Source organism: Phragmites australis, chromosome 16, assembly GCF_958298935.1.
Source record: "Phragmites australis chromosome 16, lpPhrAust1.1, whole genome shotgun sequence".
Classification (NCBI taxonomy): domain Eukaryota; kingdom Viridiplantae; phylum Streptophyta; class Magnoliopsida; order Poales; family Poaceae; genus Phragmites; species Phragmites australis.
Window position 1 is genome coordinate 17,424,413 of NC_084936.1, and position 72,089 is coordinate 17,496,501.

At 40.3% G+C, this 72,089-nt stretch overlaps 4 protein-coding genes across 6 annotated transcripts; 1 reads left to right on the plus strand and 3 right to left on the minus strand.

The window, feature by feature from the left end:
* Positions 1-11,696: 11,696 nt before the first annotated feature.
* Positions 11,697-13,594, minus strand: LOC133895705 (GDP-fucose transporter 1-like). Its single transcript, XM_062336192.1, has 2 exons — positions 13,335-13,594; positions 11,697-13,029 (listed from the first exon to the last, which is right to left on the minus strand). Exon 2 carries the CDS (start codon positions 13,009-13,011, stop codon positions 11,989-11,991), a length of 1,023 nt encoding a protein of 340 aa, XP_062192176.1. The 5' UTR covers positions 13,012-13,029; positions 13,335-13,594; the 3' UTR covers positions 11,697-11,988.
* A 2,538-nt stretch (positions 13,595-16,132) lies between these two features.
* Positions 16,133-30,928, minus strand: LOC133895706 (rRNA (cytosine-C(5))-methyltransferase NOP2C). Of its 3 annotated transcripts, none has more exons than XM_062336195.1 (12): positions 30,621-30,928; positions 29,416-29,740; positions 28,298-28,445; positions 27,970-28,107; positions 24,433-24,495; positions 23,608-23,729; positions 23,066-23,318; positions 22,339-22,532; positions 18,428-18,528; positions 17,787-17,868; positions 17,233-17,297; positions 16,133-16,679 (listed from the first exon to the last, which is right to left on the minus strand). In XM_062336195.1, exons 1-12 carry the CDS (start codon positions 30,776-30,778, stop codon positions 16,565-16,567), a joined length of 1,764 nt encoding a protein of 587 aa, XP_062192179.1. In that variant the 5' UTR covers positions 30,779-30,928; the 3' UTR covers positions 16,133-16,564. The 3 variants fall into 3 exon arrangements, with proteins under 3 accessions (XP_062192179.1, XP_062192178.1, XP_062192180.1); XM_062336194.1 differs by having other exon boundaries at positions 22,339-22,535; XM_062336196.1 differs by having other exon boundaries at positions 17,741-17,868; positions 22,339-22,535.
* A 4,214-nt stretch (positions 30,929-35,142) lies between these two features.
* LOC133895765 (phosphoenolpyruvate carboxylase 2-like) lies at positions 35,143-40,454 on the minus strand. The gene is made up of 10 exons (XM_062336265.1): positions 39,979-40,454; positions 38,777-39,168; positions 38,601-38,685; positions 38,151-38,373; positions 37,970-38,073; positions 37,788-37,875; positions 37,500-37,654; positions 36,392-37,390; positions 35,741-36,127; positions 35,143-35,629 (listed from the first exon to the last, which is right to left on the minus strand). Exons 1-10 carry the CDS (start codon positions 40,141-40,143, stop codon positions 35,333-35,335), a joined length of 2,895 nt encoding a protein of 964 aa, XP_062192249.1. The 5' UTR covers positions 40,144-40,454; the 3' UTR covers positions 35,143-35,332.
* A 26,139-nt stretch (positions 40,455-66,593) lies between these two features.
* Positions 66,594-69,617, plus strand: LOC133895417 (multiprotein-bridging factor 1a-like). The gene is made up of 4 exons (XM_062335718.1): positions 66,594-66,905; positions 67,200-67,283; positions 69,071-69,153; positions 69,241-69,617. Exons 1-4 carry the CDS (start codon positions 66,764-66,766, stop codon positions 69,361-69,363), a joined length of 432 nt encoding a protein of 143 aa, XP_062191702.1. The 5' UTR covers positions 66,594-66,763; the 3' UTR covers positions 69,364-69,617.
* Positions 69,618-72,089: the final 2,472 nt, after the last annotated feature.

Below are 72,089 nucleotides of genomic sequence, written 5' to 3' on the forward strand. Positions count from 1 at the left end.
AACAATTTATAAGAAAAGGAAATTAGTGATAAATATTTATAAGGAAAATAAAATTAATGACAACTATTTATAAAGAAAAGGAACTAGTTATAACTTTTGGTGGCCACCATTAGGGTAGCAAGGTGCGGCCGAGTAGGTAAAATGAGCCCTCACTCAAAATATTGTAATGGCTAATCTTATGCATGGTAGAGGAAATTTGACCCAATCAATGAAAGAGGAAAGTGGCTCTAATAGTCCTAGAATGAGCAACTCTAAAAATCTAATGCACCTTCCACCACCACCCATGATGAAATCTGCCCTACTATGATCTCTTAAAGTTTGATGACTAATTTTGAACCTTGATACAATCAACAGTGGTCGCCAAAGGTGGCAGGACAATTAATCGTCATTGGAAAATCAAACTTCAAAACTTCTTTAGTCTCGTAAACATAAAAATATACATACGAAGATGTCAAATCCTGCATCGGAATGTGAAGGCAACTATAGGTGACTACACACTCGATTGAGGTAGTGAAAACATGTGAATGGTGCACATGTAATAAACATCCTAGTTGAACTTTGTAGTCACATATATGGAAACATAGATCTTCTCTTTCATCATTTGCATGTTCAAACAAAAGCAATGAAAGATACAACAAGAATGCAAGATACAAAATGGAATACTTCAGATTTTGTGGCTCAAGTTTCAGGATAACACTTGGAGTAACAATATATAGGTACTTTGTACCACCTAAACATAATTGCCTCTAAATATCACCTAGAGACCTCATGGGGCACCAACTATCATCACTAATAATGGAATCCCAATATAAAATCCTATCTTCCACTATTTATCTATTCAAATTAAATTTGTAACTGAAAGTCTACCGGTCCTCCTTGTCACAAGTTTACCTCAAATAGTTCATCTATGGGTCCTTGTCATAAAACTCGCCTAACGGGATGATGACCTCCCTCATTATGAAGTGAGTCATCTCTTCTCAGATTCTGTCAAGTTCAGACTTGTGGTCTTACGCTGTCGAAAGGGAAAAAATCAAAAGAATCAACAAAAACACACGAGAAGGTGAAACTAATATAATATTTAATGCAGTGAAAAATCTCTATACTTTCTTTGTATACAACCCTCATAAATCGGCAAACATAGTAGCCACATAGCACCCAGGTGGTTGTTTGTGGCACTACAAAAGATACTAACATAATCATCGTTTGAGGGGTCATTAACATTAGAAACTATGAGATACATGCATAAGTGTGTGACTATCAAAAATGAATACGGCAAGATATTTTTTCTTGTATGGGTTGTGTCTCCCCTCTTTTGTGATATAATTCTCGAAAGCCCTATCAATAGCCAATAAGCATTAGGTTAGGTTCTCAATTAAGTGTAAAATCAAGAGTATTTTCTTGCAGGACTTACTTAAAGTTGTAGGCAGCAAGTATGCATGACTTGTCGCACATTTGGAGCATAGCATTTGTAATGTATTCCTTGACATCTTCAATGTTGACATGGATTTGTGTCTGGCATATTCATTGTGGGTCAAGAATTTGATTGGCTTCTTGATGGTTATGGATTGTAGATACATGTGTCTATAAACATCAAAATAGTTAAGTGTGCCATTTTAATGATAATTACATGAACATAGGTCGAGGTTTCAGACACTTACAATGTCAAATATCTCAAAAGGTTGATGTTGAGTTTGTCATAGTTGTAAAGGGCGTTAAAGTCATCAAAAGAAACAATGAGTTTACCATCCTGGTGAATGAATGCATATACTGTTATGCCGTAAGGAGGTAAAACAACCTCTTATCGTTGATCACTTCAATGTACCATTCATGCAATCTCTTTAACTGACATGGCATCCCCTCTAACTGTTTTTTAATGCAAAATGACTTCCCTTGCTCGTATTGTGACAGAACTAGCATTTTGTTATAATCCTTGCCCTTGGTTTTCACCTTCCCTTGCACTAGTAGCCAAACCTTCTCAGGAGAGGTTATGGAATATTCATGTATATCCTATGTAATCCTCATTCTATTCACCTTGTCTCGATTATGATGCTGAGGTGATGGTAGTAGAGATGTTGGCTACGGAGGTGAAGGCAATGATAGTTGAGGCCAATGAACCGAAGGGGACATGCAGTGACCATGGTGATATATCACTTGCGCCATAGAATGGAATTGTGGAGGGCATCTCCTAAAGTTGTCATGTTGACTTCTGTGGGGATATCCAGTCTAATGACAATAAAGCCAGGATGTACCATGTCCACTTGGACCTTTGCGTAACTTGGGAGTATCACTTCCTTGGTTGCATAAGACTGCCTCGCTCCAGCCTCGATTGTAATGTTCAAAGTCAGCTCGTGGAGCTTGAACGGTGTAGCCTCAAGGATATCATCTACAGGTTATACGTCATCGTCAAGTGGGTTGGACATGCAGTTACACTCATAGGCAAGGGGTAGGATTGTCCATTTACACTCGCTTGCTGCTTACTGAATGCTATGCGTGCATATAACATGGAAAATAGTTGTGATTCAAGCTTGGGTTTGGACCCATTCTGCCTCCTATAAGAATCAACATGATGTGGGAAGGCCTTTTTTCATGTAACCCTAGCTATCAAGACTCGAGCGCGACATGCGTGCTCCTTGTTTCCTAGAGTCATGGTAAGCGTGTTGTTGTCCCTATCAAGCTTGAAAGACTCTTCTGAAGACTAGGCAACCAATTCTTTCATATTCTAGGTCACTATTCCATCTTTGGGGGTTTTGAAGGTTAATTTCCCATCTTCGGTTGTTTCTAACTAAGCATAGGCCCATAACCTGCATCGATCTTCCAGCCCAGTGAGCATCTTGTGTCCTCATCCATTGTGGTATTTTTCTCTCATACTCACCCGAGCCTAGGTTGTGGTAATATTCTAGGTCACTATTCTGTATTTGGAGTTTTTAAGGTTAATTGTCCATCTTCAGTTGTTTCTGACCGAGCGTAGGCCCATAACCTGCATCGATTTTCTAGCCCTCCTAAAGGAATTTATTTCCTAGCACAATGAGCATCTTCTTTTGTCCTCCTCCATTGCAGTATTTTTCTCTCATACTCACTCAAGCCTAGGTTGTGGTAATATGCTTGTTCATATTTAGGATCTCCTTGTGTTCCTCGCTTGACTTCAAAACTTGTTCCGGCCACCACAAAATCATCCCATACCGGTCGTAACGAGCCATACACCTTAAAGGGTTCCAAGTTCTTGAAGTTGCTCCATGACTTCCCCATTGTCATCAAAGCATGTCAGCAGATGGTTGCATGGATTTATTTAGGGAACTAGAATTTTTCTTGAGACAGACTCCACAACATATATTTCTTTTTAGGTCCTAGTCGGTCCACCTTCCTCCAATCATCTATGGTGATCCAGACATTATCCTTGACAAGCACTCCCACACTGCGTCTGGTATGCTACCATGGTATCTATAGGTACAACTGTGACCCACTTTTCATTGACCTTCGTGATGGTATATTGGACTTCAAGTTTCTAATTTCTACCTCGTCACCCTATTTTCTAAGTCAAAAATTGCAAGGCTACTCGAGCTTCTAACGAATTATAGGAGAATTGTTGGTTATTCCATAAAAGACCTCAACGGAATAAGCCTCAACCTCTGCACCCATCAAATCCTGATGGAACTCGAGAACAAACCCCTAGTGGAACACCAAAGAAGGTTGAATAACGCAATGTGAGAGGTGGAAAAGAAAGAGATTCTAAAACTCTTACATGCTAGAATAATCTATACTATCTCAGAAAGTGAGTGGTCCAGTCTAGGTAGTTGCCAAGAAGGGAGGAATAATAGTAGTCCAAAATGATAAAAGTGAATTAATCTCACAAAGGACTATGATTGAGTAGATAATATGTGTTAACTATAGAAAGCTAAAAAGGGCCACTCTAAAATATTATTTCCCCTATCATTCATTAATGAAATGATGGAATTTTCGACTAAGCACTCCTTTTTTGCTATCTTCATAGATACTAGGGCTACCATAAAATTCCAATCCATCCTGAGGATCAACATAAAACCACATTCACATGTCCCTTTGAAACATTCGCTTACCATCGCCTGTCTTCACGCTTTGAAATGCACCTAATAGAGAACATCATGGAAGTCTTCTCAAGACTAGCAAATATCTGAGCTTAGGGGTGTGTTGACGAATATTAAACACCATATTTCATCCCCAAATGCCAATAAATAAATAAGTTAACAACAATGTTGTGTACTTTTTTATCGTTCTAACACTCACGTTTTTTAGTAGTTTTGGTGCATCAACCTTGTTTTGTAGAAAAGACCAAACAGATAAATAAATATGTGTTGTAGAAGATTAGGGCCCGAACAAAGTCTCCACTAGAGATCCGGGCACTTAGTTGGCCCAATCGGTTAGCCGCCATGTTCAACCAAGGATTTTCTAGCATTTGTCTAGGTAAACCCAAGGTCGAATACCTATCGGGCAGGCTAATTCATCGGCCTATCCCTAGCCTAGATGAAGAAGGTTTTGGTCATGACTTCATGCATCCAAACAAGGCAGGGAGAACGTGCCTAGACGACCTCCTCTCCTTCGTCGATCGAGAGCCTATTTACATGGAAGAATAGAGTTGCAAAAAGATGCCCGATCAGGTAACTTTGTCAGTAGACCAAAACTGAGGTTTGCGCAATGACTGAAGGCTGTCTGGCCATCTAAAACTCATACTCGACTGAGCTACCACACCTGTGGGCCAAAAGCAGCCTTTTTAGGGCCTATTTGTTTTTTATTGTGATTCTAAAAATCCGATTATGGATTGTGGATTTTGAAAAGTAGGATTATGAAAAGCTAGATTTTGAAACAGTTGTTTGACAGCCTTAGATTCTGGATGTCTTGGATGGTTTCTTTTTATGTGTTATGTCTATAATACCTCATATGTTGGATTGAGATTTAGAACATATATGACGTTGACCTTCATCTCATTCGATCATCACAAGTAAGGCCACCATGCACAAGTAGTGTTCCACAGTTGGAATAATGTGGTACTCATCCTTCATCATCTGAAAGTATCGATGCCCCTCATCCAACAAACCTGCATGACTGCAAGCTGCAAGGACTGACACAAAACAAATGCCATCAAGGTCTAAGCCCTTGTCACACAACTCATTAAAAACTGCAATTGCGTCATTCTCACGACCATGAATGCCGAATGTAGAAACCATAGCACTATAACATATCAGATCTCTTTGATTCCACCTGCATAACAAGGCATGAGCCACAGTGGATATTGTAGTGTGGCTTGGCTCTAACTTCGGTCTTGCTCTACTCTCCAGCATAACCTTGAAGAGATTCATTGCCTTTGCAGTCATACCAGCGCCAAAATACATGCCAATCATCACATTTCATGTTGCAACATCCGGATCTCTCATTCTACCAAACACAACCCTAGAATCATCCAAATTGTCGTTTTTTGCATAACTAGATATCATGGCGGTGGACATGACAGTGTCTACTGCTCCATTCTCCACTTCCATTTCGAAGACACTCTTCGCAGAGTCCATATCGCCATGTGCAGTGTACCCACCAATCATCTCCACTAGTGTGTATGTATTCCTCTCAGGCATTGCCTCAAACAACTCCTTTGTGTGATGCACCTTGCCGACCGCCATATACCCTACTGAGCATCCTTAAGAACCATTCTATCAGACACCTTCTGTGCATCCTCTAGTAGGCTGCATTTCGCGTACAAATCTACTAGTGTCATCACGATGTGCTCGTCGGTCTGGAAACCATTCTTGAACACATGCACATGAGCCTAGCTTCCTTCTTGCAGCGAGCCACGACCTTCAGCGTGGTGGAGACAGTGAAGGTGAGTGACACGACCCCGGGGCAGCTCATGTGCATCAGGCGTAGAGCACCATGGCGGCATCGGATTTGGAGTGCGCGTGCACCAGCGCAGTCCAGACGAAGGTGTTTGCAGCGGCGCCGAGTGTCACGGCCACCGTGCGCGGGCGGCGGAGGTGACCGAGCCGACGAAGGCGCGTACGAGCTTGGCGGCGATGAAGTTGTTGTGGGTGTGGCCAAGGAGGACGGCGCGAGCATGGAGCTGGTGACCGGACGCGCACCATGCGGCGAGGCGTACGAGGTGGTTCTCCTCCTCAGCTTGGGCACTCGGCAGCATGGGCGTGGGCAAGGGGGCGAGGAGTGTGGGCATGTGGGGGTTCAGGATTGAGGTCAGACCAGGTACTTCAATGGCATTTGCGGGTAATTTTGATCAAATTCCTTGTCCACTCTCGTATTCTTAGCCCTCACAATCCACAAAAGCAACTTTTTTCTGGATTGTGGATTGTGGATTATGGAATCCGCCTGTATATTTTTTATTCTAAATTTTAAAAGCTAGAATCCACAATCATAATAAAAAACAAACAGACCCTTAAGTCAGAAACAAAGCTCATTTTGGATTTGCCCGCTCAGGCAACAAACATGCCCGGCTACTCAAGATTGTGCAACATTTCGCCCACGAATCCTCTTGTGCGAAGAACTAGCCACCCGGCCTATGCTCTTGACTAGCCAGCCTCCAAGTCTTCTTCATGCTATGATCAAGGAATGACGCTCGTCGATCAACCAAAGTGAAGAATCAGATGCTTGGTCGGCATCCACAACTTGCCCGTTTGATCAAGGTTCCCTGGGCATATCGGACCACATTTGTGCCATGACTGAGCCTTGTGCATGGTTAGGGCAATTGGCCTATAATCTTGCCCGGCTAAGTAAGTCACTTCCACCTATAAATAGATGGGGTTCTCCACCCCCTCTCATCTTCTGTTCACCATCCCATCACTTCTTCACTCTTTCGTTCATTCCTCCACCACTTTTAGAGCTTGTATAGGAAGAGAGTAGTGAGCAACAGAATGTGGATGCCTCACATACATGATGTTGAATGCTTTTATGGAGTGAGCCTCATCTTCCTTCAGTGGGGGTAACACTTGATGTCACCTTGTCTCTTTATTCGTTTCAAGCATTCATTGGCTATTTCATTTACCTACTGATTCCATGACTTAGCTTAGCTTTGATTAGCTTTATTACTTTGCCTGTCATATGCTTGTCAAGGTATTAGCTCTATAAAGTAAAAATGGTATCTAGGTTATAGAGTTAGCTTGGAATGCTTAGTAATTGTTGGATAATGGGTAGGCTACGCTAACATAAAATAAAATTTTCTACCGTGTTCAACTAGGAAACCATATAAGTAGCGAATCATGGATCATTAACACTAGACACGTAGTGCAGCAAAAGCAGAGTTGCAGCAGACCGGTCTAACATTGTGCACGTCAATGTAGAGGAAGCAACAACTCAACAAGTGTTCAACTTTCTAGTCAAGTGTGTTTCAACTTTCTAGTCAGATATGTTCTGACTTTTGACTCAAAACAGAAGTCAAATCAGTAGCTTCAAGTTCAACTCATCAAGTTGATTAGCATCATAGTTGCAGCAGCACCTCTACGATATCCACACGTTCTGAAGTGGAATGACAAGCGCCGATGTGCTAGCACCGCGCGCACGACTAGAGTTTTGATAGGCCAGGTGGAGAGGTGTGGCTAGGGTTTGGAGTGGCTGAACTGTGTGCACCCTCACCCCCACACATCATCTTATATAGAGACCACTAATCCCTCATGGATCACAATCCAATCAAACCTACTAACGGATCTAACCCGTATATTATATATATAGTTCTAACCCATTAAGTATGTGACACGTTAGGTGCACATGTAAATGGCCACAACTCGAAAACCCTTTTTCTGAACCATAATCAATACGGGGCCTTAGCAGGACATATTGAATCTCGAGTATATATAAAGATCATATCAGCTGAACCTTAAATCCCTTTGCCTCACAATACTAGTCAAGCCCACGCGTCATCCTTGTGATAGTTTGACCATTCACTCAATCTTGTGGTGGAATACTAAATTCGTGATTAACTCTTTAATCATATTGATATGAACATGCACTTTTTAATCCAACCACATTGAGGGGTCCGGACATGACTCTCGTTATATAGGAGGAAAAAATTATATCTTGATCGCTCCCACCCCACGACATGTTTTATGGCAAATCTAAAAATTATCTTTATAACTTTCCAGTTATGAAGTAATGTTTGGCAGCTCCAAAGTGTGTCATTACACATTCTGAGAATCAATGACAATATTAGATATAAATATCATGCAGGTACACCATTTGAGATTACAACTGATGACACATCACATAACAATCCTATCAGTATCTCAAGGTAGGTCTATCCAACACCATTTACTCTAACATACGTCTATGTTCTTAATTTGATATATTTATATCTATGATCCGTGAAATATGATCACCGATCAGTACATGTGCTGATCTATAAATCGTCATTATCTCATATAATAATATGAGACAGGGATTATTTAAAATAACATCACAATATAAACAACAAGCTTCACGAGTTACATACTTGTTTAACAATGTAAATTATAGTTATTCATAAAATAGAATAATATATTATTTAAAAATATATAAACATAAACGTGATATAATCAGCCCTATAATTATCTTTAGAACCTATCAACAACAGTGACTTAACTCCATGGGAGACTATAGTACAGTAGTATATCAGCTACTCACTTTCTCAATGAATCGAACAGCAATCGCAATAATTTTCTTGGCACTTGAACAGCAGCAGGGCCTCTCTTTCTCAATCAACCGAACAGCAATCGCAATATCACGAGTTGTACCAAACTGATTCTCTCGGCAATAGTAGATAAAATAGCAACTGCAGTCGATAGAAGTAAAATAACAGATCGAACCCCCCTTGCCACGAGCACAAACAAGTACTTGCACAGAATTAAAAGAGTACAAATTCGCACAAGAGTTCAGCAGTAGATAGCACTATAGCAGAGGGAATTGACTTGCAAATCAGAGGGGTCCGCACGCCAAGCCTTAAAAACCCTTCCACCCGCCCGCTGCCACAAGAACCACGATCAGAAGGATTGGATCCTCGGATCCTTGTGCACGCCCAGGAATTTGAACTCCATCCTTCTATTCGCAGGAGGAAAACCAATCTCCTCGATACAAACTCGACGAGTCTAAATTCTATGATCAATCTTACATCCGAAAGATGTATGTTAAGGCTATACTGTCCTCGCCATTCGATTCGGCGCCGGATCTCCTGAAGGGCTTCATGCCATCCCTTATTTTCAGAGTGTGTTTCTTTTGTACTTATTTTATGTTTTTTGATTTTTTAGCGGTGTGCATCCTAAATATATAGAAATCGAAAGTGAACTCTTATCAGTTGTATCGTTTTAATGTAACGATGAAAGTTAATAAAGTTTCTATTATTAAAAAAAGAATTTGGAGACCATGACATTGTTCAAAATGTCAAGTACTGCCTACCTAGTAACACGTTGATTATCCAAAATCTAAAAGAACATAGTATTGCACCATCCCTGGCCTGTGGACGAAGGTGGATAGCTTGTCTAGCCACGCAATCTTTCTTGGTTCAGAATGCTCCAAGTCAGTCCTTGCTAGCCAATGTGCAGGTGGAGTTCAATAGGATTGCATCTACTTCCTGCAATCCATATAGCAACCACTTCGACCCTCTTGGCGACTCTGGTGTGTGCAACATGAGAGACGGGGAAATCACGTCATTGCTGCCGGACGCCATGATGGCGAAGCTGCGAAGAAAACGGCAGCTTCTGACTTGGTTCTTCCCTGCTGATGCACAACTTCTTTCGCATCTACAAAGGTTGTTTGGTTATGGAATTTCAGTATGCTCGATGTGTATCTACTTTCTTGTTATTGCTAGTTATCCGTAATGATCAGTAGAGGGAAGCTATGCGAATTTACAATCCCCTTGATGGTTAAACCTTTTTTTGCAAGCTATGGAAACTTGGTTGCCTTTCAGGTCAACATTTGGTGACCAAGAATTGGCTATGATCAAGTGTGGTTTAATTTTGTTCGGTTATGTGTTTGCTAAATTTGCTAATCAATTGTCTTAAGGTTTGAGGTGGGATTGTCTCCCTTACTACAACAACAACAAAGTTTTTGAGCCTCAAACAAGTTGAGTTAGGTCATATTTGTTTCAGATTCTGGATTGTGCTTCACAATCGGATTATGCAAACAAATGGACGGATTCTGAAAGCAGATTGCAACAATTCAGATCTGGATTATGACACAATCTACAATCCACCTCAGAGTAGCTTCTACAATCGACAATCTAGAATCCAGATTCTCACAATCCACAGGGGAAACAAACAGGCCCTTAGACTAGAGATGAAACTCAACAAAACCAAACAAAAAAAGATGAAAAAGAAAATGAAATAAAAAAATAAAAAAGATATTAGTAATAGTAAATATAGTAATAGTAATAAAAGTAAAAAAAGACCGATAGCCTAAGTCATAGTTCTAATGTATGAATTGCTAATTTTCACATATTTCTATATATAGATAGTTCTTTAGAAATATTTTATTCCTTCAAATCTCTCTTCACATACTTCTTCCACATCTACTGTAAAAAAAAATTAATTCTTTCTTCAGCCGCTATGTGATCTTTGTGGTTAATCAGAAATAAGATGGACATTGAAGGAAAATGGAGTTAGACCCTGCTAATGTTTTCCATTATTCCATAAGATCAAGAAGATGCCAAGCGTTCTTCACCTGAACCTTGTATGATTGCAATCAGGTTCAGTTAAGAGCAGCAAGGGGGTGTTCAGGTGGTCAGGCCTACCACTGAATGTGAGTCCTATTGTTGAAACCAAAGTTGGCATACAGCATGTATACAAATGCATATCATATGTTCCTAATTATTAGTGACAGATACAGTGAGAGGAACAAAAAAAACCACACGCACTCTTGGGCAATGGAATCCAGATGGGGAACCAAGTTGTGCCAGAATGATAGAGGTTCAAGAAGTAGCACGCATTGCAATCAGTTCACCATTCCCCCTTCATCCCATTAATATGCCGAGTTAGCCAATTCTGGTAACCCTTCAGCCAAATGCAATACATAGTATCCACGACATCAAAAACCACAACCATCAACTGTTTAGCCTCTTTAAAAACAACATTAGCCCCATTGTCGGATACATCATGAGCTAAATAAGTACAAGAAATTTTGTAGTCGCTTTTGTAGAATAAGACTTCGGATGTCCATATTCTAAACAATATTGGCAAGCACGTTGACTGTCACCATTGTCTCTGATTGGAACTCATCCTCAAAGATATCCAAACTTTTAATGCATATCACAAAAAAAATGTGGTGTACTTTATACTGAGGATATCCAAACTTTAATGCAGATCACAAAATAATGCGGTATAGTTTAGCCCTTTGTGATAACAAATGAGCTGCTATATAAAACTTAGGCATGACACAATCTGTACAAGAACCATAAAGGTTGTAAAGTATGTAAAATGTCTAAAAGGTTGTACATAGTCACTCCATCAGTCATCAGGTATACAACGTCAGAAAGGCACAGAAGTATGAAGCTGCTAAACATATAAAACATCGACTGCCTTGACGTTGGTAAATGATTAAACATTACATGGGGTTTTGAGGTTACCATGAACATACGTCACTTTCAACTTGAGGCTTTCAGTTTTCTATGCTAGAAATGATTAAACTTTACTGCTGTAAATTGCTGAAAGGATTTGCTATCAATAGCACACAGCGATCCGGGATAGAAGGATACACATCTAAAATGCGGAAACATCAATGGATAATTGGATACTGTTACATCATACATTAATGGAGGTGGCTAGTTATTCTATAAGCAAGACCTTGCTAAGCAATTTAAAAAACAGTAAACAGGGCACGGCACCACAAATAATTATAGAATAAACATGTAACCACAGTGGGCGCATGCTGAAATTCCTTCTACAACAACAATGCTACCTCTTGAATTTCCTAGAGTATATGAATGGCAAATCTTAAGAAATCAATGCCTATTGCAGACAAACAAACAAAACTGGATATCTCTGGGGATCATGTACGTCAGACAACCTTTGGAGACGAAACCAACCTTTGATTCTCCTCATCCAACTCAATCGCATCATCATCACCCCTACCTTGCTTAGCCATTGCTTCTCGCTGGGATGGAGAATTCCCTTTCATTGTAACTGACTGCTGATAGAGCACACCACCAGCGAGAGTGAAGAGTAAGCAAACCAAACCAAACACGCTTGCATGCTTGTCCCAGATCATTACATTGATCGCAACTGTGAGGAACTTATTAACCACCCCTGTCACTGTAAACGCTGTGGCAGAGATTGCTTTCCTTGCAGCGAAACCAAAGAAGCTGATGAGCAACCCAAACACACAAGACAAGGAAACCGCCACAAAGGCATCAAGCTCAAACCAACTCTGCCCCCTTGCTTCAATGGCTCTAAAGATTGACAAATGCTCCCCAGTCAAAAACCCGAATACGGGTGCCATTAGCAGCGAAAGAAGATTGTTGTAGAACACAAAGCCCCACGTGTTCAGCCCCAAGTTCGTCACCATGTGCTTTATGTACACCATCTCAGTAGTTATGGTGATCAGATAAGCTACCGCCCATGAGTATGCCGTGAGGGTAAAACCGGAGTCTGTTATCACATAGCCAACCGCGCCTCCCAAAATGATCACAAGGGATAAGAATGTGAGCTTGGAAGGACATGGCTGCTTCCGGAAGGTGGTGTCAGCGATAGCCACCAGAAGCGGGGTCAAGGATCTGAACACAATAAATGTGTCGACATTGGCATGCTTCAGGAGATGCGTGTTGGTGAAAATGGCAAGGTAAAAAACAACTGCAGCCGGCGCGAACTTCTTAGCAGTCTGGAAGTTGAAGGGATCATGGTAGAGGAAACCAAGCTTTCCGAGAATCCATACTCCAGCCACCGATGTCAAGTATTGCAGGGCAGTCAGGAGGCCAGGGTAGCTGAATTTGGTGATGGCATACTTGTTGATGATGGCAAGCAAGCTGGAGCACAACGCATACCCTACCACAAGGCTGCTCGTTGCGTAGGCTTGCTTTGCCATGAATCAAGATCTATTCACCTGAAAATGCATAGGTAGTAGCATCAGAAGAGAAATCCAGTGTACTAATCATTGTGATTCAGATGCTGATAGCTAGCATAGTAACACTAGCTGCTCCGAGAATCAGGCGGGATCAAACAAACCGCCCCTGGAAGAAAGAACAAGACTATGTGGGCACACATTAACCGTTCTTCTGATTGATGAATTTATCTACACGGGCGGATCCACTACCCCGAAGAGCTCTGGCGACCTCCAGAGGTGGCCGTCGGAGCACCATCCCACCCCTCCCCCCCCCCCCCCCCCCCCACACACACACACACACGTACAGGGGCGGATCCACCACTGAGGCGAGGTCGGGCGGCCGCCCGAGGTGTCCCGGCGGCCGAACGAGCAGAGGAACGCGCTGGCGCCTGTGAACCGCGACGGAATCGAGCTGGACAAGGAGAAGAGTGGGGACGGCGAAGGTGAGGTTGCAGATTGAGTAGAGAGAGGAGAGCTCCGTTTTTAATAAGGGGAGGAGCTGCCGGGTCCGCCGGCGACCGAGTCCGAGTCCGCCGGGCGAAATCTCGGAAACCCTATCGGCAGCCGAATGGTAAATGGGCTGCTCGGCATTGCCTGGCTTAGCCCATTAAGCCAACCGCTGCCCTCTTTCCTCTTTTTTTTTTCCTTTTTTCCATGAAAAATTCGCATTTCAAATTTGGCTACAAACTCAAATTCGAAATTTATGGAAAAACTCCTAAATTTTCCAATAGTTGTTAATTAAATATTAAGGTGTGGCCCATTACGTGTTGTCACTGAAATATTACACTCAGACATTAAATATTTAATCTATATGTGGAATCATGCTTAAACATTTAATTCAAAAACACACACTATGCCACATTGTACATTGTTGAAAATATATCAAAAAAATTAATTTTTTTTGCATACTATAATTTGTAATATGGTATAACCATTAGCAACAATATTTATTATACCTTAGTCAAGATTTTATTATTTCCCCCACTAATCCATCTATATTTACCTTTACTTAATTTATAGGTTTATAATTTTCTGTTGTCTTTTGTTGGTGAATTAATATCTTTTATTCATTATTGAGGTATTTTTCTTTACTTAGACTCCGTGTCTCCGCCTTAGCTCAAAATTGTTCCTAGATCTGTCACTGGCCGAGGCGGTAAGCGATGCGGTGAGCAAAGTAAAGGTAGAAGACTGGCTACCCAAACCCTAGGTCGAGGTGGAGGTAACCAATGGGGAGTTGCCGAGAGGAAGAAGGTATGACATGGCCACAACCCGTGAGGCCAGTGCGAACGGGCGGAGGGCATAGGGGCTCTCTATAGAATTTTATAGGCACCATGAGGATAGGGGTAGGCGGTGAAAGATAAATCCATCTACATCTCTGGTCTTCATCACATATTTGACAGCTTTCATTGTAACAATTTGGTTGCTTTCTATTCATTTTCGCTTTCGGAGTTGCTAGAAGATTTTTCAGTTTTTGTTATAAAAAAATACAACCAATTTTGGACTTTGCGCTACCATTTTGAACTCAATGTCCGCACTTTGACTAATAGACTAACGTCCGTATCATGGGGGCACACGCACTTAGAATGCAAAAGATTTTATATTCTCATTTTAAAAGTCCAACAAAAAACTGCATAGCTCCCTCATTGCAAGAAGAACGATCATATGTCTGTGCGACTTTTTATTACAATAGCATACTCTGCTCTACATTGTCACGCTAATTACTGATACACACAACCTAATAGAGCCAACATACAACGCGTGCTATACCAACCATATGGCTTCCACAATAACATTTTCATTATAACTGCAATCTAGTTTTATATTCAACTAAGGATTGTTGAATTAGCAATATATACATGAAATTTTTTAAAATAGTTTGGAGACTACAAAAGACTAGAGTTGTCATGCTTCATGGCAAAGTAAAGAGAGGTGTAAAACACAGATATTTCTTACCAGATATTTTACATTGTAAGAAATATCTAGATTTTAGATAAAAAATGAAAAAAATCTAGAATTTAGATATTTTGTAAGAAATGTGTGAAATGTTCCACGCACCAACATTCCAAATGTATTGCATCGAAGGACAATATAAATATGAGTGGCATCCTCCCCCACTAGCACTAAGTAACTAGAAATTATAATATGGCTCTAAGTCAAGATAGTTTCACCATATATTGCTAAAATGTAACATGTTATAAATGTACCGGATACAAAACTTATTTAGGTTATGATCTTATAGGTTCATTCCACATTACATGGACAAAAGTAGATAATCTTGCATTGTATTCTTCCTTACTTATACTCTGTGTCTCTGCCCTAGCTCAAAATTGTAATTGAATCCGTCATTGCACATGTACCATTGTGATAGGTGGACGCGTGCAGAAGGCATATGCCAAGACCGAGAGCACCGGCGGTTGAATGGGAGACTGAAAGCGCCACCAAGATATAATACGTGTTTTGGACCACCACCCCAATTCCGACAAGAACCAAATGGATAGTCGCGCAAAGGAAAAAAATGAAAGAAGAAAAAAAATTGTGACATCTAGGGTGGACAGATGCGAAAAGAACATCATTTTAGAGCTATGCACAGACGTCCAATACAAGAACTGAGTGAATAAATCTTGCAAGAACGTTGGATTACTCGAATCATGACATAGATCAAGGAAGAGGTGAAGAGATGGATCGAGAAAGAGCAGAGCTTACCAAGAAAGCAAATGATGTTTTCAATGGGAAAGAGTTCGCTGCTGAAGCCACCGTGCCTGAAGGGAGTTCACTGGATCGAGAGGGGAAGAGTGAGAGGGAGGTGGACAAGTGGTGGTGGCGAGGTTAGCAAGGGCAAGTTGGACTAAGTGGGTGGGAATCGGGCTCTGATTTAGAGCATCTAAGATATTGGCTGGCCCCGAGTGCGGACCTGTTCAGCTTAGAGAATTTCCAAAGGCATTCAATCATTTTGGTAGCTCAAATTGGATACAGCTTGCCTACAAATCTATATGCTACAGCCACTCTCAACATTAAGTGACCAATCAAACCTATCAATAAAGTAGTTTTCTCACAAGTAATGTCTATCGGCACAGCATTGTCAAAAGTTCAAAACACAACCAAATTTCACAGCAAATAAAAGCTACATGTCTCATATGAAAAGTCTGAAAATTGGTAGTTACACAGTCGCCAGCTTAGATAGAAGAAAAAAATCAAAACATGCAAAGGCCTACCAAGACCAACTCCAAACTTTACACTTCTACTACCACCCTCAGATGTAATCCGACAAGCTCAAAAACCGAAATTTTCTGTATCATGTTCAACTGTGGATTCACCTTGTCATGTCATTTTAACAAATATTAGTTCATCAGACAAATAAAAATGAAATGGTACAGCAGACAACAAAATTCCAGGTGTAACAGCTGCAGTCCGCTCCACAGGTTTGGTTTTCACTTGTTCAAAAATACTCAGTAAATACATTCCAGGTGTAAGTTGAATGCTGATGTGGCACGAGTTGCATGTGAAATTGGAACACAAATACTTTCATCCCTTCCGTTTAATTCTCTCTCTGCCCAACGTTGAATTTAGCAATGAAGAAACCAATGGTATCCAGTGATGACGATGGATCAAACCTCTGAACAAGTTCAGCTTCATGCTCTGTCAACCATTCCCTGAAAGGGTATAAATCTTAAGAGTTGAAAGGACAACTTTAAGTAAGATGCATGTGAAAGACAAACTTTTTTCTTTCTCTTTTTTTTTAGATGTGAAAGGGAAATTTCATTGATGAATAGTTTTCTTATATAACACAATAATACAGAAGATAATCCATCCAGCTAAGTGTGCTTCACTAATCAGTGTATATTTGAACTGATAACTTGGCTCCCAACCAACAAATTTCTAAATAAGCGACAAAGAACATGTAACACTGTAGAAGTCTTGGTAGTACAACTTGATAAAGAAGCCGTGTATTTGTGTCCCCCACTGCTTTCACTTTGGACAAAAAAGAAATATAAAGATGCACCCAAAGAATAACCCAGACCAGTTTCTTGTCCAGAAATTGCTAGGTTACCACGAGAGTATGTGATCTGTCCTGGCCTCCTGGGTCCAGTTTTAGGGGCAGTTCCCAGTAATAACAATAAAATGAAATGGGACTGTCATAGCATAATATGGATAGCGGGCTCCAGTGCTGAATTCCCAAAAATAAAATTATAACGATAATCTTACTCAGTATATGTCTTGTTGTACAGCTCACACGAACCAACAATACCAGGCCCTCCAACTTTTGGATGCTGAAAAAGAAATAATGAAAATGATGTTGGCAATGCAGTCGTGAGTCTTACAAATAGCACATTTAGTAATCTGGAATAATAGAGATAAGAAAACACTACTTGGTTTTTGTTTCCTCAAGTCAGAAATACGCATGCATATTTGAAACAAAAATGTCAAGAACAGACACAAGATGTACAAGATGTCAAGATTTAATGCTTAAGTGACATGTTATCAGTTCAACTTTCAAATCAAGCTCCTCAGTGGCTCAGCCTCATTGCACAGTTTGAAACACCTTTAGCAGGTATATATCATACAGTCTTGCTTTCTATCGAAGTATGAAGGATTGCTTTAGTAATTTAAACTTTCTTGTTTTGCAATATACAGTTCTGCACTTCCAAGTACAAGAGTTATGGGTAATTTCAGACAATTAGTGATGACAAGTTTGAGCAATGTATAAACTAACCCATTATTCCACTCCCCAGCAAAGAGCTGCAAATAATGGAAATCACCTGTGATACTAGTGACAGAAATTTGTACGTATCCAATGCATATCTCACCAAAGCCTCATTCTCTCCTGGATTTATAGTACACCTGGAAAGCAGAAAAGAAAGGGATAAGCACAAATAAACAGATTATTCACTGAGTTCTCTTGTTTCTCCTTTGAACTTTAGGCCACATACAGCAGTACATAGTGCATGTAGATACTAGATAGAATAATAATGCAAGTTATGCCATTTTTGCAGCAAGTATGATTAGATATCAAGTTCTTCAATGGAATAGCCATCAAGAATAGTCCACAGAAAAATATGAAGATAGAACTAATTGATTACTTCACTACACGGAATAACAAAAAAAATGTGCATTTATGACTAGAGCAAACTATGACAGTTATGTTTACTATTGGTACAGCAATTACAATGAACTTATGTTGAATCACTAGCTGCACTGTTAATTCTCTCCTGGCTCTTTTCTTTGTGTTCAATCTGTGGACAGAGCAAAAAGGTGGCCTTAGGAGCTACTAGCAATGTCCAGTAAGCAACAGCTGTCAATTGAAACGTTGGTTCCCCAGCTACCAGCTAAAAGAACAACATATACAAGGTTTTTAGTCTTCTACCACAGTAGAGGCACAAAATGTTGAACAGAAACTCACGTTGAATAAACAATCACCCCACCAGGGCGAACTAGCTTGACAGCTTGATCGAACATTTTCCTCTGATACTTCGCATGATTTTTCAGCGATTCTAGAGTTTCCTGAAAGAGTGCAATGCATATGAAACATCAAAAGAAACCTTCCATGTCATAGTACAAAAGTACAAACTGACTCTAGGTGACAAGGTGCATGCAGAAGCACATCAAGCTACTAAATAGGACAAGATGGTTTCTCAGCTCGAAAAAATCCTTGTCCTAATGAAATATTTGACGAAAAATAAAAGAAATATTTGGCAGTTTCACAATCAAGATGATAGTTGATAGACTGGCCCGAATTAAATAATAATATGAATAGTAGTGTATGAGACAATGTTAAAAAAATCAGAATATTTATAGGTTACTGCACATTATACGCTGCTGCCAGAATCAGTTGCTTTCCAGGTAGGTAAAAGAGTAGCACTATTCTATAATAATCATATTTGCTCAACATTAAATTCATAATACATAAAACACTGGTCATCAATTATGAGTCAAATATTTTTATGTATGCAAAAAAGAAGTCCAGGTTTTCTTTAAGAAGAATGAAACTAACCCTCCCATTAACACTAATCAACATAGCATCCCTATGATGCCCATCCTTCTACTTCATTGCTCAAAAGTCTATTATCTATATGTACTATTGGCAAAAAGGTATGGACGATACAATTGTTGACAAAGTCCTATGGAGCTTGATCAGATCTCAGCATGTAATTTTTCTTGCTAATACAAAAGATAGTAGGACCATTAGTTATGATAGTTCTTTTTGACTTTCTATTGCTTCTTTGTTTATATAGGAAGAATGTATAAATGGAGAAAATGCAGGATTGAAATTTAAAGGACATGATGAATTTATCACCTTTTGGGTTTCATCTCCATAAGAGTGGCTGGGTTTTTTTACGTTGGCTCGCCAAGCTTATCACAACCCTCCTCCTTAACACGGGCTTGGGACCGGCTATGTTGGTACAAGACCTAGATGACATGGTTAGTAGTGTGCCTATTAGCGAGAAGCTCTTCATAGGAGGAGACCTTAATGGCCATGTAGGTACATCTAATGTAGGGTTTGAGGGGGTGCACGGGGGCTTTGGATTTGGCGGTAGGAACCAAGAGGGAGAGGATGTCTTGAACTTTGCTATGGCCTACGACCTGATAATAGCTAACTCCTTTAGAAAGAGACAACCCCATTTAGTGACCTTTAGTAGTGGCCAGTACTCTAGTCAAATTGATTTTGTCCTTGCACGAAGAAAGGATAGACATGCTTGCTTGATTGTAAGGTGATACCTGGAGAGTGTGTTGTCCCTCAACATAAGCTTGTTGTGGCTGACTTTCGCTCTGCATACGTGTTCAACGGGGCAAGGGCGCTAAAATTACAAGAACGAAGTGGTGGAAGTTCAAAGGAGAGGCGGTGCAAAATTTTAAGGAGGAGTTATTAACGAGGGCTCTTGGAAGGAATGAGAGAATGCAAATGATATATAGATGAAGATGACAACTTGCATTAGGAAGGTGGCTTCAGAGGTATTTCAGGTGACCAAAGGAAGCAGGTGCAAAGCTAAAGACACTTGGTGATGGAACGAGGATGTTCAGTAGGTTATCAAGGAGAAGAAAGAATGTTTCAAACGTTTACACCTTGATAGGACTGTGGACAACATAGAGAAGTACAAAGTGGCAAAGAAGACCGCAAAGCAAGTTGTGAGCAAAGCAAGGGGTCGCACTTATGAAGACCTTTATCAATGGTTGGGCACAATGGGAGGAGAAAATGACATCTATAAGATGGCCAAGATCCGTGAAAGAAAGACAAGGGATGTCAACCAAGTTAAATGCATCAAGGATTGGACCGGTCTACTTCTGACGAGAGATGATGAGATCAAGACTAGATGGCGAGAGTATTTCGACGAACTGTTCAATGGGGAGAGCAAGAGCTCTACCATTGAGCTAGACGAATCTTTTGATGATACCAACAGACGATTTGTATGAAAGATTCACGAAACTGAGGTCAAAGAAGCTTTAAAAAGGGTGAAAGAAGGCAAGACGATAGGCCCTGATAGTATCCCCATTGAGGTGTGGAGATGTCTTGGAGACATAGCGATAGCATGGTTAACTAAGCTCTTCAACCTAATTTTTCGGTCAAACAAGATTCCCGAAGAATGGAGAAGTATATTAGTACCAATCTTCAAGACTAAAGAAGATATTCAAAACTGTACTAATTACCGTGGAATTAAGTTGATGAGCCATACAATGAAGCTATGAGAGAGAGTTATTGAGCATCGCCTAAGAAGAATGACGGGTATTACTAAAACCAATTTGGTTTTTATGCCTGGGAGGTCACCATAGAAGTGATTTTCTTAATAAGGCAACTTATGGAGAGATATAGGGAACAAAAGAATGACATGTATATGGTATTCATTGACTCGGAGAAGGCTTATGACAAAATACCGAGAAATATCATGTGGTGGGACTTGAAGATACACAAAGTCCCAACAAAGTGCATTACCCTCATCAAGGATATGTACAATAACATTGTGACAAGTGTTCGGACAAGTGAAGGTGTAATTAATGACTTCCCACTTAAAATAGGACTACATCATGGGTTAGCTTTGAACCCTTATTTATTTGATTTAGTGATGGATGAGGTCACAATGGACATTCAGGGAGATATCCCTTGGTTTATGCTCTTTGCTAACGATGTGGTGCTAGTTGACGAGAGTAGGATAAGAGTTAATAGGAAATTGGAGTTGTGGAGATATACTTTAGAATCGAAGGTTTTAGACTTAATAGGACCAAAACTGAGTATATGAAGTGTGATTTCGGTGATACTAGACATAAGGGAGAAGGTGTTAGTCTCAGTGGAGAGGTGGTTCCCAAGAAGGATACCATTCGATATTTGGGATCGATAATACAGAGGGATGATGATATCGATGAAGATGTTAGTCATAGAATCAACGCCGGATGGATGAAATAGCACCAAGCTTCTTGTATCCTCTGTGACAAGAGGGTGCTACAAAAGCTGAAAGATAAGTTCTATAAGACGGCGATGACACGTGATGTTGTATGGCGCCGAATGTTGGTCAACTCAGGCGGCATATCCAACAGTTAAGTGTAGCAGAGATGCGTATGTTGCGATGGATTTGTGTCCATTCAAAAAAGATCGGATCCAAAATAATGATATACATGATATGGTAGGGGTAGCACTAATTGAAGAAAAGCTTATCCAACATCAGTTGAAATGGTTTGGATATATCCAACGGAGGTCTCCAAAGTCACCTGTGAATAGCGGGATGCTAAGACGCATCGATAATATGAAGAGAGGTAGGGGTCGACCAAACCTAACATAGGAGAAGTCTATAAAGAGACTTGAATGAATAGAATATCTCTAAAGAACTATCCACGGATGGAAGTTAGCAATCTACGTGTCAGAACCATAACTTATGCACCAGTCTCCTTGTACCGTTAGTACTTTTTTTTACTATTACTAGTATATTTATTATCATTATTATTTTCTAATCATTTTTTTAGTTAGATCTTGTGGGTTTCATCTCTAATCTACTCCAAGTTGCTTAGGACAAAGGCTTTATTGTTGTTGTTGTTGATTATGATGATGATGAAGAAGAAGAAGAAGAATTTATGATCTATTAGACTAGACATTCCTCTACTGCAGCCTGACTCTCGTGCAAAAAACTGATCCCCGTCAGGCAATAGACCAACTGAAGGGTCGTCAAGTTGTTGATAGGTTGTTGTACAAGATAAGCTAGATTTTATTATCTCACTGAGTTTGTGGTAAAACCTCATCTTTGTACGTGTCTATACAAACACACCGCATGAATACAATCCGTTCATTGTGCCATGATCAACCACACAACTAAATTAGGTGAAACTTACCATGCTAGCAAAGAGACGGGGTCTCAAACCAAGTGCAGAACATGGAGCATCAAGGAGGACACGATCAAAGCTGTTAGGAAAAAATCCCTTTGATTTTTCAACTCTATCACCAGAGCAATTATTTCTTCCTGGTCCATTCTTCATTCGCCTTAAATTCTTCCTGAGGTCTGCCTTGCTAGCATATCTTTTGTCATCTACTAAAAAGATGATCAATTTTTGAATCAGTAAAAAACACTTCCACTAGATTCATCAACTCTACAGGCTGTGTGATGTGTAAAACAATATATTGGCTGTCACTGAAGATAATTTACTCCCTCCATTTAAGAATATGGTGCTTTCGCCAATAAGCCACTTTGACCATCAATTGTTTTTTGTACTACATTACTAAAAAATACAAATATATTATATTCAAAGTATTTCTCAAAACAAATCCAATGGTAATATTTTTCATGTCGTCAATCTAAATAGTTTTGTATATATTAGTGATCAAAGTTGAGGAAATTTGACCATTCAAGTGTTAAAATGTCATATTTCTAAATGCAGCAAGTAGGTAGTATCTAAACAATTATACATAGCCCCTTGCACCAAACTAACAGAACTTAAATAAGCTATCGAACATCCATGTAACCCATCAAGTGAACAAAAAGGATCACAATAACTCAGGAAACATAACACATAAGCTGGCATAATGACAATAAGTGTAGAAAAACATGGGTGCAATGCAAACCTGCATGCTCCTGACCAGACTGCACTATTGTTGCTGTTGAGTTGTCTTCACCAGCATTAGTGGCCCAGACATCTACTGTGATATGGCAAGAGTCGGAGTCCTCTGCCATTGTTTCAATTGCTTCACTGTGATTATCTGCCATGCCATGATTTCTTCCCTCGGTAGTCTTCCGTACAGATTTGAGAGCATCAAGTTTATAAGCTTTAATACAATTCAAGTCCATCTCAGCAGCCAACTTCAAAATATCCATCACCTGGAATCAAATTTCATTTTAGAGAAGTACAATTTAACAATTTGTTACTGAGATAGCGAAATGAACCATCAGGGAGCACATGATACAATAGCAAACACATTATCAACTAATCTAGTACTAATAATAATGTGTCGTCAGTATACCGAAAGGCATGACATGTCCGCTTCAATCTTGCATTTCATCAATGGAAATTTATTATGGAAGGATATATGTTTATGAAGCTATATAACACACTCAAACCATGACCCAGGTCAAAACATATGTTGAATCTGACATGAAAGAAAATTACCTTATTGTGAGATCTATCAAGGGCAACAACTTCTCCTTTGTCCCTCATAAGGATAGCAATTGCTGTTGTTTTTCCTCCCGGAGCAGCACACATATCCAGTATTCGCTCTCCTGGCTGGGGATCTGTAAAAATGGATCATAAATCTTATACAATACAGATCCAACCAAAAACCTTACAGCCATGCAGTAAGAAAGAATGGAATGTACAACAAGCAAAACTGAAAAATCTATGCTATTTGTGAACTATATATTAAAAAAATACATATGTTCCACATAACAAAGTCAATCAGCTGTGCCATTAAAGAAACAAAATTCTCATGCAAGTGACATTTAAGCCAATAAAATGCAGAAAGGTAGGCAGCTAGAATTTATACAAATAAACTATTCACACAGCCCAATATTCAGCTGTCTGTTTCTAGCAATATTATGTGTACTGACTTATCAACAACTTCACAAATTGTACTATGTATTCTTCTTTTCTATAAATATATCATGGTAGGGGCCTCCCCTCCTATTTATGCTCAAAAAAAGAACAACTTCACACATTGTTTTAGGTAAAAGAAAACACAAATTCTCCTAGTTAGTTTCACTATCAGTGTTTTACAATAATCGTTAGCTAATTCATTTTTCTTAGTCATAATCATTAGTTATTTTTTACTTCAGTACCTGGGTTTAAACTAAGACAATCAGTATAAGTACTGCATATTGAATATTTGCAACAATAACATGGTAAAGATCATAATATTAGATAAAACAAGAAAAAGGTAAATTTTCCGCTTAGCCATGGAAAAGAGATTTTCTAGACAAAAACAAATACAAATCATACCAAGGACACGAGCAGCCACAATGCTTGGTAAATTTTGAAGAAATATCTCCCCTTCAAGCACATCTAAAGGCAAAAGCAAAGAACGAAAAAATCAATAATGTAATAAAGGACTGTGTGATACAATAGTTGACACATTTATATAGACTTAGTAAAGGTATTGATTTGGCAATCCTTCTTGCAGGAAAAGTTCATTGAACATTAAAAAGTAGGTATGCATTTCACAAAATTAAGCATTTGGCAAAATTCATGCCATGTCACATAGGTTCTTTTTGGGTCTGCTTCCAACGGAAACTGAAGCCCTGATATAACTAAAGGCATGTTTTGTTTATTTTCTTTTTGGGAGGGGAGGGGGTGGAGCCTCTCCAGAAGTAATTCCTAGGTAGCTGACATGAACAGCTGAGTGCAGAAGCAAAGTCAGCCTGTTAGGAAGCTGGCTGGGTGCGTGAGTTGTAGCTGTTGGAATTACTTAATGATAATATTTTGTTTGCTAATGAAGGGTTAATATCATTTGTTTTAAAAAATACACAGAATTGAAGGGGTACATAACAACATATGATATTTGATAGTTATTTGATAGCATAAAAAGGAACTGTACTTTAGATTAGTATGATATTTTGTGTATATACTCCTGAAAACTAATGGGTTATAATTAAGGAACATTTTATAAGTTATAAGACACGCGGAATGGTAATATTTTGTATGTTTGGCACTTGCAGTTACAATGGACTCATAATTTTGTATTTCCATACTTACGAATGCTGATTTTCTATCATTTCTTCTTACAACTCCATTGCCATGTGAACTTGTAGAAATATCAAAACCAATGACGTTAACATGTAATCGACAAACAAAAGGTCATTGGTTCTCAGATAGATATATTGGACCTTTCAGCCCATAAATGTAGTGGCCAAACTAAAGGTTTCTTTATTCCATAAAAGGAAAAAACAACATGGCTAAAATAAACGTCACACTTTTTGCAGTAAGTCACATAGGTTGTCACACACCACAACAGAGAGGGGGCATGTTTTCTCTAAAGAAGAGGTCTGGGCGGCGATCTCTTCTCTGCCTTCGGATAAAGCTCCGGGTCCAGATGGTTATACTGGGCACTTTTACAAGACTTGTTGGAGTGTCATTAAAATGGATGTCATGGCTGCTCAAGAACGTTTGCTGCAGGGGGATGCTAGTAAGTTTTTTCTTCTAAATTTTGCCTTCATTACTCTCCTGCCAAAATCGTCCGAAGCCTTGGAGACTAAGGATTTTCGTCTCATCAGTCTTATACATAGCTTTGCAAAATTGGTCACCAAGATCTGGGCCAATTGGCTAGCCCCAATTCTTAAAGACCTGATTTCTCCGAACCAAAGTGCTTTTATCAAGGGAAGATGCATTCATGATAACTTTATTCTGGTGCAACAAACTGCAAGAGTTCTCCATAGACAAAAAGAGCCAAGAGTTCTACTCAAGCTTGACATAACCAAAGCTTTTGATTCGGTGTCGTGGTCCTTCTTGTTGGAAGTGTTGTTGCATTTGGGGTTCGGTCCAGTTTGGTGCAACATTCTGTCAAAGCTCTTGAGATCTTCCACAACACGTGTGTTGGTGAATGGAGTGCCGGGTGATTGGATTCAGCACCAGCGTGATTTGCGACAAGGTGATCCCTTGTCCCCGATGCTTTTCATTATTGTTATGGACGTTCTCAATGCTTTGATCTCTAAAGCAAGTGAGAGTGGCCTGCTGCAGCCTCTCCTGGCGCGGAGTGCTGCGCAGCGTGTTTCGCTTTATGCGGATGATGTAGTTCTGTTTTTGCGGCCTCACACAGAGGATCTTCAGCTCATTAAAGAAATTCTCCGTGTTTTTGGTGAAGCATCGGGCCTAGTCACAAACATTAGTAAGTGCTCGGTTACTCCAATCCAATGTCAAGAACATGATATTGGGACAGTGATTGCATCCATCCCTTGCAAGGTGCAAGATTTCCCTTGTAAGTATCTTGGTTTGCCATTGTCTATTAAGAAGCTTTCGAAGGCTGATTTCTATGATCTAATTGATAAGATTGCTAATAAATTGCTGGGGTGGAAAGCGGCTTTGATGCACCCGGCCGGGAGAGCCACTCTAGTCCAGGCAGTGCTCACTGCCATTCCTATCTACCAGCTTATTGCTCTGGAATTTCCGAAGTGGGTTATCAAGGCAATCGACAAGATACGGGGAGCTTTCTTATGGAAAGGTCGCAAAGAGGTTAATGGAGGCCACTGTTTGGTTGCTTGGGGCCGTATTAAAAGGCCCATTGATCTCGGAGGGCTGGGAATTCATGATCTAGAAGTTCTTGGATGGGCTTTGAGAATGAGGTGGTTGTGGTTCAAAAAAACCAAACCGGATTGTGCTTGGGCTAATCTTGACATTCAGTGCATCCTAACTCTCTGGCTTTGTTCTCTGTCTCGGTGACATCCTTTGTGGGCGATGGGTGCAGCACCTTCTTCTGGTGTGACCGATGGTTACAGGGCAGAACAGTTGCTGATCTTGCTCCATCCTTATGTGCTCTAGTGCCAAGGAGAATTGCTAGAACGGTCTAGGACGCATTGACAGATAATGCTTGGATCCGTGACATTAGGGGAGGGCTGCAGGGGTCAGCCTTGTTGGAATTCCTTCAGCTTTGGGATATTTTACTGGGTGTTGAGCTATCTCCCAGATTGGATGATAAACACATCTGGACTCCTTCCTCGGGTGAGTTCACAACCAGATCAGCATACCGCCGTTTCTTCGTAGGGGCTGTCGAGTTTGAGCCTTGGAAAGAGATCTGGAAATCTTGGGCTCCTCCTCGCTGCAAATTCTTCTTAAGGTTGGCCTCTTTGAACCGATGTTGGACTGCTGACCGGCTGACCCGTCGTGGTCTTGATCATCCTGAACATTGCCCCCTCTGTGACCAAGAGGATGAAAATGTGCAGCACTTGCTCACGGCTTGTGTGTTTGCAAGGGAGGTTTGGTTCTCGGTGCTTTCTATGGTTGGCTTGCAGCAGCTAACACCTGGTCCTGAGGACCAAGTGTTCTTTTTTTGGTGGCGCAATTCTCTGCAGCATGTTCCCAGGCAGCTTTCCAAGGGGTTTAACTCGATGATCATGCTGGTTGCCTGGTGGTTATGGAAGCATAGAAACAGATGTGTGTTTGAGGGCGCCTCACCTAGTGTTAGCATCATCTTACAAGATATTCGAGATGATGCTAAGTTATGGTGTTTGGCGGGAGCAAAAGGGCTTAGTAGTTTATGGCTGTGAATTTTGGTCTTTGGTCGTAGTTCTTTCTCCTGGTTTTGTCTCTCTTGTAACTAGGGTGGCCCTGTTGGGCGTTGGGTGTGTGTGGATGTTTTGAGTCGTCTTTGACTCCTTTTTCTTCTTAATATAACGATACGCAGTTCAGAAAAATTAAATAGTCACTTATGTTGTATTGTACATTGAAAGAATGGAATACACAATGGATTTTTTTTTTTTTACAAAATATCGAAAGATGCTTACTGCTAAAAATTATTCAAGAAATGTAGTAAAAATGCAAATATACCATTGAAAGATGGGAGCTTGTATACCCTATCAGTCATCTCTACAGCAATCCCATGAGTAACACGAAATATTCCAGCCCTTGACATTGCAGTGATCCCTTGACCAATGTACAAACCCTTCCTTTCTTCATAATGTGCATCTGCACCATTCAGTAGATTATATAATTCCATGAACATGTGCCTTTTATCAGGAAAAGAACATTCTATTTAGAACTAAAGAAATAGTACAGATTAGCCATCTATCCATGTGAAAATAGACAGCAAACATAACAAAATCGGTTAATTTAATAAGCTTTCAAAAAGAATAAAACGCTCACTAAAAAAGCTTGCCTGATTGCAATCCCTGTAAAACGGTTCCTCGTGTTATACCAACAACCCAACCACCATCCTCGACAGGCTTCTCAATAGCAACTGACACTGCAACCTTATCACCCTTTTCAACATGTGAACTACAAGCTAAAACACCAGGGATATACACCTGAAGATAAACCATATGAACGGGAAAGGTCAAAACATGAGTACAGATTTTCTAGTAGCAATGAACTGGCATAGATAGCATCTGGAAATTGAGGTATCATAAAATCAAAATAAAAAACGAAAAACAAAAACAAAATCAAAATCAACAACTTTTTCAAGAAAATGGAAAAATATCTAATAATAATTAAGACAATAAAGGTTATGTAGCACACTGCCCAGTCTAGCATCACATTCACTAATTCCTTCAGAAAAGTCAAGCAAGATCAAGAAAGAGAGCATAATGCCAAAAAGAAGAGGTTCAGGATGGCATCTTAATTTATTTAACCAAAGAAAAAGAACAAACTACCGGGATTGAAGAGGTGGTCAACAATTACCATTGCAAACTTGTTCAAGTAAACAGAGTAGGATACAACAAGTATTACCCATATAACATGCATATGCACCAGAGAAAGAATGACTTGACTTGTATCACGAACTAATTGGACACAGCATGCACTGAAACATGTTGCTGTTGTGCTCATGAAAGGACAGTAATGGAAGGTACCAATTTGCATCACTCTGCCTTCACAAAAGATTTAGCATGGACCAGTCCCCATAAAGGCACAAACTAGATGTAATTCAGTTCTGCCAAAATATCTGGACAAAGTTTCCAAGGCCAGCTGAATCACAATATACAAGACATGATCTATCCGGTAGGAACTAGTCCTAAATAGGGGAGTGACAGCGCCAATGTTCAACATGCGTCAAATCTGGATGGTGCAGGCCAAATACGGTGGACTAGTTACAAGTTGATAAAAGACAGTTTGGGACGCCTTTCACAAAATGTCGATTATTTTTTGTGGATTATATCAGCCGGTGAGACCAGAAACAATGGCAAACATGGCTCATTCTCATTCTCCTATTTTAGGGGTGGCTCTAGTAAGATTAATTCCAAACATATACGCACGCAACAAGGAAAAGACAAAATATACCTGGGCGCCTCGAAGAACTGATTCTGCACATTTTCGACTAACAATTACTTCCTTAACAGATTGGCCTGGTTGGCTATCATAATGCAACAAATGTGGTCCTGAACCCCGAACAAATAAAACGTTTTCAAGGCCAGCATATGGGCACTTATGGACCAGAGAGCTCCCTTCATGAGCTTGGTCTCCACCATTCTGCTCACCAATGTCCAAGCCATTGATTCGAACAGAGAGCCCATTTTCATATACCAAGTCCATAAGTTTACGCATGACTGCATCAGTGGAAGACTTCAGAGTATTGACACGAATACAAGAATAACAAGAAGGATGCCTGAGCATGAAAGTAATAGTTAGTCATACAGAACAGCAATATTCGTCACTTATTTGAAAGTTAGCACTCAAGTTTAGAACAAGCTCCCTAAATAAAAATAAAAAATTTAAATAACCACTTAGCACCTAAGAACTAAAACTTCTTTTACTTCACACTTCAGAATAATTATGTAGTTTGCCCAAGGGCCAGAGGTCCAGAACTGACTAAAACATAACACATTGCATTTGATTAACTACGTACACAGACATAGATTATATACAGATATACTAGTATCTTCGGAACAACTGTGAGCAAGTACTGATGATCTTATCTGCAAAACATTTCAACTGTTAAGTGTTCACTAAGTATACATGTTTAGTGTTGAACGCGAAAAAAGAATGGAATGCAGAAATGTTCGAGCAGAGATGCAAAGTGTCTATGTGATGCATGTATTGAACAGCATGAATCATGGAAACCAGTCTTATTCATAACGACACAACATATCTCCGTCTTGATTGTCTTTGCTCACTCCAATTGCATTCTTGCATTAATTCTGAATCATATTTTACCACCTTATTGTTGAATTGGTATCACAGTTGAGTACATTTCAAGCCTAGTTAGGGATTATGTACGGCTATGCATTTTTGTTTCACTCCGTTCCAGCCTACATTTCCTTAGTAATCAGCGCAGCTGCTCCGATAGACCCTTACACGACAAGCTAAACAAAGCACCAGGCACGCACAAAAATCGTGGAACCTAACGCGCCATGAAACTGAAAATCCACTCCGGCACTCGAACAAAAAGCGACAGCTAACAAGAACCCCTAGAATCAACATTTAACTAAATAAAGGAGGGAAGGAGCAAGCCAGCGGCTGCCGGGGGGGGGGGGGGGGGCGCTCACGCGAGGGCTTTGGATATGCGGGCGAATCGGTCGGCGCCGTACGCGGCGGCGAAGTACTCCTCCACCTCCGGCTGCCACCGCAGCCTCGGGCTGTACGTGTAGCGCTCCGTGTCGGCGGTGGGAGGCGGCGGCGGCGCTGCGGTGGATGAGGAGTCCATCTCCAGCTACGGCGGCCAGTCGCACGCGAGGGGAAGCGGGGAAGGGACGGCGAAATAGACTGGACTGCGGAGAGAGGCGGCCGGAGTTGGAGCAACTGCGGGGCAGGCGGCCAGGCAACAATGGATACGGGTTTTTCGGGGTTTAGAAGTATTTTTTTACGCCAGTAATATTGTAGCACTGCTACTTTCAGGATTGAAGTTTTTAAGTAATTTTCAATTTCTAACTCTATTTTATTTAATGTTTTATAATCTCTTTCTAACTAAATTTTTAAGAGTAGTCTTTTTGCCACGCCATGGTCTGAACGCTGTAAGACCATCTGAAGGCTCATGGCATGGTCTAATCTTTAAAAATAGTTCTAAATTTTTAAGATTAGAAGAACAGAAAAAGTATTGTAAGTGAAGGTATGTCTCGCTAGTTGCAAGAGAAAGAGAAAAAGAGAGCGATATAAGCTCCACCAATCGGTAAAATGACCATATTGTTATTTGGTCCATCTAGATCATATAAACTGGCGAGTATAGTGATAATACAAAGTATGATTTTAAATTTTTTACAACATAAAATTTGGTTACTTGGCTGCAATCCAAACACTATTTTTCTTCTTGTATTTTGGAGCTACCCCTCAACCAATATGGTCACAATCCAATTAACTCCTCATTCAACGTCAAAAACCTTATTCTCAGAAACAAGCAAGTTCAATACCAACACATAAAGGTAAGGATGAGGAGACAAGAGTAAGAGTCAAATTTAAGTGAAGATGATGAAGATAAAGAGAGCTATGAAGAAGATAAACAAAGTACATCAAGCGATGAAGAGATAGATCTTGAAGTCATCAAGCTTATCTCACAAGTGGAGAAGAGCATCAAGAAGGTCAATACCAAGATTGATCACCTAATCTCCATAAAGAACTTGATCAAAACAATTGATCATATCAAGAAGCAGAAGAAGACGACTAAGAACAAGAGGGAGACAAGGGGAAAAACCAAAATATTTGTAAGCATAAGAAGATGGGTGAGTAACAATGAAGAGTCAAGCTCAAGTGATGAGAACATCACCATCCTCCTCTCCAAGAGAAGCTCTTCATCAAGGTCATCATCACATAAGTCATCACAGAAGTGCCTCATGACCAAATGTATGGATAGCGATATAAGTGATGATGAATTCAATGAGGATTCTCTCTCCTATGATGAACTCCTTCATTTGATTCATGCCCTAAGTGGAGATACAGAGACCCTTGCCTTTGTGGCTCAAGCTCCGAAGTAATCACGACGACAAGGGACCGGAAGAGAGGCTTATGGTGAGGTCTTGCCTTAGTGGCTTCGTGGCTCATCTGGGTTGAGATCTTGTCTTTGTGACTTGGTGGCTCAATAGCCGTGACTGAGTGCCAACCGGGAGTATATCCTTGGTGGAGCTTCAATATGGACTAGGGTGGTATTCATGCCATTGATACCACGGGCTAAAAATCCCTTGTGTTGAGTTTGTGCTCTCTACCTTATTTACATTTTCGCATTTACTTTCTTGCAATTTACCTTCCTAGATATGTTGCAAGCTCTTTTGATTGGTAGAGTAGACTCACTAGATAAACCGAGAGCACATTTAAATAGAAATTGATATAGGTTTATCTTGTGTAGTTTTTGGAGCCCAATAAATTCTAAGTGTCCTAATTCATCCCCTCTTAGAACGTCACTGATCCCTTCAGTATACACATGCTGAGAGTGGCTTTGTAAAGGCTTTGCAGTGGATTCCTAGCGTACACCTCAGAAATGTGTAAGAGTTTTCTGTCGATCAACGGATGCTCGGCAAAACAAGATGAAACGTCTTGTGGGTAAAGTGTACAACCTCTGCAGAGTTTAAAATTGAATATCCAGTCGTGCTCACGATCACGAGTGACAAGGAACCCTCACATGATTAGAATCTGATGGTGGTTGGTGTGAGTCAACTATGGTGGTGGGAACTATGGTTGATGTGTCAGTCAATCATAATGGTGGAAATTGTGGTTGAGGTGGTTTGATAGTTGGTCAACCTTGGCTGCGGGAGCCATGGTTGAGGTGTTGGTTGGTCGATCTTGGTGGTCAGAACTTTGGTTGAGGTAGTCAGTTGGTGGTTAAGTTAAGATGGTTGGAATCTTGAGGTTAGATGTTATTCACTATTGTTCACTTTATTTCTTACTCGCTTTTCAAATGTTGTTTTTTGCAAAAAAAAAAAAAAAAGCCAAATAAGCCTTATTATTATTAAAACCTTTATATATATATATATAATTTCCTCACAACTTACGAAGTACGATATGTACTCACACTTGATATAACCAAACACACTCAGTTGGGAAAGCTATTAAAGATTTTGATGACTTCATGGAAGGTATATTCTATGGAGGTGTTCTTTGTTGATTGCCTGTGGAGTTATTAGTGAAGACGAGGACTATGCTTAGGTTTTCGTTGTAGTTTTATTTGGTTCTTTGACCCATCATAAAGGTCTCTTTTGTAAGATGATTTATCAATTAAGGTATGGATATTGTAATGATTATCATTAATAGAGGCACTATGTGTTGCCATTGATTCCTGGGCTCAGCACATAGATGAGATTGATCGGTTTTCTTAGAACGGTCTCGACAGCCACCAAAATATACAGTGAGATCAATCGGTGCACTAGATGATTTTCATAGAAGATAGCATTTGAAAAGTTCTACCGACTAACATCTTGTGCCTCCAACGGTCAAACTTTTTTACTGTTGGGATTGCACCGAATGATTGTCCAATGCCCTGGTTTTTTGGGTAAATTACCGCAATGGTTAGGTTTTAGAGTTGACCCTATATACCCTACCACCTAGTTCATTTGAAGATGCTGAAGCTTAGTGAAAGTATACCCACATATTTTGAGTGCTTAGTCTTCAAAACAAGTGTATTGAAGATCTAGGCTGCTATCTAGCACAAGATTAAGGACTGATTAAAACTAGATTAGTCCTTGTGTGCATCATTGCTAGGTTGTTAGCCTAGATTAGGTCAACCGAGTGACCTTTACTTATTACTTACTTTTGGTGTTTGCCGATATCTAGACAACTTGGAGGCATGGAGTCTTGGTGACCCTCCAAACGGTGGTTGTGTAGCTACCTCAAGACTTTTGTGACCATTTTGAGTGCACTATGTCAGAGCAGCAAAGCACTACCCTAGTTGAACGGTGATGGTGGAATGGTGTGCTTGAGTCATGCACCTTACACCATTTACCGAGAGCGACACCTCAAGAGGGTGCTCTAACATTACTACTATAGAATATGTTTTATATATCGATCCATCACTACTAGTTCGTATCAAGGACCGGCACTTAAAGTTAATTCGAAAAGAACCGACAGTGGTAATTAACTATTACTATCAGTTCTAGCCATGAACCGACAGTGATACTATCACTGTCGGTACTTCTTATGAACTGGCAATGAAACTTGATTATCACTGCTGGCTCTAGCCACGAATCTGAAGTGATAGTTTGTCAAGTATCACTGTCGATCCGTGTTACGAACCGACAATGATAATAGCTATCACTACTGGTCCATATTACGAACCGGTAGTGATAATAGATGGTAGCTTATCTTAAAAGTTCATATCTTTTTCATATGAAGTTAGATGTGGATATACTTTATATGAAAATTGTATCTCTCAATGAGATGTACAACTTTGTAGTTGAAAATCTTTTCATTTGAAGTAATTTAGATATTCAAATAATCATTTGAAGTTTCAGACAAAATATATTAAAAGGATTACATATGCTATTGTTATCATTAGTACTTCTGTGGTAGGATGGTAAAGACGTATTGCGCGAGCACGAACTACACGCATGCATATAGTTTGGACATTCCTTCACCCGGTAGTGATAGTCAGGGATTCCCGACTATCACTGCTCGTTACCATTATCGTCTCTAAAATCGATAGTGAATGTGATTTTGAAGCCGACAGTAAAGACAATTTCTTTTTAATAGTGCATAGACTAGTGGAGACTAGCAAGTCTAGGATACCACGAAAAAAAAATCTCCTCACCAAGTTTGTGTTCTCTCTACCCTTTATTTTTTGTGTTTACTTATTACATCCTTAATTCCGCAATTTTATTTTTTTTCAAATTGCCATAGGTAGTTGATATAATTGGAACCTAGGATACACATAGACACACTAGAAAATCCCTGTGCATATATAGATAGAATTGTTAGAAATAGCACATGTATTATTGTATTCACAATTGGCTGGAAGTGCCACGATGCAAACGAGTCAAGTTCCAGCGACCTGCTCTACTTGTTTCTAGACTAGGCATGCTCGATTCGACCCGAGCCATAATGAAACAAGCAAACAAAAGCTACTTCTTCATGAACACATGAAAAAAAAAATTCGCCAACAATATCCACTTCATTTTGATTTTATTAATTGGTTCCTTATTTACATTCTGTTACAAATCCATTATTGCCAATGGGGAAGTCAAAGAGGCAGCTACATAGGCAAAATATTCGGCCGAGAGTAAATGATCAGAGTCAAGACGCACTCAAGGTAGAAATGCTGTCCATTCAGGCAAGTCTTGGCTTAACCAGTGTTCTGCATTCCGGCAGCAATGCCCTTCATGGTCAGGATGAGGGTGTCCTCCAGCCCCGGCGCGTACTCGCTGGTCGGGTTCAGCTTCACGAGCTCCGCAGCCGCCTTGTTCCAGTCCATGATCTCCTTGGACAGGTGGGGCCGCAGCGTGACATGGTAACCTGGGTCGCGAATCCGCTTCATCGTGTAGGCCTGGCAGACATTCAGAGTAGTGATATACGCATCACGGAGGCGGAGACGCTGTTTCAGGTAGAGATCCCCTTCAAGAAGATCCTTGTGTCCAGCTACCTGAAATTTTAAGCAGCCAATTGCATGATTTGTATGACAATAGAAGATGATTCTGATAGTTCATAACTGCATATTGTTGTTATCTGAATTCTACATAGATTCTGACAGTACCTGAAGGAGAAGTCGTTTGGTCTCTTCGTAGTTCGACCTCAGCTTCTCCCCAAGGGGCCACAGCTCCGCTGAAACAAGGAGTTTATCGTACAATGCGGCGATGCCTGGGTCACCCTTGGCGAACACCATCTCAACCAGATCAATTGTGACCCTGAAGAACGGCCATTCCTTGTACATCTCCTGGAGCATGTGGAGGTTCCTAATGTCCTTCTCCAGGATGTACTTGAAGGCGGCACCAAAGCCCAGCCACACGGGGAGGTGGAAGCGAGTCTGAGTCCATGCAAAGATCCATGGGATGGCACGGAGGGACTCGATTCCACCACTAGGTTTTCTCTTGGATGGTCTGCTCCCTATGTTCATCCTTCCATACTCCATTTCAGGTGTTGCCTGTTAGTCCATAAACATTATAAAGAAACTTAACTCTAGGCTAAAGGTGGGTCCACCTAAAAATGAAATGCGTTACTTTTAGCTTTCTGTGCCTTAGGTACTATGTAAGTTCAACCTACATAATTTGGAACGCTGGCACAAACATATAATTTTTAGTATTTAGTAGTAGTGTGGCAATCTGCAAGTCACCATATTTCATGCAGTAAATCAGAAAATATTGTATCACCCTAGTTTGATGAAGATAACATAACACAAAGTACTCACAAGGCGGAAATACTCGACAAATCGTGGTTCTTGGAAGACAATGGACCGATATTCCTTTGTTGCCACCACAGCCATCTCATCAAGCAGAGCACGCCATTCTGGTTTTGGGGAAATCGGTGGACGCATGCCATGCTCAAGTGTGGCAGCTGTGAAACGCTGCAGTGTCCTGAAGCACAGGTGCTCCTCACCAAAGGACTGTTCAATGACTTCACCCTGAACAGTGACCCTGAGGGATCCATGGATTGTGTCTGGTGGCTGAGACAAGATGGCAAGATGAGTGGGGCCTCCGCCTCTTCCAACAGTACCTCCTCGTCCATGGAACATCGTCAACTTCACTCCGAATTGCTTAGCGACATTGATAAGTTCCTCTTGAGCCTTGTACAGCTGCCAAGCTGCTGAGAGACGACCAGCATCCTTACCTGAGTCTGAGTAGCCAATCATGACCTCCTGTTTGCCATTAATCCTTTCCTTGTACCAATCTACCGAGAAGAGTCTGGACAGTGCAGCTGGAGCACCTTCGAGATCAGCCAACTTCTCGAACAGTGGGACAACTCTAAGTGGTACCTTCACATGACATTCACGCTGGAGAAGCTCAACTGCAAGTACATCAGATGGAGCTGTTGCCATAGAAATGATGTACGCTCCAAAGTTATCGGCTGGAAGTTCAGCTATTACACGGAATGTGTCTAGAACATCAGCGATCTCATCAGTCGTGGGCAGGTCTGGACCAAACAATGGCCGCTTCCCATTGAGTTCAGACAAGAGCCATTCCTGACGGCATTCCTCGGACCACTCACGGTATGAACCTATTCCTAGGTAAGTGGTGATGGCATCGAGGACATCAGTGTGTCTGTCAGATTCTTGCCTAATGTCAAGCCTCACAAGGCACAGGCCAAACGTAGAGACCTGGCGTAAGAAGTCCAGAAGGTTTCCATCAGCAATTACACGGTCACCACAAGCACAGAGCGACCTGTAACACAACTCCAGAGGCTCTAAGAACTGCAAGAGAAGATAGTTGTTCAAATCAGTAATCAATCTAAAAAGTTATAATGCAACAAACACACATTCAAGTTTCTGCAGTTCAAAGGTACTTTGATCAACGATTGACCTGCTCAACATTGGTGAGAGTAGATTCCTCAGGAATATCAGAATATCCATTGGATAATAACTGGCGTGCCCGCTCACGTGTATTGTAAAGCTTGTCCCTCACATCACCAAGTATAACCCGATATGGCTCACTGGGAGGAACCTTTTTCCAGAACTCTATGTTACAGAAGGAAGCAGTGGTTAGTCTCATAATGCTATGTTGGTTATGAGAACAGCCAACCATCATCTGATGTTTGTGAAAAAGAAAAGTATATGGAAAATAGTATAAAAATCACTAATCAACACTTACCTATATAGTGCTTTGCATCTTTCTTTGTGGAGAGATGTAATTCATCTGCCCATGCCCGAAGCTCATCACTGCATCGCCACATAGACAACTACAGACATTTGCACAGATTTTAATACTTCGCAATGCTCGTTAATTCACGTAAGTGTGGCAATAGCTAAATGAAGTAATTAAGTCATTGCTACCTCAAACATGAGATCCTCAATCTGCGAGCAATACAAATTTGCAGCCATCATTCTGGCAAGCAAGCAGACGTCCCTTGTAACCTCTGGTGTCACTCTCGGATTTCCTATATTGGTTAAAGGTGTTAGAATGCAAATAACTAATGAGATTGCAGAGAATAATATAAAGCTGCCCCTTGCTTACCATCACGATCTCCTCCCATCCAAGAAGAGAATTGAATGAGAGGGGCATTATATGGCACACGCTCATCGATTCCAATATTCTTCAAGGCAGTATCCACACGGCGCAAAAATTTTGGAACACCTTTCCATATTGTTTCATGGAAGTAACTCATACCAGCCCGCATTTCATCTTGGGGAGTGGGCTGGGTTCTTCTGATCTCATCAGTTCTGAAGGCTGCTTGGATCTGGAAATAAGGAATGGAAGTCAATATTTGGATTATTATTGTACCAATAAACTTAGGTGGTGTACAAGAACAGAGTAATTGCTATCTTGAGCCTCATGCTGAAAAAAAATATATATGCTGATAACATCGATGCACAATCAAAGATGATGCAATTCATCGCATAGGAAAGGTGCTGTCTTAGATACAAACATAAGTCGGATTCTCGTAGTATAGATTCTGTGTGTTACCTCCCTCTGGAGAGCCTCGTCAAGCTCCTGTTTGTCATCTGGTGTGATGTCCTTAGAGTACAGTTGAACCAAACAATTCCTTATCCTAAATTTATATTTGCAATCATGACAATTAGAAAACAGAATTTATGTCATGTATTCATGATAGATTTCAAGGCGATGTTTAGCTGACTCACCTTGAGTGCTTCTGAAGCAGTGACCTCCTTACTGATTGTGTTGGATGTGCAGTCAAAACCAGGTCAACAGTCTGACTCTTTAGGGCATCAAAGACCTCAGCTGGTGACTTCTTCAGGTCAACTACAAGCCTCTTAAAAGTTTCCTCGATGTCAGATTCAGTCAGTGCCGAGTTCTCATCAGCAAAGTCCCCCTTCTTGAGCTTGATTCTCCTCCGATAAGCGATCTGGACTTCCTCAGCCAAGTTGGCCAGGTTAAGCATGTGTGAGAAAGCTTTGGCCATGACGATGGAATCACCAGGATCCAAGCTCGTCAACAGGTTGCCAAGCTCATCGAGCTTTTGCGAGTCATGCTTCCTTTCATACTCAGCAGCTATTTCATAGCACTCTTGGACCTATAAAACAGAGAGAAACGATTCATATTTGCAAATCAATATAAAACTGTAATAAAAGGCTAGCGCTCTGCTGGAAACAAGACCCAACCAAGCACTAAAAGGCACAATAAAACTGTCTTTTTCATTTGAGTACAGAAGGGTTGCAAGTTTGATGGAACAGACTCATGGAATATTCATCGTCGCTCTAAAACAATTGTTAACCACATCCTTGTCTTACTCTTCATGGAAAAACTGAGGTGTTTAGTAGCAATAGTCTTAAAACTTTATGACCTCTTTAACCAAGTCAAGATTTTGTTTATAATTCCAGTTGGCACACAAGATCAACTCAATTTGACTCGCGCAGTCAAGTAGTTAAATCCAATGCATGCACCACTGCAAGACAACACTACAGAAGCAAGAGCATCAATTGAGAAACCTTCACCTCAGCCCAGGAAGTAAAATCAATACAAAATCAATGGTATGGGCAGCCTCCGACATCCGAACTTCATTTGGTACGGTACTAGTAGCACCAATTTTTGAAATAACCACTCAGAATTGCATCTAATATCGAGAATAAAAGAAACCATCCAACAACACCTGGGTACTCTCCAAGACCCACTTCAACACTAAAATCAGTCCACTCAGTTTCCAAGATGCAAGCATGGCTCAAGTTACCCGAGTCGCAAAAAGAATCAAGTATTGAAGTCAGGCACAAAGCACTCGAAATTTAGCGCGAGAAAAGCGCTGAACCGGAACACCAACCGTCCACACAAGTTGGATTCAGGATAGAAGGAAGGGAAGGGGAGAGATATTTTTTCTTTGGTTGCTTACCATCTCGCGGAGGTCCTCGCCGTGGAGGTCCTGGAGGATGTCGAGGAAGCGGTCGAGGAGGAGGGCATCGTACTCCACCAGCTTGTCGTCCTCCGACAGCTTCGCCGGCGCCAGCATCCGCAGCTGCGCGTCGATCGACGCCATCTTCTCCACCTTCCCCGCCATCCTGACGCTCCCAGCACCACTCGCTCGATTCGTGCACGAACTGAACTAAGACGCGGATTCGATCCAAGATTCTCTCTTTTTTTTTTTATCTTTTTGCAAGGATTATTTGATTGATTGATAAGAGAAGGAAGTACAGGGAACGGATCTGATGCTAGAGATCGGTGGAGATGGATGCAATGCGACTGGATATTGGCTTCTGGGGGCTGGGAAGGGGAGAGGCGAGCAAGGTAGCAGCACCGAAGAGGCAAACTTGGCAAGATAGTTGGAGGGAGTGGGGTAGCGGACCGGTGGTGGATGCGGACTACAAAAGCAGCATTTGGATGGGTATTTATAGAGGAAAATTATTGCACACGGATTACCATTAAAATTTCGTAAAAGCATTAAAAAAGGCGACTACCCCAAGTTGATGGGAATCTTCTTCTACCATACAATTGACTGGATTTTATAGTTCGGTATCATTTCTGTGCTATGTCATCTCCAAAATTGAATTCATGTCAAATCCAGTTAAGATATTTTTTATGTGAATGGTATCCGGTTAAAGATATTACTCTCTTGGTCATAAATACTTGATAATTTAAAAAGATCTGATCAAACTTTTTATACTTTGACTATTAATATTACTTCCGTTCTCTTTTAGATATCGTTTTAATCTTTAACATATAGAGCAAGATTGTAATAAAAAAATTTATACATAATATATTTACTCCTCTCTATTTCTCTCATATTCAATCAATAGTACATAAGCCACTAATCCAACACACTCATAAATTAAAACTCTACATTTGAATAGCTTTTAATATGGACACTTTAGTAAAACACCACCTTGAAAACGTAAACGACATCTATTTTAAAACAAAATCAAGTTTTAAAAATGAAATCTATTTGAAAATAAAGATAGTAACTTTTAAAATACTTGGTTTGGAAACATGAAAATTATATGTGTAGATTTGACTCGAAAAATATTTTCATATCTCATAAATTTATTGGATTTCATAAATATATTATTATAGAAAATAGTGGTGAAAAGTATATATTGGAGACCATGTTATGTCCAAAATATCAAGTATTTTCGATTGGAGGGAGTAATCACTAGATAGTGCCGGACGTAGTTAAATGCTTGTGTTATTTAAATGGAATTGAAATTTGTGAAATCAATCCCTTATACCATAAATACATAGCAAATGGTTTGATTAGGCATTTTTTCTCTGAATAGGTGGGAATTTGTGCTCCATGAAAATACAACCTCTCCTAAACAAACCCTCTATGGTATTCTTTTGGGTTTTTCTTAAGTATAAAATCCTAGAAATCTTTTTACGAGCATTGATGGAATAAGTAAATATCACCCACAAGGCACAAGACCATACCATTTAGAATTGATCCTTTCCTCACAAGAAAAGGTAGAATTTTCTTTTGGATAAACCTGTGCTTCGATGCGCACCTGATCTAATTTAGTAAGGGCATGTACAAATCAAAGAGCGTGTGGTACAACATACGTGCTTTACAGTAGCTGCTTGTTAGGGCAGAGATGCAAAGTGATGTGCATTTTAGATCTATTCCCGGCCATCCAATCCCACAGCGAACGGTCCAGATTGATCAGTTACAATACCTTCAAATAGTGAAAATCTACATTATTTTTTTAAACAATCAAAGATCTATGAAACCTCTGCAGTACACCTACACCGTCCAATTACAACTACTCCGCTCACACTATATAGGCCGTGTTTGGTTCAGGTTTTACTTATTAAAAACAAAAAGTTGAATCAAACCGTTTGTTACTAGAAATGATTTATAAGAAGTAAAAGATATCATTATTATTAGAAGTTAGAAACTGATTTGAATGAGCTTTTGTAACTTCTGAAGAATGATGTTCTGGATTACATATATCATGTATTTTATCCATATAAAAGTCAATTCAAAAGCAATTTATCAATATTAACTTTTAAAAACAGTGTTTAGAAAAATCTCAGTCCAACTAAACAGACACTTAGGTTTGTCATAGAGGTCGCGTGTCGCGCAAGGTTAGAGGTCATGGGTTGACTCTCATGAACCACACGTGTACATATTTCTCAAAAAATTACAAGATATTTTTTTTGCATTTTTGAATCATAAAAAAACTTGATTTAAATATTGATTATCACTGCCGATTAATATTATGAATCGATAATAATATGGAGTACCATCATAAATTTCAAAACCAATAGTGATAATAAAAAACGATCATTGTCATGTTTGTAACACCGATTCAAACATTGGTAAGTTATAAACCGGTACTGATATAATTTTTTTAAGTAATGCGCTTCCGGACAGTCTTGTTGCAAGCAGTCAACTGCAAACGATTGACATGAATTATGTTTAGAACTATTCCTGATAAATACTAACCAGCCGTTGCTAAAGCAAAAGGCATGCAAAAGAGCCAAAAGCACAATGTGCCAAAGCTACAACAAAATATTGGGTGAAAGCACATATGCAAGAGGACAATAAGAACAGTTGTAATCATTTAGAGTGGTCTAATTGTGTGGCCTATAAGATCGCAACTTTAAGTTAGGAACAAGAGTAAGAGATTGGAGATGGGTCCCTAATGCTTCTATCTGCATTTTTTTTTCAGATCTCAATAGCTTTATTAACTCACAGCAGGATTTTATTTTGCATTATTGGTGCTTAGTGATGATATATTTATTAAATAGAGAATAATAGCTCAACTTTGCTATAGCTAATAGTTCAAGAAATTGTGGGCCAGGACAAAGGTGGGGCTACACATATCCTATTGCTATCCTGCCGACAACTTTTTTCTCGAAGTTTTACTAGGGCTCCTTACATATTGCATCATATTCAAATTTGGTTTAATAAACATCCAAGAAACTTCAATTTTCCGAAATGCACATGTGAGCAACAGAGGACGACACAAAAAAATTGTGGAGATCGAAAATAAGTCATATGGATGTACCGGCGTTGGATCATTACTCATGAGTCATATGACGTTGGGCACACGATTCGTTCAAATACGTAAGAGACTAAAAATACACTACTACGTTAAATAATCTAGTGGGATGCCTTTATACAGACGGATATATAGAATTATTTATAAAAAATTATCACAGATAGTTCTAAATAATAACTGTTTGTAATAATAACGAGACCCCTCCAAAGATCGTGGACGTTTTTATTATAGACGGTTTTTATTGGGAACCGTCTGTATTAGTACTACAAATGACTCATATTTAGAGTCGTCTGTAATAAAATCAATATCACAGATAATTTCAATACCAGCCGTTTATAATATTAATACAGATGACTCATATTTGAAGCCATATGTAATAAAACGAATATCACATACGGCTCCAAACACGAGTCGTCCGTAAAATTAATACAAACAGCTTTAAAGACGAGACGTCTGAGAAAATAGCCGAGAAGAGGTGAGACACATTAGTACAAACGGCTCCAAACATGAAACCATCTGTACTATTAGAATAATACATCATCCCCTACCTCCAGATCGAAGCAGAACAGTGGTGGCTGAACAGTGCACAGCTTTTGGGGGAGAGGGTGATTTTGATAAAAAAAAATATATTAAATTTTGATAAAAACTTGAAGATTCATTGATATGTGTTACTCTAAAGTAAACATTATATTCTATTTTGGTTTAGATAGTCTAAATTTTGATTTATAGAGCTAGCTTGATTTAGATCTAGATCTAGATTTTTTTCATAATGACATGGTTTTATTCTGTTCATTAGATGATGTAAATTTGTGTTCTAATTTAGTCTCGAGAAATCAGCTATATTTACATCTACTTAGATTTTTTTTTTCATGATGATTTAGAATATATTAGTTATTCTAGGTATATATAAAGCTCAAAGTATAGATAAAGGTTTAATTATATGTTATTATAAATGGCTAGTTTTAATTTAGTGTTGTAAATAAATTTTGGATTTTTAGTATATAAACATAAATTACCTATAACTATAGTATTTAAGGATAAATTTTGAATTAATATTTGCCCTTACTTTTAAGTATTCATGTATATAATATAAATGTAATCATTAATTATTTTTGAATTAATTGTCATTTGTATGGTTCATTCATGCATGCATGTATGATAGCTTTATTTTTTTAATAAAAAGCTTAGTTGCTCTCTTTTATTATGTTGATTTGACATTAATTTACTTCGTACATTGTAGATAGACTATGGCTGGATGTACGGTTCTTGTACGAACCAAGGGTACATTGATGGTGTGACGGTTTTTCTAGCAGCTACCGAGGAGGATCAATTGGAGAAGAGTGTTGAATTTATATATTGTCCTTGTTACGATTGTAAAAACGAAAGATCCATTCTTAGACAGAACGCAGCCCTATAGATCCAAGTGCACTTGATTATCAGGGGCTTCAAACCAGACTACATGTGTTGGACCAAACATGGTGAAGAGCAGAAGGTGTTACATGAAGACGTTGGTATCGTTGAAGAACCCAAAGTCAACGTAAGAAGAGAAGATGACGAGGAATTTGGTGTAGATGATGATGACTATAGTGATGCAGGTGACAATGATAGGTTGGATTAGATGCTGTGAAATGTAGACATGAACTTGAGTACTCAGAGAAACTCTAATAAATTCATGTGCTTGATTGAGGACTCGGAGAAGCCGTTGTTCCCTAGATGTAAACCGAAATACACAAAGATAGCATCTGTGCTTGATCTGCATAAATTGAAAGCAAGCGATGGTTGGTCGGACAAGAGTTTCACGACGCTATTAGAATTCTTATCGGACATGCTTCCAGGTGGAAACAAGCTGCCCAAAAGCACATACGAAGCAAATCAGATTCTTTGTCTATTGGAGATGGATGTAGAAATGATACATGCATGTCCGAATGACTGTATCCTCTGCCGTAATGATCTATCAGATATGATTCATGTCCAGTGTGCAAAGTATCTCGATACAAACGTAAGAGTCAACCAGATGATGGCGAGGTGAAAAAAGGAATTCTTGCTAAGGTGGTGTGGTATCTGCATATAATTCCACGCCTTAAGCGTTTGTTTACGAATCGAAAAGAGGCTAAATTGTTGTGCTGGTACTCGGAGGGCCGCAAGCAAGATGGAAAGCTAAGGCACCTTGCCGATTCTCCCTAGTGGAGAAACATTGATACGATCTTTGATGACCTTGGTGCAGAATTGAGGAATATAAGGTTTGCTTTAAGCACGGACACGATTATTCCTTTTGAGAACATGAGCAGCAGGCATAGCACTTGATCAATTGTTTTTAGTATTTAGAACCTATCTCCTTAGCTATGCATGAAACGTGCTGCTTATCCAAGGCTTGAACCAACCTGAGAACAATATTGCTATATACCTAAGACCATTGGTGGAAGATCTAAAAACATTGTGGACCGAACTGGTGCAAATATAGGATGCATACAAAAGAGAGAATTTCACGCTACGCGCTCTGTTGTTCTGTATGATCCATGATTTTTCTGCACTATGTAACCTTCCGGGCCAGAGTAAACAAGTAGATACAGCGTACCCTCATTGCTTAGATGGTACCGCGAGTATGTGACTACCCCACTCGCATAAAATGGTGTTTATGTGCCACCGTAGGTTTCTTAATAGGTATCGCTCGTACCGCAACATGAGGGAACAATTCGACGGAACAATGGAGAGAGATTAATGTTCAAGGCACTACAGTGGTCAAGAGGTGCACTGTAATATCCTGAGTTTAAGTATGCTAATTAATTACAAATTTCACTCCAAATTAAAACGTTTTAGGATTTATTGAGCTAACAAAGGTTAAGAAAATAGGTATGTGGATGTATATATACCAGTATATATACATTCATGTATATTAGATGTGCTAAGTTGAATAAGTGTTCCAAAGAGCAATAGAATCAAATTCAAAATAATCTCTGCATTAAGTTGGTTCATATGCATTAGTTTGAGATTTTTGTGGTTCTTTGTGTGGAGGTTTGAAATTGAATGTCTCTCATTTTCAAACCTACTCTTAGATTTTGTTCAGCTCAAATCTAATTTGAATTCAAATTCTTGGATTCAAATCATCTTCAAAAGTCTCAAGATCCTCCGCTCCCCCTCTTTCTCAACCCAACAATCGGCCCAGCCAGCAAACCGGACCATTCACCGCGCTGGTCGAGCCAGTTGATGGGCTGAGAAAGAGAGGAAGAGGAGGAATCCGGCCCGGCATAGGCTCATCCAAGCTCGGACCCGGCCCATCCAGACCCAATTCGACCCGTATGTTACTGTCCATGTGGGTCCCACCGATTCACTATTCAGTGAGCCCCATTTACTGTTCACATGGGCCCCACTTATGAATAGTGTTATTTCATAATTTCTTAATTTAATTTTAGATTAAATGTTTTGGGAGCCATAACTTCTCCGTTCTGGCTCCGATTTCGGCAATTCTTCCGCCAAAATTCATCTGAAATCAAGATCTACTCATCTATCACATCGTGATATATATTAGGGCTCATTTGGCTTTCCAGTTAGTATTATTTGATTCTTTTCTAGTATAGCCGTTATTGATCATAATCTCAATTGCAGAGCAACCAGAGTTCTATGAGTGCTGCACGGGAAGTGTCAGGAGCGAGGAGGATCCTGACTACAACCAAGATTTTAAAGAGAACTTCAGAGAAGGCAAGTTCTATCTCCTTGATCATATTGAACCTATATTTTTAAATAATCTACACGATCAACTTAAAACTAGACTTATATCGCATGTACTATGTATTACGCTTTTACAAACTGCTTGTAGTAGTTAATCCTATTAAACACTTACTATGCCATAAATGTTATCATCCAACACACATATCACCATAGGATTACCTGTTGTTATCTATATTAATGACAGACAACGTCTTAATGTCTAGCATACTTGGGATTGAATACGTCTCCTCGGAAACGTCACTTTTAAAATACATCTCCTCGAAGATAAGATTTACTGTTATCAATGATAACTCATATACCATAAATCCTTGATGATTGTGAATTCCGTGATGGTTGTGAAATCCTTGATGTCGTGTGGGATACGGTGAGTGATGTGGGAACATGGGTGAAAACTGTTTGGCAGGGGCAGGTGGAGTAGAACTCTAGATGAGGATGCTCTTGGAGGCTTGAATTACCTTTGTGATATATATTATTAGAAGATACCTGCCCTGATCGTTTAAGGACCGAGTCATTTCGCAGCCATACTTTAGCAAACTCCATGCAACCATGCGTCCTGAATAGGCAGGACTTGATCTCTCCTTCACCGGACTGAGTTGGGTATCATACTAGGAGGCTAGGAGCAGTGAGCAGTCAAGTGGTTATCTGTCCCTCTTTTTGGAGGTTGCTAGTACTGGCCTAGGCTTAAAAGGGGGACTGACCTTCTGTACATGGACTCTGGCGCTTGGGGGTAAATCTCATAGAAAAGTTCGGCAGGAAAGGTGATTGGAGTGTCTCGGTATGATTCGCTCCTCCACTTGCAACGGTTGGAGGCTGAGCATATCGCGTGGGTAAAGCTGTACAACCTCTTCAAAGTGGAAATCTATTCGAATAGCCATGTCCACGGTCATGGACATGTGAAGCAAAATCTTTTTTACTAGACTCTAGGTGCATGTGTCTTGATGAGTGAGTGTGTGGACTAGATATCCGTGTGATGAGGTTGCTAGATAAATCCGCTAGGATCTGTGTGGTACTAGAGGTACACCAGATGTGATAAAAGGTAGTGCGGAGTGAGGTGTAGCCCCTCCCAGGACCGAGAAACTTCCATATATAGCTTGTTACCTGGTTTTGAACTATTTAAACTGTTTTAAAGTCAATCATAGATGATACAATTAGATACATGTATAAACTACTTTACATTTAAAACTAAATCGTAAATCCTTATCCTTGAATCACCCCTTTATGCATCTATCAAATACCTTGAAGTAGTATATGGATTTCTGAGTACCTTCCTACTCATTTTTGCTGTCATTCAGATGAGGCAGCCGATGTTGACTTCACCGGAGGTGAAGGCAAGGATGAAGAATAGTCTTAGAAGTCACGCCCACACCCTAAGCTGCTTGTGGCTTCGGCTTTTGCTTTCCGCTGTGTTTTGTTGGCCTCTCGGCCAGGTTTGTAATAAATAATATGGTTTGTAAACCTTCTGTACTCTGTAACCTTAATAATTATGTACAAAGTTTGACTGTGATACTATAATTTTTATACTGTGTGTATCAGCTACTTAATTTAGGGATTGATACTAGAGGCACAGGAGAACCCGAGTTGGGGTCTTACATTCATAATATAGTTAAAGACCTCGATGCTGCGTTTGGAAAGGGGAGTAAAAAATCTAAGGATAATACCAGTGGCATGTGGAAGAAAAGATCGATATTGTGGAAGCTACCGTATTGGAAGCACCTTGAAGTTCGCCACTGCATCAACATCATGCATGTAGAGAAGAACATGTGCGAAAGCTTTGTTGGTATTTTACTTAATATTGCAGGCAAGACAAAGGACAACGTCAATGCAAGGCTTGACTTGGTTGATTTGAAGATCAGGCCTAAGTTGGCACCTGAGCCCTCTGAAAAAGGTAGAACGAGGCTTGCTCCAGCCTGCTATAATTTGATAAAGGCTGAGAAAACCGAACTGTGCCAGTGCTTGCATGGTGTAAAAGTTCTATTCGGTTACTCTGCCAACATCTCAAAACTTATTTCGATGCAAGATTTGAAATTAGTTGGCCTGAAGTCCTATGATTGCCACGTGTTGATGACATAGATGCTTCATGTTGCAATCCGAAATATCCAACCAACCTATCTCTGAGACATAATCACCAAGTTGTGTTACTTCTTCAACATAATTTCTCAAAATGTCATCAATTCTGAAGTGCTTGATGTTTACAGGCCGATGTGGTGAAGACACTATGTCATCTTTAGATGTACTTTCTCCATCATTTTTTGATATCATGGTACATGTTATCATTCATCTCGTAAGAGAATAAAGATATGCAGCCCAGTATTCCTACGTCAGATGTACCCATTTGAGAGGTACATGGGAATTCTCAAGAAATATGTATGAAATCGACCTCATCCAGAGGGCATTATCATCCAAGGTTACACAGCCAAAGAGGTGGTCAAGTTCTGCATCGATTACATGGAGCGGCTCAAACCAATTGGTATGCCCATGTCTCACCATGAGGGGAGACTGGATGGGAAGGGGACCATAGGTAGGAAAATAATCATTTGCTGACTTTGCCACGTTATCTAAAGCCCATTTCATAGCCTTGCAACACATGACTGAAGTATCCCCGCATATCGACATGCATAAGAACGTGCTACACAAAGAGAATCCAAGTCGTACAGAGGCTTGGATCACAAAACAACACAATCGCAGCTTCAACAACTGCTTGGTAGTACGATTCAGTAATAATAGTTCAATAGAGGACAATATTGGCTAGTTAGCAAGATGACCAAGTCACACAGTCATGACATTTGAAACATACGACATAAATGGGTACACCTTATATACCTGAGCATGGGATAGTAAGAGCACGGTACAAAATAGCGGTGTGCGCATAGATACCTTCCAGGAAAAACGTGGGGTTTGTACGTACTATGGGTATATAGAGGAGATTTGGGAACTTGACTATGTACGTTTCAAGATTCCCTACTTTTGGTGCCGTTGGGTCACACTCTTAAGTGTTAAGGTAGACAAATACATAATGATTACTGTCGACCTCGAACGTGCCGCATACAAAGACGAACCATTTGTACTCGCTAAACAAGTTATTCAGGTCTTTTATGTGCAAGTCCCGGCAAATTCAAAGTTTCACATAGTCCTTCAGGGAAAAAGAATGATTGTTGAAGTTTAGAATGTCATGGACAAAAAAGATTACAATAAATTTGATGAGTACCCTTTTTGAGATGGCATCACCCTTAATGAAGAACAATTTCTGACTGGGGCCGCTTGCTATTTGCGCGTCGATCATCAAGAAAGGCTGATTGTTAAAGCTGTATGATGCTACTTGATTGTTATGTACCTATATATTGCAATGTAATATATAAAAATTAATTTGTTATGAATTTACTTAAAACTTTGATCTCATTAATTTGGAGTTCGTATGAATTATTTATGAATTTTGCTAGTTTTAGTTTAATTTAATATTTAGGTTTAATGTTCAAGTTAATTTTTTTGGTTACAGTAACAAGAATGATACCTACACCATGTTATAGTACATATCTAATCATAAATTTACATAAAAATTTCGTCTTATTTAGAGTTTGTATAAATTACTTATGAATTTTCAAAGTTTTAATGATTCTAGAAAATCAATAGAACAGATAGTTCTATAATAAAAGCCGTATGTACTAATATATTAGTACATACAGCTCAGAGTTATAACCCATCTGTACTATTTGTATAGGCGGCTATTTTATAAAAAAGCTATATGTATTAATGCCGATATATATACCGTTTCGTCAAATCCGTGCCGCACCAAGTTCTCCTAAAAACCCTAGCCACCTCTCATGCTCCTCACTGATGATCGTGCTCCTCGCTGATGACTGTGTTCCTCCCAGCGACCATGCTCCTCCCGGTGACCTCCTTCCCCCCGACGATCGTGTTCCTCCTGGTGACCGTGCTCCTCCCGAAGACCTCCCTCTCCCCGGTGACTATGCTCCCCAACGACCATGCTCCTCCTAGCGACCTCCCTGCTCCCGGCGACCATGCTCCATCCATCCACGGTGGTGAGCAGCCATTCCCTCCTAGCCGAGCTGTCGTAGTCAGTGCTCCGACCGAGCCATGGTCCTGTCTTCTCTGTGATATGTATGATTATGCTATGTGATGCCTGATTACGCTAGATGATGCTCTAGATAGTGCCGAAATTGGGCATGTTCTCTGAGTAATCTAGTATAGATCTATGAATTCTCTACTTTTGGCTTTGTTCAATGCACCGAGATACACCTAGTGTTTTATTTGGTATTTCTGTGATCTCTATCTATGCTTTACATTTTTTTTTTGGTACTGGATGAATTGCTAAATCCAATTTGTTGTCATTGTCTTGTACGGCTCGAATCAATTTCAGTTTTGGCTCAGCAATGGTTTGCTACTAATGTTCTAAGTCCAGGTCTTTTTACTAGTTGATGCTTAGGAATATTGCCCAATTGATGATGAATTCGCTAGGACAATTAGAGAGCAGGACTTTCAAAGTCCTAGGGCCAATTGGTTCTTATTGGATGAGAGCAATTTTTCCTTCAAAAAATTGCAAAAAATGCATTCCTTGCATAGTTTTTGGCCTATGCAACTTTCATGCAGTTTGGCAGTTTTGGATCATATGGGTTATCAGTTCCTTTCTATGTGGTGTCTACATTTCCAACTTCGAATTTTCAAATAAATGATCAGTTTGAGTTTTTGATAATTAAGTAGTACACATAATGAAGCTTTTATAATTACTAAATTGTATAGTTTATATGAGATCGACTTTAAACTTTGTCATAGACTGTTGTGGAGTCTAATGGTCTTTTTATGCTAATATAATTTCTCATCCTCTAAAATTTCTAGCAACTCACTCTGTAAAATATTTTTCTACACATTTGGTTAGTTGATAACACATTATCCTTCTCTAACTGTTCTAGTATCATAAGTTTCTTGTATACATTATAACCCAGCCTTTAAAGAATTGATTGAAATGTTTTAGCTTGATTTGAATCGTATCAAATGTTGTTTCAACATGACAAGTCTTATCCCATATATTCCTTTTTTTTACATTTTGGATGATTGAGAGAAAATAGCTCAAACTTACACTTATACATTGTTTTATGTACATCTTCATTTTTTATGGAATCTAGCATGTGCTAATGTTGCAAAATTCAGTTAATCACCTTTATGCGAACTCATTCTAGTCTAGGACTGATCTGACACTTATGCTTTTTTTTGCTGTGAGAAAGGTGATTTTGTTGTCTAGTGCATGTCAGGTCCAGTTAGATGATTTTAATGGGATCTAGGTATCAAATTGCTTTATTTTTTAGTTTACCTGCTTGCCTTGTCTCTCTCACCTGCTCATTTCATTAATTTTCACTGTTACTTTTTAATCTCTTTGTCCTGAACAGCATGGTTGTCTGCATATGTATACTCAATGATGACAATGTTTACTAAAATTGGGCATTTAAGCTAAGTACAATAGATTGAGCCTGTAAACTTCTCTGTTACTATTTTTCTCAAGCTGGTTGTGAAAGTTATGACTTAGGAATCTCTGAGTAACCCCTGTATACCAAGTTTTGCAGCTCGGTTGCTTCTCTGTGCACTTTCTGGTAAACTAAAATTATGGATAAATTGCTACTAGATTGGTAGAGCTGTAGAATTGTTGGTCTATTCAGTTTCATCTATTGCTCTACAACTCGCTTTTTGCAGTTTCTGTTATATTCTGCTTTTCTGAACTTGTTTAGTAGTTCTGTCTAGTAACTTTGTTTAGTTTCAGAGAATGGATGGCAGGTCCATTTGCTAGGTGTGATTTTAGCTAAATGCCCAGTTGTGATGTGTATTATGTCAGCTAGGGAGCATAATTTTATAGTTCTGAGGCCAGCTATTTAGAACTATCTAAGAGCAAATTTTAATCCTTCAACTTGTTGTTCAGTACTGTTTAATATATATGATGGTTGACATATTTGATTATGCTCTTATGGCTCTTTCTTTCAAGTTCATGTATATCAATTTTGATCAGTTCTGTTCTTGTTATGCTTTTTATGGAATATGATTATTCATGCTCTCATTATCGCACATATTACAACTTCCTTGTTATTCTCAGGATACTTCTCCATGTTGTTCTTCTTTGAAATTAGCTTGAGCTAAGTGATAGTTAGCATAATCCTTCTACTGAATCTTTCCCCATTCTTGAGCTAAGTGATTTGTCTTCTAGAAAAGTGGCAATAGCAATAAAAAACTTCTACCATTATAAGAAGTTTCTAATAAGCCTATGACTTCCTATTTTGAAGATGACATCTAGAGATGAACGCGAACTGCCTCCAGCCTATTCTCCTCAACAGCAAGAGGGGCTCACTGCTCAACAAGATACGGAGGCCACTTCTCAGGAGCAAATAGAAGAAATTCAGGCGCAGAAGTGAAAGCGAGGTGGTCGCGGAAAAAACCAAATGCCCACAGCTCACTACACCATAACTCACGTCAATGAGGCAGGCGTGCCAACATAGCCTAAGCAAGCTCAGGTGGTATTTCGTAAAGCATGCGCCTCACTTGGACGGACAAGGGTTAGGATAACCTACCCAAACTGGAAGACCGTGTCGTAGAGTGAGAAAAGCTCCTTGTGAGAAACAATTGAAGCTCAATTTGACTTCCCTGAAAGATGCTCATTGAAGGACATGGAAAGACAGACAATAGCCAAGATGGGCAAGGCGTGGAAGATCTACAAGAGCAAGCCATATAATGCATATGTGAAGTAGGATCTCATCTCCAATAATATTGCTTATGGGTACTTGGCGGATCAATGGGTAGAGTTTGTGGCGAGGTACTAGTCTGAGGAATTTTAGCAACAGAGTCAGGCTAACAAGACCCTCCAGTCACGCAATACGCACCCCTAGATGCTTGGCACTGTGGGTACACGCGTAAGGAGTTGGACTAGGACAAGGAGGATAAGCAGGCAGCTCGGGAGAACCGCTCCACACCATTTTCATAGATCCCGGAGAGGCGGGCCTGGAACTGGTTCCAAGGGAGGGCCGTACGCTCAATTGATGGTTTCATCACCTTCAGGAAGCCAGAACCCGAGTAAGTGGCTCAAAGAATTCTGCAACGTTTAGAAGAATCCACTCAAGGATCATTCTAGCCATCTTGGGAAAAAAAAAGACATACTAACCTAGACTCTAGGGAACAAGGAGCACCCGGGTCTCACGCGTGGCATAGGTGTTTCTGTTCCATGGAAGTTGGGATTCCTTGACAACACTGATTCATATAGGAGCTGAAGGAGAAACAAAACTGAGCGTGAAGCAACCAAAAGTGAACGGATGAGAATGGAGATTGTCACTGAGGTCTAAGTAAGGATGAAAGAACAGATAGATATGCTTGCAGAAAAGATGGAACAATGGGCCGAGAAGCGAGTATGAGCAATGGGGCAGCATGATGCAGCCATCACACTTGAATCTCCACTGGCTCGGCACCAGAAGCAGCTGCACATCTGCACTAGATAACAATCCAGTTAACATGCTCGATCAACATGACTTTCCTATCGACAAATTTGAATGTGACTCCCTTGGCGACGACATTCCAAAATAGGTCCCTAGAGAGAGATACCTCGTCGATGACATAGAGGCGGTCACTAAGTGTAAGCTCTTACTGCTCACCACTGTTGGCTCCAATAACATCATTGAGGCTGGCACGGGCTTGACGTTCCCATGTGGCGAGGAACAGACGATCCACGGACTCCTGCTAGAGCCTGGTTACGCTAGGCTGCCAGTGGACATGGTATACAGGAATTGCACATCCCTCCCACTTCATATTCCCCCGAAGGACGATGTCGGGACACTTAGGGAGGTTGTCCACTCTTCATCCAGTGGCTGAAGAAGTTCATAACACTGGTTACCCCTCCACAGCCTCCAAAGTCTCTATCTCCAGTACACGATGGCAACGACTTCTCTTTTTGTCATGCTTCGCCGAAAGTCAAATCTCCTTCTACACCACATGAGCAACAACAATTGTCCAACAAAACTAGCCAACAACCCGCTAAAACAGCACCTCCCAAAAAGCGCAGAGCCAGGAAACAGAAAGAAAAGAGCAAGGAGGTACAAGAAGAACATCTATCAAACACTTATGTGACAGGCCAGCTGTTACTGAGCAAGAAAGCGTTAGAGTAATTGGGATGGACAAGTATGATTCTGCATGACCTATATATGAAGAGGTTTCATGAGGAGAAATATCTTTCTCCTTGTTTCAGTGCCAAGTACTAGCGACAACATTTACTGAAACTAGCTGGATCCTTCTTCGTGACCTTCAAGTATTTATTCCTCCTCTATCGTCTTGACAAGCTAGATGTCGGTCTAGTGAGATGCTAGACACTATAAGTGTTACTAATCGCGGTCTATGCTTAATGAACCGCCTAACTCATTGATACACTCATTCATATATATTACTCTTATGTGTAGACTTATGATGCAAGAAGCCAGGAGAGAATACGAGAATTAGACCTTGACCCACAAGTCGTATGTGGGTCAACAATCACTTGGTCTTGGGGGAGGTCGAAAAATACATCGTAGAGGCCATGGTCGCTCTCTGTGGATCGAATGACCTTATTCTTTTACCGTACAACTACCGAGACCATTGAATGCTAGTTTGTATCTATACACACAATCAACATTACATATACTTCGACTCGATGTACTATGATCTAGATAGGTATTCAGATCTGATAGATTTGTTGACAAGGGTGTTCGTGAAGTATGTTTTGATGGGCTAGATTGTACGGAGAGATAAACCCTTGGTGACCCACCAACATAAGTTTCCAGTAATAATTCCTCCATCGCACATCAATTTACCGTTATAATATGCATTCCATATAACTAAATGTGATGTGCACAAATTTCTGGAGGGTCACAGGCAGCAGCAGGACACCAACCTCTGTGGGTTCTAAGTTTCGATCCATCTGTGAACATGGTTCAGTATAGACGCTTTTTCGAATCATCTGTGGAAAAGAATATGTACAAATTTGGTTCACAAAAACCATGTAGTACACTTTTTCGAATCTCTGTGTGTGCTAGCCTTATTTTATTCTCAAGTAATTGAGTTGTTTTATTCAATTGTAGGCGCAAAAATTGAAAGAGTTATGGTGTGTAGAAGTATGGGAAAATATAAAGTCTCCTTTGGATTACAGGGATAAAAAGCATATAGATTTGGTTGAAATGCATAAAAGACCATTTACTTGAAATGCAGGAAAACACAAGAACAGAAGAGATAGAATGTCAAAGGGATTTTTTTATTTATATTAGAATTCATCGAAAATTCCTATGAAACTAGCAATTCATAAGAACTACATATGAACTGTAGTGACTTGTTCCATGTTCCAAACAGTGTCATAGGATATATTTCATAGAATTTAATTGCTTCAAAATTTCACCAATTTTCTTTGTTCGAAGGAGGGCCTAATTAATTTTCTAGCATATGCTCTTCCTTCTAAAGGATATTCCCCGACAGTTCTATGGAAGTCGACATCAACAGAGAAGAAAATGCAGACTTTGCTTTTCCTCCCTAATAGGAGGAACTTTTTTTTAAGAACCGGATCTCTTTCCGGAATCTTTACGAGGCTATTTGACGGGTTTGTACGGGAACTCGAACCCCTGTTAAACTGCCTTTTCCATATAGCTCTACCACGGCTACTCCCAATAGGAGGAACTTGACAAAATTTATAATTCCAATTGATAGTGTCCACATTTTTGGCGCTTCTATGCCTTTGCAATCTTGCTGGTCGTTCCTCTTTGATTCCATTGCAATATTCGGAAGATACTTGAAGACAAATGATATTTTTAGCACTAATATTAGACAATAAGTATGATAAGTTGGCATCGGTTACAAATTATTGCAAACATAAGTATGATAAGTTGCAATAATTATTGCAAATATTCTTCTTCCTTTTCTACTTTGGGGTTTAGATGGATGACAATGAATCTATCGACTCTCCAATAAGCACATGGAGAAGGTTACATCTCTCTTTTTATAGTTGCAATATTTAGGGCTTGCCAAGTGTTATATTTAGGAATATGGGAGTGTTTAATTTCCGTATCAATATTTTGTGCATACCTGGCTTTAGTCATGCCACACCTTTTGATCAAGTGTTTACATTTCCACACCATGGAATAAAACAGGAGGAAAATACATTGAAATATCTCTCAAATGTGTGTGTATACATACATGGTTTTCCGCGCCCAAACGAACGTGATTTTGATTGTGCCATCATAGCAAAGTTCCCATTTGCTGCTAGGGATTTAACACGAATTTTGGTACAAAGGAAATGTTCACCTGCTCGGAAATGATTGATCTTTGCATTCCCAAGTACGGAGTGAAAGGGGTGTGGTTAGAAATTTCAAAATGATGAGAAAGTAACCTTGATTTTCCACGGTTGAGGTTACCCCATCAATAGCCGTCCCGTCCCGTTAGCAGCCATCATACTGTACCTACGAGATAGTCCTGACCCAATGAGTGGAAGCAAAGTTGTCGTGCACAGTTGCGGTCAAAGTTGGACGGCTAGACAATCCAATTCTCTCCTTCCAGCAACGCATATTTCATTTTTCCAAGAAAAGAAAAGAAAAGAATTTCACTTATGCGACACCGAAGTGATAAAAACACACCGTTGCCTCGAGCACTTGAAAACACCTTGATACGGTCACCAAGAATAATAATATACTCCACCTACGGGCATCTTTGTCAGTAATTTAGTTTTAAAATTTTTTGGAGCTAGATATTTTTAGCTTTAATTAAAAAAGAGACTTTAATTATTTTATCTTAGTTTACAAATTCAAAATCTAATATGGAGTTATGAGTTGATGTCCCGCCAAACAAGATCTAATTGTACACATCGAGGTTGATAGATAATAGGCAAATTTTGCCACAATGAAAATGTGTGGTCTTTGCTGAAAACATTGAAAAAACTAATCTTTGCAGTAAATAATAGTTTTTTCAAGTGTCTTCTAGCAAAAGTAACGTATTTTGAATGTCCTGTAACAAAATTTGGAATGTGGACAGTTCCTCACATGTCAATTTCGAAACTCAACCATCCCGCTTGTCCAAACCAAACACTATTACACATTCGATGATTTCTACATTTAAACGTAGGAAAAATAAATAATGGTCTTTTCTAGTTCTAGGAAAAAATAAATATTGACCCTACGCAGTTCGTGCGCATGGCATCGGGTCGCCGTTGGCGGACAAGAGACTCCATTGGACGCCACTGCAGCTAGATTTGGCCAAAAGGAGACTAAAGGCTGCTTTGTCCGGCTGCGTGCGAGGAGACTTGAAGCCGAGCACCTATCCTTCTCTGCCAACTGTGCTTGAGTTCCAAATCCATTCGCCGTGCGTGGACTGCACACAGCCATTCAGAACATTCGGTCTAGCTGGACAAATTGGACCAGGGAACGTGAACGTGCTCCATCGAGGATAAGAATTGGAGGAATGTGATGCGTCCTTCAATCTTAAGGCAGACTAGAGTCCAACCCAATCATTCTATGGCCTACACTAGTTGTTCAGCAACGCAGGGCCGTGCTTGGTAGTTGGTACCTCCGGCAAAGCTCGCCTCGCCTCGCCGGATGAGGATTTGGAGCTGGCAGCGCATTTGGGTGGGGGCCGAGCTGACCTTGGGGGCTGCGCTTGCGACCGCGAGCGCCCCGTGTGGATGATGCGAGACAAGCTCCCTTGCGAACCAAGCACGCCCGCAGTAGCACTGCCAAGCATTTTTAAGTGTGCAAATATTTGGATTGATGAGGTTGCTGTAACATCGTATTTTCTTGGCTAGCTAGCAGTGGATCATAAGGGCGCCTTACAATTTTATAAGATATGAAGAGCCTTGTCATACGTGAAACGAATTCATTGTAGTAGCATAAACAGCATAAGAATTTGTATATATGGTGGACAAACAGATCAGTGAGTGTCCAAATTAAATAGGTTTATGACCGTGGATGCCAGTTAGTTAACTGGTTTTGACGGATAAACTTTCTAAAACTAAGGTATGGTGGTTCAAATGTGCTCCATGTGGAGATTGGAGTTTATATCTGAAATTAAGTCAACCACTATGCACTCTTACAATTATGAACTATATATAGTTATTTCATTTTGGTTTTGTAAGCTCGAGTGCAGGCATGGTGTAGGACGTACGCAACTTGTGATGTTCAGAATCATGCGGCAGCAAACGGACGGTGGACAGACTATGAAATCTCACTCGTAGACTTATGGAGTATACTAGTTGTAATTATTGCTAGTAGTAATCATGAGCAACTCACTGTTAACGATCAATTTTACGAATTTATAGGAACAGTAGGGAGTAGACGAATCACATAAACATATAGGGAGATTTTTATACAGATTCAGATCTCTTTTAGGATAATAAAACTACGTCATCTTTGTCTAGTATTTATTTCTTTGACTGTTATAAGCAAGGTGTATGGCTAGCTAAATAGATTTAACCTAGTTGATAACTTTCTTGTGTGTAGTCGAAGAAGATATAACTGTGAATGGCTTTTGGCTTGTATGAGCTCCTAATCGTTTGTCGCTTGTGTTTTCTAATGACTTGTAACTTGTCTCCCGCAGGGTCCCCAGGCTCTGTATATAGGGGCGTCATACGTTTTTTGGAGTCTTTCTTTCTATTTTTAGAGATAAACTTTCATGTATATGAGATATTCTGTGTGCCTATGGGCACTTTCCATTCCTCCAGGGATCCTCTTCCCGAAGATAGAGGTACATTTTGAGAATAACGGATAACCATGGGGTATTCGTATATAGTAGTTACGCATTAGTCATTGTCAAGCCCCTCACTAATACGTGAAATGAAATTTCGACGGGTCAAGTACTTGGTCAACAAAGATAAGCATTTTATTCAATCGCGTCATCGAGTAAGACTCAAGTTTATGATTACGATAACACATCTAACTGGGCTCTTGGGTTTCTCAAATCATCTATTCGGGGTTTTGAGTACCTCCGAGTTCTCAAGTGAGTCCTTGAGAAGGTCACACCTACTGATTGCTTCTTTGTTTATGTGAGCCAGTTGAAAAAACATGACCTCGACGACCGAGCAACGCTTGGGTGCCTGTGATCCATTATGTGACTGTGCCCAGAATTAATGCATGGAAGGCGAAGAGACATTGTCTCTTAACCCGTTAGCCTATAAAAAGCCCCCGGGTGCTGAAGCTTGGCTACACCAAAACAAAGTTTGATCATAGAACTTGCTCCTTCGCTAGAATACTCCCCCTCTTCTACGGAATACTCTATGTCTTCTGTGCCCTCACACCACCATCATCTCCCATCAAATTTGGTTTAATAGTGGAGGTTATTGACATCTCCTCTAACGAGGAGGTTGAAGAGAATGCGGTGATCAACGGTGTCCCTATAAAAGACGACAATCCCTTGACATCCTTAGGGTCGTCCCAAGTCCAAGATGAAGTGGATTGGGATCTTTTGGAGGCAGAGATACTAGAAGAAGAGGCAACGACTGGGTCGGAGAAAGTGGAGGCTCCCGACATCATCTCTATAAAAGACGGCAAGGTCGTGGCCGCTTCATCCCCTTTGTCCTCAAGTCACGCTGGCAAGGGCGACTGGAGGAAGTAGTCATGGCAGCGACACCGACAAGTTTAGTGGGGAGCCAGGGCTTCTCCACCAACCTCATCCTCTCCATTGTCGTCGGAGATGTCGGTGGTCAGGGCCAAGAACAAGGAAGGAGAGACTTCCCTAACTTGTTCCTTTTTTGTTCTTGTTGCATGACGTCGAGTATATCTTAGGGCTTCTTGTAATCCTCTTTCCTTTAGCTTATCTATAAAAGAGCTTGAAATCTTGTTAAATGAAATAATCCTAATTCTGCTGCAATGCCTGTGTATGACTATGAATCTTTCATGAATACAAGGAACATTCATACAAGTGTTTAGCCTTCGTTTCTTCCGAGTAGCTTAGGGAATTTCGGGATCTCTTGTCAAGATGTTCATCGCGATTACCTTAGGTCAGACTTCGAGCAAAAAACATCTTAGCTTTTAGGCACTCGTGGACGCGATATGGTTTTCTGTGGTCCCTAAAAGATGTTCTTTCCTTCTCGTCAGAAATATGATGTGCATGACAAGTTTAGTAATCTGAGTATATCTAAAGCCTCCGACTAGTTATCAGAGAAGGATTCCTAGATGGCCAGTCTAGAAATCCAAGTGTGTGTGTGGGCTTAAGTACCCGAATAGTGGTTAATCTAAACTTTTTAAGACATTGGATTGAAATAGGTAAACGAAATACATTAATCTATAATGACTAATATTACAAAATATATCCTAAGTGCTTACACATAGAACTTACGAAGTTGGTCGATGTTCCAAGAATTTTTAAGGATTTGACCATCTTTCATTGTAACCTATACCACCTTGATCGGTTAGACTCGACCACCTTATAAGGACCTTCCCACTTTGGAGATACTTGTTGATGTTTTTTTTTTGCTCTGCACGAGTCGTAGAACCAGATCTCTAGGTTCAAAAGATCATTTACAGATGTTCTGGTCGTGGTAGCACCGGACAGCTTGCTGCTACCGCACTGATCTTCTCAACACTTGTGTCCTCTTTTCTTTGAGAATATTGAGCTCATTCCACTTCTCAAGATTTCATCCTTGTCAACGTATAGTTCAACTTAGGGAGATTTGATCTTTAGCTCATGGGGCAATATTGCTTCGGCCCCGTAGATTAGGAAGAAAGGTGTTTCACCCGTCACCCTGCTGGATGTCATTTGGAGTGTACATTAGGCAACTTGGAGGCCCATACTTTAGTGTAGGTGGATATGCGGTTGAAGACATGGGTCTTGATTCTATGGAGTATCAGACCGTTCACCCGCTCGACCTATCTATTGTTTTGTAGATGGGCCACGGACGCAAAGCAAACTATGGTGCATAGTCCTTCGTAGTAATTGATGAATGCTGCGCTTGAGAACTGAGTGCCGTTGTCAATGATAATCCTACTCGGAACGTCGAATCTTGTCATGACACTTTTCATGATGAATTTCTTGGTGGCTACCAGATTGATTTTAATGAATGGCTCAGCTTCAATCCACTTGGTGAAAGTATCAATTGCAATAAATAGGAACTTGAAGCCCCCGAGTGCTACCGGGAAGGGCACTAGAATATCCACTCGCTAAGTCATGAATGTCCACGACAAGGGTATCGTCTCTAGGGCTTGGATGAGTTGATGTACTTGTCTATTGTGAAATTTACAACTAGTACACCTTTTTACCAACTCGCTCGTATCATGGAGAGTCGTAGGCCAATAAAAGTCTTGTCTAAATGTCTTTCCAGCCAGGGTTTGGAAGGAAGCATAAACTCCGCACACCCGTCTATAGATTTCTCCGAGTAGTTCTATACCCTTTTCTAAGAGATGTACTTCATGAGTACTCTGTAAGCACCTTTTCAATAGAGGATGCCGTCCACCAAGTAATACATCCGGATTAATAGGAAGGAATTTGTATTACCTAGTGGACGGCGTCCTCTATCGAATCCCACTAGATCCATCCCTCTCGAACATAGCCGCCGCACTGGTGCCACTCCTACCGCCTTCCCATCCGTCCTCAGCACTGCAGTGCCACCATCGCACCAATCATCATGCACGTGCATGCTCCTACGTGCTTTGCCTCCCTCATGCTCACGCACGTGCTCCCCAGTTTCAACATGGCTTCCCGACGCTGCTCCACCCAACAGTGTTGCCTCCTGTTCCAGCACTGCCTCCCCATATTGCCTACCGCATCAGGAGCTGCCATCACATGCACGTGCAACCACACTGTCTCACCGGTTCCGTGACCTGCGCCATGCCTGGACGCATAAGGTTCTGCCACCGCGCACGCCCGCACACGCAGACATCGGCAATGACAGCCACCACAGACCCGCCCACAAGGTCATTTGGGCCAGGAGGAGATGGGCTGAGGCCAATGTCGGATCTAGAATATTGAATAGGGCGAATAGTAGGTTTTAAAACTAATTGTTTACCGATCAATTCTGGTTACAGAATTTCAATTAATTGACCACTAAGCAGAACAAATTAATCTACACCTAAACAAAAGTCAGACAGGTCTTGCAATCCTATAGCGATATATAACAATTCAATTCTATAAATAAATAGCAAAAGTATAATGTGCGCAAATGTAAATTGAGCTTTAGCAATACCACACAAAGAGATAATGGATTTTTATCCTCTGGTATCGTTGACTTGCCGTAATGCTTAATCCATGTTGAGGTGAGTTTAAGCCTCAAACTGTTTCTCTATCAAGTCATCGATTTTCACCAAGAGAAGGACTTGATCTTAAGTTGGAATAGTCCAATGAACTACTCACAACCTCTATTTCATTAGAGTTATACTTGACCACTCCGGTGAGTTATGCACAAAATCTTTCACAGTCGCCATCAGGGCACCTTCACAACTTTCCTGAATGGATCACCAATTTCACCACCTCTAAGCCATCTAGGAGTCGACAACCTCCAAAAGTAACAAGTTGATGACACTTGGTTGAAGGATCTCTAATGTCACAAAGCTCAAACATATAAAACTATGCACTAGAATGCACTCACACTCAGAAAAAGATGCGCAACTAGGCAATATGAGGGAGGAGGACTCAAGGTGCTCAAGTATTCCATCTAGATGTCCAAGAGCTTCCAGTGTTTCTCCTTGGTTTTGTTTGAGGACTATTTATAGGCTACACTCCAAATTATAACCGTTATATAGGAATTTTAACTTCCAAACTCCTTGGCCAATCTAACGGCTAATTTTGACTTTCACACACTCTAGTGGTCAAACCATGAGGCAACATGGTCAAATCACAAGCCGTTCCAGAGACATTTTGCTCTTTATGTGCTCTGGCAGTAAGACCATCAGGCACTTTCAAGTATCAGGAGTCAGACCGCCACCCTGATAGTCACTCCACGAAATATTTCAAAGACTTTGCTCTGTTTGCATAGGTGACATGGTTATCAGGACTCAAACCGCAAGTCACTGATACATAGAACTTTTTTTAAGGCAAGCTTCACACTTCTCTTTTTATCTAGTATGCAATGCAAGTTTGAGCAAAGTGATAACTATAGATGTCTCAAGTAAATAAACATCAACTCCTCTTAATAGTACAATATCTATTCTTAACAATCTGATCATTCTATTCTCTAATCACCATTTAACCGGTAAAAGAAATTATCCTATTTTATACTTTTGCTTTGAGCTAGCCATATTCATATGTTATTCACACATTCATCTTCTATCTCTTTCATCATTTCCATGACTAACCATTGACATTTCTCAATTAAACACGTTATTCCATAAATACAAGTTTTCATTTACCAAAATACAAATTAGGGGACTAGATGTTTTAGCCGGCCCATTAGAAATTGAGTCAGACCCAAAATGAAAAGGGTAGGATTTTTAAGAAAAAAAGAAAAGGCAGAGTTGGGCCGATCCGAAACTGGCCCATATAGGATTTGATCGGGCCGATCCATAATGAATCGGGCCGGGATATTGAAAAATTGGGAAAAAGAAAAGAAAAGAAAATGGTCCAAAATAAGAAATTGTTGCAGATAGGCCTCTGGAATTTCAGAATTTTTGTAGAGGTCCTGTATTTTCGCATAATGCACCCTGTTAGGAGATTGAGTATTTTGGCTTTTTTGCACATAAGCCCTCGAGGAACTCATAATTTGAGGAGGATTTTGGTTTTATAGTTTATTTGCAATATAGAGCTCTTGTTTTTGCATATTTACAATTTTCTTAATATATATTATATGCAGATGCGCCGAATATATATATAAACATGCAGAAATGACATCCGGTGATATTGAGGTTACCTTGACATAAAAAGGTACCTTGTCCAATAAAATCTAACCTCATCTTTTAATCCAATGCCTAGGGCGCGCGGTGGCCACCACCGAGTCTCGAGTTGTTCATGTTCAGACTCTGGAAAGTATTGGAAAATGATGATGTTTAGTTGGGCTTATCCTCTTCATCTTGCCTAAACACGTAAACAACTAAAGTCTATAAAGAAAATTGAAATTAGGGGAAAAAAGGGGGAATTAGATTATTAATAGCATCATCGTCACAACTAAAACATACCTAATTTGATTAACCTTACCCGATCAATCTAACTCTAAAGTTTAGTTCAATACCACAATCAACAATTGGAGATTGGGGTAGTCAGTAGGGAGTGAGAGGCACCCTTTCTGCAGTTCGTGGCTTCACGACTCTATACTTGCACCAGCCGGCGGCGGTGCATAAAAGCACGGGCGTTAGATGAAAGGTTGTAAGGATCCAGATACATATCTTATAATGCTACGATCCCACGAAGGATCATGTGTATTATCAAGTAGAATCACGTAGTATCGCATATGATTGGTAGGGTTAAACATAGTATCCCGATTCTAACAACATTGTTATTAATAACTAATGATACTTATGATTAACTAGGTTAATGATTGAATTATGAATAAATAATATTTAAAATTAAGTTAAATTGAATTTGATGTGAAGAGATGCACTCAAATTTACAAAAGTTAACTAAATTTATCAAAACCGATATTGTAAATATCCATTTCTTAGAACATATTGTAAATTCTTAGATCAAATATATGTATTTTTCAAAATCCGATAGAATCATGATTCTATCATGTGGTCAAGCAAAATACGATTATACCTAGGATTTCGATTCTAATAACCTTGGTTAGATGGCGTAGTCGAAGAGACCAAGAGAATGCAAACAGACTCGGAACGAGCCAGACACAAAACCTGCATGCCTGACTGCCTCTTTGATGTACGATGGGCAAACAAGCCCCGCTCGTTTGGACTGAGACAGTGAGACGTCAGTAGAAACTTTCATGCATAAGGGGCCGTACATCAATTAAGCAATGGTGATTACTACAGATGATTAAGGATTTGTTTACCATTGCGGTGAATTTTAAAATGTCTATTTATTTCTATTTTTAAGTGCACTTGTTAGTTGAAAATATCTTTTGACGATCTATAATAATAAAAACATATTATTTATAGTAAATATTCCTTAACTAACTAGATTCCACGGCTGGGTGCAACGCAACAAAGCAATCACAAATAAACCCTAAGAGTAAGAGGTGCTTTAAAAAATCAATTTGTTGTTAGGGTTGGGGTTGGGTGCTAGCACGGTAGCACCATGTCAACACTGTTACACTCCCTCCAACAAAACATAACTTGAAGTAACTTCATTAACAAAGAGCAAATGAGCTCTTAGACTCCCTAACCAATTTTTTTTTTGTCGAGTGATAGGCATTACCTTTTTTGTTGAGTGAAATGATCTTTTCTTAGGATTTATTTGGTTCACATCTAAGTTTGTCATTTCTAAAATTTGTAGACAACTGTTTAGTTGATTGTCATAACTATAGTAAACTACACTTTGTTAGGCTCATGATTCATACGTCATACATTTAATTTTTTTTACTAATTTTATCATATTTATGACTAAGAATTTTTTAACCATATTTTTTAAGACAATCACATTTAACTAATTTTAAACGTGACAAACTGGATAGTGATGACAATTCATACCAAACCAGGCCGACCCAAAGCACCCCTTGGGCCCTTGTTCGATTTTGTTACGGGCCGGAGTTTGTACACTTTGATGACAGGCCCAAACCTTATCCCACGGGAAGGTGAGAAAATATCTGGCTGCACCGACGTTCCCCAATCGATGCCACACTGCCATACCGGCCCCACCAGATGCAGGCCCCACCTGTCACCAGCGATAACGTTTCCCTGGATAACCATTCCCCGGTGCCCATCGATTGCGACTCCAGAACCTTCTTCCCTCCGCCTCCATATCTTTCTTCTTGGTCCGCCGCCTCCACCACTTCGCGTCCTCTGAGTTGCGTTGCGAGTTGGGAGAGAGAGAGTGCAGAGAGATCCGCGAGAGGCTGCCTTGTGGGACCGGAGAGTCAGCGAGGGGAGAGGGAGAGAGATGGCGGGGATCGGGCCGATCAGGCAGGACTGGGAGCCCGTGGTGGTGCGGAAGAAGGCACCGACCGCCGCCGCCAAGAAGGATGAGAAGGCCGTCAACGCCGCCCGACGCTCCGGCGCCGAGATCGAGACCATGAAGAAGCGTAAGCGCCCTAGCTTTCGATTGACCCCCGTCTTTTTCCTGGGATCGATTTTAGGTTTTCTTACGCGATTCGTTCGATTTCACCCGTATTTCCGTCTGTCGTGCTGATCGATGGTTGGGTTGGACGCCTAGGGTTTCCTTTCCTTTTGTTTTTTGTATTATTTTCGAAGTATTTCGTGGACTATTTTTGGGTTTTCTTTTTCTGGTTTTGTTGGTAGCTAGGGTTTTTATTTTTGTTGGTTGAACTACTTGTGTTTTTGGTTGATCTAAGTTCGACAATTTTTGTTGTTTGCAGACAACGCTGGGACGAACAAGGCGGCATCCAGCGGCACATCCCTAAACACCAAGCGGCTCGATGATGACACTGAGAACCTTGCCCGTGAGCAATCATCAATCTCCCACTCTCTCATCTATTAACAGATTCTCCACGCGCTTAATTGCTTACTTATCCATTGCGAACTTTAATGTTTGGGAACTAGGAGCGGTTATCTTGTAGCTTGCTCGCCGTTGTTATTGAGATGGAACTCGAGCCTTCGTACTAAAAACTCTCTCTGTGTTCGTGACTCAAATGGCATTTGATATATTTGCACAACTGTTTGTTGCCGTTGTGCATCCATTATCAGATTATTTCTCATGCTTGTAGTGAAGATTACATAGTTACGCCATGTCATAGATGTCTAACACAATCCTGACAGAGAGGATTGTTTTTCATTGCCATGTATTCTGCTTGTAGCTTCTGATAGGTTTTACTTTACTTCAGGGATCAAGTTTAGTAATGTTACAGTACTTTGGGATGACGTTACTGTTGTCTTTTGCATTAACCTGTGGTAACATATGATACTTTTGACTGATGTTGTGTGAATAGTTGGCAGACCATTATTTGTTTGCTCGTTCAAGTTCTTGCAGTGCCTACTGAAATAAGTGACATGGCTTTTTGGATGAGTGCCCTTGTGAATTCTTTGAGATTTCAGTAGGCAATGTATTTGTTTGTATGAGCATCTTGCATGAATGATCAACCTGAACACGACAGTGTAATTTCTTTTTGGCGTCCTAGTGTTGTTTGATCCTAAGTCATGAGCTGCAAATGTACAGGCTGCATTTTCATCGTAGGAAGTAACTATGGCATATCTTACAGGACAAAATTTCACAATGTGGTTTTAAGACTTACCTCTTGTGCTTTTGTACTCCAATAACCATTTGTCACTAAACATGGTGTATAATTTTTGCGGGTTGATACATCAGAACTACTACAAAGAATGATTAGAGCCATGCATTGTTAGTTGAGGGGACTGTGAAATAAGTTGTTTCTTTGTAGAATCTCCAGCATACTGCCATTTGCCTGTATTTATTTTATTCAAAACATAATAATTTCCAAATTCCCTTGTGATCTGTTTTTCTTAGACGTCATTGGGTTGATCATTCTGTGTGACACCGTATAAGAGCTCAACCTTTGGATTATGTCTTGTAATTCAAACATATTGAGATGAATAAAACTCCCATTGTGAACGAAATCTCCATTAATTTGAAATGCTAAGTCTCCATTTATTTTTAGTCCACAACTTTGTTTCTCTTGTGATGGTTGGTTTATACTCACCAGAGTTGATGTAACATTAGAAATAGAGCTTACAACTCTTCCTTATGACAAGCTAAATTGGAATTCATATGCAACGGTAAGTGAATTGCATTTGTATTTTCTGGTCTTAAGAGGTTGATTCATTCAAGATCTATTATACTTTTTATATATAGTCTCCCTCTTAAATTAAAAATTGAAAGTTTATGGCATGTAGAAGAATCAGGATGACACCTGTAGTTAGGTAACCGACCAAACACAAATTGGTTTATGCTAGCACAAGTACACCTTTAATTAGGTAAACCGACGTAACACAAATTAGTTTATGCTAGCACAAGTAACTTGGTTTCTCTATGGTGCAGAGCTTCACAACTTGCTAGCAAACAATTGGACTGCCTTGAAATGTGAATTTAATAGATTATGGTGCATCAAATATTTGAATGTCATGGGATATATAGGATCTGTGGGTTATCCAAAAATGTAGTCCAAAGCATTATTTGAGTTCTATGCAGAAGATCGCACAATGCTTTTCCGGTGCATGTCTTTTCATGACTATTATTCTGATGATTACTTGTGCTCTCCTGACCTGATGCTAGATGAGCGTGTCCCAAGTGACCTGAAGAAAAACCTCATGCAAGCAAGGCTGGACAAGAAGCTGACCCAGGCACAGCTTGCTCAGGTGTCTTGTTAAATCATGCGGCCTTAAAACTTCAGGGATCTTTGTCTGACCTTCTAATAAGTTGAATAAATGCTATTTGTCATCCAGATGATCAATGAGAAGCCACAGGTGATCCAGGAGTATGAATCGGGCAAGGCGATTCCCAACCAGCAGATCATTGGCAAGCTTGAGAGGGCCCTGGGAACAAAGCTGCGTGGTGGTAAAAAGTAGCTTAAATCCCTGGAGCATCAAAATTAAAGACAAGGCGATCCGTCTGCTTATCATCTATCTATGCTCGGTTTTATGGACATGCATACTGTTTCTGTTGGTACATCAGTGAATAACTGTGTTGTCGTGGACCTTGTCATGCTGCTCCTCGTATGTGTCATACGCCCTAGCGTGTTAAGAGTTGTGCGGAACCTGCATGCGAATTGATATGATAGCGTGCGTGGTCTAAGCATGATGTTGCTTTTTACTGGTGGTCATTACTGATGTTTCAGCTGCTTGGCTCCGGTATATTTTCGTGTTTGCTGTACTGTTGCTCTGTATTGGTTGTAGATGTATATATACTTTTAGCGATGTTAGTAAACACCGACGAGGCACGTGAGCTCCTATTGCCGTCCACCATCGCCGGAAATTTGGCTCCTCTGGAGGGCTGTCACTGGAGCCACCACATCGTCCAATGCTGAGTGGCCACCGCCTCCTACCCGAGTCCCGTGGCGACTGGATCCGTCACTAGCTCGCCTCCCCAAGCCCCTGGAGTCTCCGATTTTTTAAAATAATATTATTTATTCAAAAATTATAAAAATAATAGTTAATAGTATATTTTATGATTGTCCATTTGTCTCCCACGTGCAAGTGTATATAGATCGTGTAGCGACAGGTGGCGGAGACGAGCGGGCTGGGTGGGCGGTGAGAGGTGGGTGGTCTGCGATGACGGGTTTGAAATATGAAGTGTTATCACACGACAGAGTTTTAATTAAAAATTAAATAATATCTTTTTTCTAACTCAAGTTTTAGACAGAAAGTGATCATACAACAGAACTTTAATTATAAAATGACAACTAACAGTTTATTTGCTGAAAAACGATAGTAATAAGTACTAGCTGCCCATTTCTTCCTCGAGGTAGCCCAACATATGCATGGGCTTTTAAAGGTTACCCAATCATGTTGTCATTGTATCATTGATGATTAGTTGAGATTATTCTTGTACGATGAAAAAAGAACTACTCCATATTGTCAGGGAAGAGAGAGCTGGAGTTAGAGATAGAAGCGCACGAGTCACGCATACCACGGTGTGACTGCGTTATAATAGCAAGCCATGCTCATACAGAATGAAATGATCACACCCTCACAGGAAATCTTTACCAAACATCAATATCACAACTTTTCTAGCTTTTATAAAGAATCTCATACTCCAGATCCTAGCCATGCTCATACAGTCAGTAAATGCACCAGCCCTTAGCCACTATAAATAACCCCATCCTCAACCATAGACACACCACTCCTTCCTCAACTCTCTCAACTGTAATGTCTTCCTCAACTCTACCAAGCCCACCCAAGAATATTTAGGAGATTTTCATCCCTCAGAGGGTTGAACCGGTGATGTGCTTTTGTGGTGACCTTTATAGGCTTCGCAAGTCCTATGATATCTTCTACACATATGACTTAGTTTCTTTATGTGTGCCAACTACTGTAAGACAAGCTTCAACATGGACCATACGAGTACCTACCGGTATAACGACATACATCATCATGTGGCATGTTTTATATGATTTTATGCACTGTTTTACTAATCTCCTCTCTTTTTTCATTTGTCAAGTCTCCTCCACCTATATGTGACTTCATGTAATGACTCGATATAGAGAAAAATGAGCACCATAAGCGGTGGGTCGACATGAGCATGCGGTAGAGGAGGGAATCATATAAACGTTAGAAGTACGAGCAATAGTAGAAGGAACTACGGCTGAAGTGTCAGGAGGAGAAGGAGCGCATGAGGAACTTCGAGACAAACAAAGGATAGCCCAATGATCCTTTTGAAGGGAGGATCTGCTTTAGGGTTGTCCAAAATCAAGTCTCGCTTGATGACCCAATTCGAAAACACCAATATAGTAGCTCATACCTTGGTACCAGGGTATCATTCGCACCGTTCCTCTTGTACACGAGGAATAATTCTTTGTAAAAGGGTATTCGATTAAATGCCAGGGGAGTAGTTAGGATATCAGCTATAAATACCCCATACCCTTGGCTGTAAGAGGGTATTCAATTCTCATGTGCTAGACACCTAATATACATTATCTTTGTTCTGTTCGGACCTCTCTAGCTTTCGATGTCTCTCTCTTCGGGTTCTAACCTTGAGGCCCTCACACTACTTGTTTGGATCCATGTCCACAACAGTTGGCACCATTTGTGAGGATCAAATAGTAAGGAGCAAAGGATGCCACCGAAGAAGAAGGTCGCCTCGGTTCAAAGGTGGCGGTGGAGGACGAAGCCTCGGTTGCGAAAGCTCCATGGATGAAGGCATCACAGATGGGGAAGGTGTCCCACTCCAAAATCACCTAAGTTCGCAATGCAGACTCTTTAAACTCAAATGACGAGATCCCTAAAGAAACATGTGCGCATCCCAAGAGTGAAAGGCTTGGTGGTGGGGAATGAAGATTACACAGGATTGGAGGAGCTGAAGGTGACTGCATGGCCCTTTCAAGAGAAGGAAGCTTTGGAGGTAGCTCTAGTGGCGGAAACATGAATCGCTTGTGATAAAGCAACAACTTGGAGACGGAAGCACAAGCTGCAGAACTTCGGAGCATGATTGAGCAAGAGCAGTTGGCAACAGAGGCATGAAACGAACGAGGAGGAGGAATATCGATGCCTAGCCTAGGACGTGAAGAAAAAAGCAGAAGATCTATGCAATGAGATATGTGCTCTGAAGTAGTCGAATGCTTCGCACCTAGGGTCGG

Excerpts from the sequence above, each read along its gene's own strand:
- LOC133895705 (XM_062336192.1), bottom strand. The coding sequence starts at position 13,011 with ATGGCAAAGCAAGCCTACGCAACGAGCAGCCTTGTGGTAGGGTATGCG.
- LOC133895706 (XM_062336194.1), bottom strand. The coding sequence starts at position 30,778 with ATGGACTCCTCATCCACCGCAGCGCCGCCGCCGCCTCCCACCGCCGAC. Across the intron at positions 28,108-28,297 it reads TTTACAGGGATTGCAATCAG|ATGCACATTATGAAGAAAGG; the intron begins GCAAGCTTTTTT and ends TGAATGGTGCAG. Across the intron at positions 23,319-23,607 it reads TTGATAGATCTCACAATAAG|GTGATGGATATTTTGAAGTT; the intron begins GTAATTTTCTTT and ends ATTTGATTCCAG.
- LOC133895765 (XM_062336265.1), bottom strand. The coding sequence starts at position 40,143 with ATGGCGGGGAAGGTGGAGAAGATGGCGTCGATCGACGCGCAGCTGCGG. Across the intron at positions 37,655-37,787 it reads AGATGCAAAGCACTATATAG|AGTTCTGGAAAAAGGTTCCT; the intron begins GTAAGTGTTGAT and ends TCTGTAACATAG. Across the intron at positions 37,391-37,499 it reads CTCTCACCAATGTTGAGCAG|TTCTTAGAGCCTCTGGAGTT; the intron begins GTCAATCGTTGA and ends CTTCTCTTGCAG.
- LOC133895417 (XM_062335718.1), top strand. The coding sequence starts at position 66,764 with ATGGCGGGGATCGGGCCGATCAGGCAGGACTGGGAGCCCGTGGTGGTG. Across the intron at positions 66,906-67,199 it reads GATCGAGACCATGAAGAAGC|ACAACGCTGGGACGAACAAG; the intron begins GTAAGCGCCCTA and ends TGTTGTTTGCAG. Across the intron at positions 69,154-69,240 it reads CCCAGGCACAGCTTGCTCAG|ATGATCAATGAGAAGCCACA; the intron begins GTGTCTTGTTAA and ends TTTGTCATCCAG.